General features: G+C 27.3%; 5 protein-coding genes and 2 long non-coding RNA genes across 9 annotated transcripts; 3 read left to right on the top strand and 4 right to left on the bottom strand.

The window, feature by feature from the left end:
* Positions 1-7,930: 7,930 nt before the first annotated feature.
* On the bottom strand, positions 7,931-9,460 carry LOC101240846 (C-C chemokine receptor type 5). Its single transcript, XM_065792571.1, has one exon. It carries the CDS (start codon positions 9,322-9,324, stop codon positions 8,020-8,022), a length of 1,305 nt encoding a protein of 434 aa, XP_065648643.1. The 5' UTR covers positions 9,325-9,460; the 3' UTR covers positions 7,931-8,019.
* Positions 9,461-17,898: 8,438 nt separating this feature from the next.
* Positions 17,899-18,396, top strand: LOC136078530 (arginine/serine-rich coiled-coil protein 2-like). The gene has a single exon (XM_065794307.1). The coding sequence runs from the start codon at positions 17,899-17,901 to the stop codon at positions 18,394-18,396; it is 498 nt and encodes a 165-aa protein (XP_065650379.1).
* Positions 18,397-20,677: 2,281 nt separating this feature from the next.
* Positions 20,678-26,115, top strand: LOC136077997 (uncharacterized). 2 transcript variants are annotated; one of them, XR_010637433.1, is made up of 4 exons: positions 20,678-20,832; positions 23,727-23,823; positions 24,960-25,049; positions 25,922-26,115. It is a non-coding gene; the product is annotated as an uncharacterized LOC136077997 (long non-coding RNA). The 2 variants fall into 2 exon arrangements; XR_010637432.1 differs by having other exon boundaries at positions 22,180-23,823.
* A 13,663-nt stretch (positions 26,116-39,778) lies between these two features.
* On the bottom strand, positions 39,779-41,282 carry LOC101240846 (C-C chemokine receptor type 5). Its single transcript, XM_065792570.1, has one exon. The coding sequence runs from the start codon at positions 41,174-41,176 to the stop codon at positions 39,854-39,856; it is 1,323 nt and encodes a 440-aa protein (XP_065648642.1). The 5' UTR covers positions 41,177-41,282; the 3' UTR covers positions 39,779-39,853.
* A 1,438-nt stretch (positions 41,283-42,720) lies between these two features.
* On the bottom strand, positions 42,721-48,445 carry LOC136077996 (uncharacterized). Of its 2 annotated transcripts, none has more exons than XM_065792568.1 (6): positions 48,292-48,445; positions 44,852-44,940; positions 44,571-44,664; positions 43,659-44,379; positions 43,170-43,335; positions 42,721-43,084 (listed from the first exon to the last, which is right to left on the bottom strand). In XM_065792568.1, the coding sequence occupies exon 4, from the start codon at positions 44,225-44,227 to the stop codon at positions 43,673-43,675; it is 555 nt and encodes a 184-aa protein (XP_065648640.1). In that variant the 5' UTR covers positions 44,228-44,379; positions 44,571-44,664; positions 44,852-44,940; positions 48,292-48,445; the 3' UTR covers positions 42,721-43,084; positions 43,170-43,335; positions 43,659-43,672. The 2 variants fall into 2 exon arrangements, with proteins under 2 accessions (XP_065648640.1, XP_065648641.1); XM_065792569.1 differs by lacking the exon at positions 48,292-48,445 and adding an exon at positions 45,122-46,925.
* On the bottom strand, positions 46,021-46,470 carry LOC136078529 (uncharacterized). Its single transcript, XM_065794306.1, has one exon. It carries the CDS (start codon positions 46,468-46,470, stop codon positions 46,021-46,023), a length of 450 nt encoding a protein of 149 aa, XP_065650378.1.
* Positions 48,446-50,996: 2,551 nt separating the features above from the next.
* LOC136077671 (uncharacterized) lies at positions 50,997-52,289 on the top strand. The gene is made up of 4 exons (XR_010637172.1): positions 50,997-51,061; positions 51,789-51,863; positions 51,996-52,019; positions 52,101-52,289. It is a non-coding gene; the product is annotated as an uncharacterized LOC136077671 (long non-coding RNA).
* Positions 52,290-72,089: the final 19,800 nt, after the last annotated feature.

The raw sequence follows: 72,089 nt of genomic DNA, 5'->3' as shown, positions 1-72,089 counted from the left end.
TATGGTATTAAAGATAAAACCCTATTATGGTTTGAAAGTTATCTTACTAACCGTAAACAGTTTGTTTACAATAAAGATTCTATATCTCATCTATTAATGAATATAACATGTGGTGTTCCACAAGGATCCATACTTGGTCCACTTATTTTTTTAATATACATAAATGATCTTCATAAATCATCAAACTTAACAACAATAAATTTTGCAGATGACACTAACTTGTTTTTGTCTCATAAAGATATTAATATGCTTTTTACTAATATGACAAATGAATTAAAAAAAGTATCTGTTTGGTTTAAACAAAATAGATTGTCTCTAAATATAGAAAAAACTAAATGGACACTTTTTTATCCACCTTCAAAAAAACAGAAACTGCCTCATATCATGCCAGACCTTTTAATTGATAATATAATAATAAAAAGAGAAAAAGTTACTAAGTTTCTTGGAGCATATATTGATGAGAATCTATCTTGGAGAAATCATATTGATAATACCTCCAATAAAATCGCTAAATGCATTGGAATTCTCTATAAAGCAAGAAATGTATTATGTAAACACCAGTTAACACAATTATATTATTCATTTATACATTGTCATATAAACTACGCGAATATTATATGGGGAAGCACTCATAGAACAAAACTAAAATCTCTTTACCTTCATCAGAAACACGCAGCTCGCGCAATAAATTTTAAAAATCAGTTTTTTCATACGAAACAACTTTTTAAAGAAATGAATATTTTAAATGTATATCAACAAAATGTCTTTAACATTTTATGTTTCATGTTTAAATGTAGAGAAAATTTGTTGCCAAACGTATTACAAAATCTTTATTGTATGAAACCTAAAAACAAATATAATCTTCGAATTAATAACAATCTTATTGCCCCTTTTTGCCATAAAAGCAAAGACCAGTTTTTTGTTTCTTATCGAGGTCCTTATCTCTGGAACAAAATAGTCTTACCAAATTTTGATTTTTCTACCCAACTGACTTTTGCCTCATTCAAACAAAAACTTAAAAGAATTATATTTTTAATTGAAAATATTTTGATTTACTTTTAATTGTTTTTTTGTTTTGTTTGTTTGTTTATTCGTTGCTGTTCTATTTTGTATATTTTATTTATTTTTTAATCTTGGCTTTTTAAAATTTTATCTTGGTTTTTACATGTTTTTGCATAAAGTTGTATTATTATTATTATTTCACTTAAGACATTGTATTTTTATCAAAAATTAACCATATATTGTAAAGGGCTTCATGACAAGATCCACATGATCTTCTAGAAGTCCTGTCGTTACTAATGTAAAAATTGTAAAATATAATTGGTTGTTGTAATATTTTAAACGGCAAAATATTAAAGAAAAGAAAAAAAAAAAAAAGAAATTACTAAAATTTAGCCAAGTCTATCATTTGCCGCGTTTATTCTAAAATTGAAGAAGTTTTTTAATATTTTTGTGAAATGTCATCAGATAAAACATTTTATTGGTGTTTTTATTCTTTTTAACAATTAGATTTTAACATTAGAGAACAAAATTATCTCTAATGTTTTAAAAGTTATAAAAGATTTAGTAACACCCTTAACGTTAATATTTTTGAAAAATAACAAGAAGCCGTAAAGCTTGCTTGAAACAGCCGTGGATATTGAGTGATTTTTTTATTTTTTTGAAATAAACTTTGAGAACTTCTGCCTGCACAAATTAAAAGTTTTTTTTTCATTATTATTATTTTCTTTATACTTAACTATTTTTTGGTTATTGCTTAAATTTAATTTTGCGTCTATAGATATATTCCAATTAAAAAATGTGCTTTTGTATATCAAACATACTCTCATGTTAATAAAGACACATATAAAAAATTTTTTTGTGGTTTTTATTAGCCCACAACACAACAATTATTTTGATAATAACTTGCATGCATATCAGTTGACAATACATAGAAAAAAATTAAGATAAAGAGAAAAAAATTGATGCGTCTAAACGAATATGCCTCAGTGTATACCTATAATTTCAGTGAAATACCCTATAAACTACTTATCAACCAATAATTTTTTAAGAATATCTAATCTAAAAACAAGACATTTAAAATAATATACCTTCAAGAATATCGTTCCAATTCTAATATCCTTTACTTTCTATCCAAAATTATCAAATTGGGTGCTCTTGTACATATTTTAAATTGTCTATTAGTCTGGAGTCATACGCATGTTACCCGACCTCTCTCAATCTGTAATTTCTTTACTTCTATAAAAAGTTCTCGTTGTTATCTTCCATCTTTAAGTAACCTTAAATTATATATCCTAAATCATTGTTCAGTTGGTGCGGCCATAAATCACAAACCAATGCATAAAACCATATTTTATTCATGGAATAATTTTTTTTTATATTCAATTTAAATCACTAAACTCTACTATTAAAACTCGTCTTTTTTTGGAGAGATACTGTTTGTAAAATGTTGGGCTCATTGTAGGTTATTATTATTATTGCTTTTGGTATGATTATATGTAATATAAATATTATTATAGCATTATTTCACTATTATTCATATCATTATTAGTAATAATATTACTTATTGTTATTGTTTATAATATTATTACTATTTTAATATTGTTATTGCTAATTTTTTTTTAGGTTAGTACTAGTACTTTTTCTAAATATCCATGAAATGCATGTGTATGTTTTATACATACACACACGATATATGTGTATTTTCTTTTTAGCAATTGCAAGTTTCCAAATATACGCAATCTAAAGTAAGTAAAAAAACATTACTTTTCAATTAGTAAATTAAATATTTTTAATTAATTTTGTTTGTTTTTCTTTTAAAATTATTTTTATAACATGATCAATTTAAATGCTCCAGAACAAAGTTATTAGAAATTGGGTGCTAAATTTGCTCAAAAAAAGACTTGGGTAAATGTTCAGTTGACAGAGTTGATAGAATTGCAACAGTTTTAGAAAAATATCCATGTTTCTCTACTGTGACTGTGGTAATATTTGTTTTTTCATTGTTAGTTTTATATTTTTATTGGAAAATATCAAACAGAGTTTCAAAATCACAAATCCTTTCTAAAGTGAGTAGTTATTTTTTCAAAACTGCAATGTCCTAATGGGTTATCCTATAATTATCCTCTGATTTTTAAAATTGTTTGTATGCTTTTTTTTTATTATTGTTTAATTCAGATTGTTGGTGAGATAACTCGTGTATTAAAATCTTCTGTCACAGTTGAATCAGTGAGAGTAAGCTTGACTGAAGAAATTGACACACATTCTGTTTTATTACATTATTTTTTCTAGAAATTTTCTAAATGAAAATAAGTTCTTTTTAAAAAATTATAAAAACAAATGACCAGACCAAATTTATCCTAATTCTAAAGAATTCTTTTCATGATTTTTTAATTATCTAATGTAGTTGATGCAACTTCCTGGTTGCAAAATACTACAGTTATAACATAATTAGTTATAACAACTCCCAACTTCCTGTGAAATAATTTTTCTATAATTTGAAATTTTTTTTATGTTTAGACATTCTTCCTGATGAACCTGCTGATGGTGAAGCATAGTGTTGAAGGAAACAAAAATTAGATAAGTGTTTTTACTAATTTATATATATATATATATATATATATATATATATATATATATATATATATATATATATATATATATATATATATATATATATATGTATAAACTTTTATTAAGTAATTTTCTACTAATTTATATATATATATATATATATACACACACACATATCAGCCCGAAATTAGGGTCGGCATTCCGCAATGTTGACCTTACTGCCAACCTAAAAATGTTTGATATCGACAAAAAATTGCTGACCTCATTTCTATATTTTATGGTAGGACCTTTGTATTAAATTTTTCTTGTCAACCTCTAAAAGATTGAGATTGGCAAATTATTGCTGATCTCATTTTTCCTAATACTGAGGGTTGATATATCTACAATAGCATATTTATGTAAGCATTTGCTCACTTTTTTTGCTTATCTAAATTGATATGGCTTTTTCAGAAAAAACAAAGAACAATGAATGAAAAGATTGGTTCCCCATGCCAAACCCTCAGTTGATGTAGCAGCACTCCACTGCTAGTCAGGCTATTTTTCAGTCGATGTATGTACTGAAGCCCCCAGCAGCAGGCTATTTCAGTATGATGTCACACTGCTCACCTAAGTCAGCATGTATATATTTATATATATATATATACATATATATATATATATATATATATATATATATATATATATATATATATATATATATATATATATATATATATATATATATATATATATATATATATTAATATATATCAAAGTAAGGATTTATAAGATTTTAGGATATGAAAGATGTTAATGTTAAATTTTAGGAAGCCTTATATTAAACATAGATTTGAGTTTGTTAAATTTATTTTCAGATAAAATCCTTATCATAACAGACGATAAAGACGAGGCAATCGTTATGCGTGGCAAAAAGATTATTTTACGAAGTTTTTCATTTTCTGACGCCGTGATTGGACTTATTGGAATACACTATGTAATGGACATGGATTATGGCGCCCATGTCATGACGGCATACACAATTTATATTATATTTTACACTTACATTATATTTTATTTAAAGATAAAGGGTCAACAGAAACTTGTTTGAGTCAAATAAGTAGCCTATGGGAGGAGTATTGCCGCTACAAGCATTAACAATAACTGGACATTCCAAAGAACAACAAGTTTTATTTCCACGATGAGAGTTGTTTAAATGTATAAATACCTTTTGAATATTCTTATTTTATATCATCCTAATTTCAAAATGTTTCATTTTAAAATTAGGATGATATAAAAGAAAAAATTATAGAAAAAATAATCTTGTAATATTGTTTTACAAAGAAAATAGAATCTTATTTTAAGCAAAAATGTCCTTGAAATAAGAAAAATGTTCTTATTAATAAAAATAAATCTTAAAACAAGAAAAATCTTTATTTGAGTAAAAATATTCTTGAAACAAGAAAAAAAAATTTTGTTTTAAGAATAAAAATTCTTGAAACTAGAAAAAAAAAAATATTCAAGAAAAAAAATATTTATTTTAAGGATAAAAATTCTTGAAAAAAGAAAAAATATTCTTACGTGGCAGACAAGTCTTTTTTTTCTTGTTTTAAGACTTTTTTTTGCTTAAAACAAGAATCGTGGATTTTGCTGTGCAGAGATAATTGAATAATACAAAATTTTTTCATTTTTTCTGAAAATAAAATAAACTATTGTATGTCTAAGTGTTTTTACAACAATATACTGGAATTTAGTTATGAATTTTTTCTTTAATTTTGAAGTATAAAAACTCCCGTACTTGCAACTGCACTGAAGATTCCAAATATCGTTAAACATAAGATACGTACAACCCAATGATTTAAAGATTTTCGTTTAAATTTCTTTTTTTTTAATGCACTAGTTTTGTAATTTTTTCAACTTTATTAGATAACATGCGCAACAAACTTGTAACTTTTTGAAACTTCAGTTTTAACTTTGGTTTTAATCATTTTGTAAAATAGTCAGAGAAACTAAATGCGACAGAAGGTTATAAAGACAAACTCTACTAGAAGAAGAAAACTATGGGATTCAGTGCAACTTTACTTAAAAGCGACAAAAAGAAATGAAATTTTCCAATCTTGTCTGAATCCAGGAGATTATGAAGAAAGCGCACTTTTAAGAAGACAGGAGAGATACATACCCTAGGACCATCGATCAACCAAAAGATACTAACCCTTGGATCATCGTAGTAAAAATTGTAAAATAAGTACTTGATAATTTTAGGTAGTAGTTAGGCATCTGATTTTAAGGAAGTAAAAGTTGAGTAAGATCATTGCATAATTTGAATCAACTAAAGAAGAATAAGAAAAAACTGAGCACAAAAGTCAGAGTCAAGACAAAAACCAAGGAGCGGAGGAAAGTTATCAGGATTTTCTATGAAACAAGTCATAAAATTAACGAGTTGAGAAAGATAAAAACTGTAGAGCTATAGAGTCAGCAGTCAGTTGAACTAGCAATCAATGTGATGACTATTAAACTCATCCATAAAAATAATATTAGCTGAGCACTAATGAAAAAAGGCTTACTACATTTAATCAGAATCAACTTCAAAATGAGTGCAGTCTTGGGAAGAAGGTGAACAATAAAAAACAAATAAAAAAGGTGATTAATTAAATGAAAGTAAATAGAAAAATAAGAGATAAAACATAAAAATAGTAAGAGGATTGAAGAATATACTTACGCATAAATTTCCATATATAAATTTATGCGTAAGTATATTCCCAGACCAGTATATTTTGGCTATTGAGATTTGTTTGAATCAAAGGGTAACAGTCATCAACGTTATGATCCAAAGATAAAACTGCCGAATTTAAATGTTTCACAAAAAGCAAGAAAATCTGATAAGATTTAAGTGGTGCTACTACACATACCCTCCCCTTGGAGGTAATGTGCTACTACACATTCCCTCCACGTGGAGGTAATGTGATAAATCTTTAAGTAGTATAATGAGTAGTTATCTGAAAGAAATTTGAAAATGGGCTGCTACTAAATGATTTAATACCAAAATAAAAACTTGTATCTATGGTGTTAATGAGGAAATTTGACTACGTTTTGGTGACTATTTGAAATAATCTGTGCAAAACACTTCAAAATCTTACCTTATATGCAGCGCAGGGAATTTTTTAAATTGTCTCTGCACTTAATTAATGTAATTTGAAAGAGTTTCACTTTGTGATACTTTTTCAAATTTTATTAATTAAGTATTTGCGAATATTAGAATAGTTAAAAAATCAGTGAATTACGCAAAAATGTTTGTATAGTGGTAAAAAAAGATAAAAGAAATTTTTTATACATCAGAGCTTTGTTTTAACAATCTAAGATAATTGTTAAGTCTTTATTCAGTCAAAGATAAAAATATAATAAGGCTTAACATTAATTGGTAAATATTTATATTATAGATATACTTGTCAACAACTTTAGAATTTTTTTAAAATTGTTTCTCATTAAAAAAATTACAAAACTTTCAAAAATGAAATCTTTTTTGGGAAATTATTTTACATTTTTTTAATAACTTATCTTCATAAACACGCAAAGATTTCAACAGATCAATGCTCAATCGTCCTTTAGATTTGTTTCCAAGTTGTCTCAAAGCTGACATTTCACGTTATTTTCACTTGCTAAAAATTTTTTTTTCAATAGCATTACGTAAATCAATGGGGCAGTTGCAAGTTAATTTAAACTTTATGAAGGTGTATAGTTGCTTTTTGTTTTCTAAGTTTAAATACAAGTTGTTACAATTTCTTTCTTATTTTTTAAAAAAAAAACAAAGTTAAAGTTTAACATTCTTTATAATTTGTTCACACACAAAAACTAAAAGTGTATTTTTCAGTTAAACCTACTAATTTAAAAATCATTTTCCTCTTTTTAAAAAAACGCATGATTGCAAACCGGAAAATATAGAAACGCGCGTACGCCTAACTTACAGTACACGTGGTAAGAACTAAGCGCAGTTTAAATAAAAATCCAAGAAAACCGCATTTTGTACCTGGCTTGCATGACCAGGGCAAATTTGATTATTAAAAAAAAAAATAATATCTTATATACATAGAATGATTAATTATTTGAAAATTTTTTATTGTACTGTACATTAGAAAGAGAATAAACATATTGGTATCTTTTTTTCATGTAATATATTTTATATAATTTATAATTTTTATGTAATATTTTTTATATAATAAAACAACACTATATTTCAAATAATTCCTAAATTTGTTTTTTTTTAAAAAAAAACATATTTAATAACTGCTCAAGACCTTGAACATTAAACGGGTATCTAATTTTATCAAAAAAAAAGGTTTTTTCTAAAGTTAACCTGGGTCTTAAAAGAATTTATATTAAAATCTTCAAAAATAGTAATTTTTTATTGAAAATATAACACGCTAAAAAAAGCCTTAAAATAAAAACTAGTTAATGATTATTTACAACCTTCATTTAAATTGTCGATGCGACTGTCACCTCGTCTATGTGATGTGTTGTTGATCGCAAGTCACTTGAAGGTTTAGGATCTTCATGCTTAGGATATTTAGATAAAAAGTTGAAAAAACTTTTCATTTGAAATTGAAACCTAGGATCTACAACCGAATAAATAATGGGATTCACTGCAGCATGGAGTCCGTACGAAATCTCCAATATTATCTTTAAAAAACGGAATAAATTGTTATCGTTAATATTGCTCAAACTGTAAAAATCTTTTATAATCCAAACAGCTCGATTCGGAAGAACTAATACTGTAAAACAGGCCAAGATTGAAATCAGCATAACTAAAGTTCTTTTGTTTTTTTTCAAACGCGATATTTTTTGAGCATTATTTAACGCTTTGCACTTTAAGTAAGCTTTTTTTAACCAAGCAATAATTATACAATATAAAACAATAAGTGCAATTACGGGTATGAGATAATAAACAAAAAACAGAACCATTGTGTAAACACTAGATTTTCTACTGCTCCAGTTTTCTTCGCATGTTTCAAAATTGGTAACTTGAAGAACCAACAATGGTGGAAGAACAGATAATATTCCTGCCACAACGTTTATGATTACAATGACTCTTAATAAAGTTTGATTTAAAGTTTTACTAAATATGTGTACAATGCCGATGTACCTATCAACAGCAACAATGACTATGAATCCCACTGCAATGTTTGCACTTGCAGCCAGTACAGCAGAAAGAACTTTACACATTAATAAACCGTACAACCAATGACATGTCCATATTCTAGGAATGCTTAATATAAATTCTATAATTGCAAATATTAAATCGGAAATAGCCAAACCTAAAATTAATTGCCGAAATATTGAGAGATCTTTCCAACTGCATATTCCGAAACCGACTACAAACCCATTACCAATCAAAGCGAACACAGATGATATTAAATTTGAAATACCTGTTACTTTATTTGAAACAGTATCACATGTGAATGTTATTTCACCTTGTTCAGATTGGTCATTACAAAAAAAATCAAAACTGGGATTCGAACACGAACAATTCTCACTGTTAACTTCAAAAAGTTGACAAACTTGATCTAAAGTCATACCGGAAAAATAATTTTCTTCAGTAATATTAAAATGTGCTGTGTGGTTTACATCGTTTTGAGTTAAAGAAGAGTTTGCTGAGGAATCAACAAATAATTTTACTAAAGTTGAGTTCATCTCACTCCAGTTATTACTTGAAGTCCAGTTCATCTCACTCAAATAAATATTTGTAATCTTGATCGTAAATAAAAACAAACGAAAAAACATTTTTTTTGTTTGTTTCAGATAAAATAATTAAACTGTTACTCACAACCATTAAGCAGCTTTTGCTTCTTTTCAAATAATTTAAAACGACAGCTAATGACTTCTTTATCAAGCAATACTCGTTTCAAGCTCAAACTAATCTAATGATTAATTGTTAAAAAAATAAATTCTTTTTATGTAATAAGTACTAGAATTTATATAAACTCTTAATTCAAACAAATCATCGAAAATCAGTTTGATTTTTAATGATTGATTTGAATAAAAATTATATTAATAGAAACAATCTATGCATCTTATAGATCAGTGTATTATTATAAACTTAAGCAAAAATTAGAATATTATAATAATTATGCTAGATTCAATATTTTTGCGAAAAAATATTTTTTAGGGATCACTACTCATAATCCATTTAGATATTTGGACATCCGAAAATTTTCCTTAAAAACGCCAAGCTTTTACAAAAAGCAGCACTTTAACTTTAAATTAGGTCGAAAAACTAACATTAGGTAAAAAAATACCAACCTGACAATTAGAACTAATTTGTAGAATATAATGAATATAAATCAAAATTTTCGATTAAAAGATCAAATTTTAAGCAACTTTTCATTGCAACAATACTTCACTGTTTTACGCAACAACAACAACAACAACAACAACAACAACAACAAAAATAATAATTCGTTATTTTTCAACTTTTTATTTCCTCAAACCTTTAAATTGACAGATCCAGGAGGAGGGAGGAGGGGGGTCGGAATCGGTGGTGCATTTTCTCTCCCCAAACAAGTAATTCTTTTTATCAACCTTTTACAAATTTCCTTTATATCATATTTATAAACAAACATTATCATGAAATGTAGTAAATAATTTTTATTTATTGTATTTTTTATTTAAATTGGAAGAATATAGAGATATATTTCTCGGATTATATTTTGCGTTATTATATTGTTGTATTTGGTATTAATTTTAATCAGGCCTCGGAGTTGAATGCAACTGTATTTTTATTTACTTCGTATATTTTGAACTTTACGTTTATGATATTTGTATTTGTATATCTTTACCGCCAATCTGTGATTGGTTACTTGTAAATCTGTGATTGGTTACTTGTAAATATTTTGTAGTTGTAAAATAAACATGTATAAAAAAAAAAAAATTCCTAAAATATCTAAAAAATTAAGTACTTTTTTTTTTTAGGAGACGCAAATGTGGTACAAAATACAAAAATATTTCAATATCCTTCCCTCCCCCACAAAAAGTCCCTGGTAGTAACGCGCTCAACTTGTTTCTTCGCGCAGCGGCCTTGTTCGTCGAGGTTCGTGTTTCGGAGTAATTGAGTTGAGAGAGAGTTGTAACCACAAAAAAACCTCCTCGACTGTAGTGGCCTTCTCGGCCTTGAGGAGGTGAATGATTAAAAAAAAAAAAAAAAACATATAGTGGTGATAACAGGATCGATAAATGCAAAGCAACTTTAACTTCACTGCTTACATCTTAGAAATCTTATGTTAAGCTCATGTTACCAAGGTGCTCATATTACTCAAATCTACCATATACTTATAAAAAACATTACATTTTTATATGTTTGAGCAAATGATATACTAGTTTTTAATAAAATTTAAAAATAATAACAGTAGTGTATTCGGCGCTGTAAACAATGTGGAGTGACAATATGCATGATTAAAACATTTTAAACTAGCATTATAAGCATTAAAAATTTATCAGCATTAAAACAAACGATAAAATCCAACTATTTTATTAAAAAAAAACACATTTTCCAAATCGAATCATTATTAATCAAAATCGAAATATTATTAATCGAAATATAATGCAATCGAACCATATTGAAGTTTTACATACTTCCGACAAATCTTTTTAAATCTCCTCATTGTATCGACCGCCGTATGGTAAACAAGTTAATTTTCTTAATAACTTTTTAAATAATGATTTTAAGAATTTTTTTGTCTCAAATGATTAAACATAATAAGCACCTTTTTTTTTTGCGGGAGATACAAATATGAAAAGATTTTTTGCAAAAAATGTTACTCAACTTTTTAATTACAACAATATTCTCTAAAAACCAAAAAAAAACACAAAAAACAATATCTCAAAAACATCTAAAAATTACTATCCACTTGCATCATTAACTGCGTTCTAATAATATTTTTTTACGTGCATCTTAATAATGTTTTTTATTTTGTGAATTTTGTTTTGCAGACTTACGTAAAATGTATTTTATTAATGAAAAACAAAAGAAATGTTATCAGTGTTATTGATGAAAAAGAAATGCTATCAGTGTTATTAATGATTCAACTGCCCATTCATATGATTCAAAATACGACTTTTAATGCGAGGTTTAAAAAATGATACAAAAGCATTTGGAAATGAAAAAAAATGTAATTTTAAAACTCATTTTAAATTGAAAAGAAGCGTGCTTTGAAATGCAGCAACTATGTTTAAAAAAACAGTACAGTCGCACTTCGAAATATTAATTTCAAATTTCAAGTTCGCTTCTTGCATTCCACCTTTAGGGTGGATGCAAGAAACGAACTTGAAATTTGAAGTCAAAAAATCTTGTAATATTTCTTACCGTATGTATTTATTTAATTTTTTGCAATTTGTCGTATTCTTGTTGAAATTATGTATTAACTTGTTTTACATAACGAGTATTTGTAAATTTATATAATGAGAAATTTGTAAAAAATATTTTATGCTTACTATAGGGGCTTGGTGACAAGACTTCTGCCTTCTACTTGCTCCTGTCGTTATTAATTTTTTATTTTATTTAAATTTTATTGATAAAAATAGTTCAACAAGATCTCTGTAAAATGTTTATAAATGACGAAATAATTGTTTCTAATCATAAAAAAGTTTGACTAAACTTTTAAAAATATTGACTTAATGGTGTCAAAGGCATTTTTAAACTCGAAAAAAAAAGCAAAATAATTACTTTATAACGAGTATTCTACTAGATTATCATTTATTGGCTAGTTCAGACCAAAATTAATAAAATTGGTAAAGAAATTTTTTTTCTTTGACTAAATATCATGCTTCAAAATACGCAAATAATGATTTTTTTTGTCATTTTTGATCTTCATTTCCATTAAAAGCCGCGATTATCCTACAGTTTTTTTTTGTTATTATAAATCTTTATCTAGTTAAATACCTAAAAGTATAAAAAAACACATGGGGAAGCAAAGGCTTAGTCGCAAAATTGAACTCAAAAACGAAATTTTATTCTTTTGATGCACTGATTGTGACATGATGATGGTTAAAGCCCTGGGTTCACTATAAAATTCAATTTAAAAAAACTTGTATTGACCTTTAATCTACTAGATTTATAAAAAATACTTATGGGGTATTGCAATAGTTCAAAAAAAATAACATATAAATAGTGTAAATATTTTCTTGGTGCATCTATATTTGTTTATAAGCGCTTGAATTCAGTATGTTTCCTTGCTACTCTTTCAAATTTTTTGAGTATGTATTTTACTCTGAATATGTTTCCCTAGTATGATTTTGAGTATGATTATTTTATATTATAATAAATCTCTTTTGCGTATTTATAGTTTGTTAAGATTTTTTATTTTTTAAAGACATTTTGATTATCTTCAAAAAATATTTCTTACGACACGTGTTGTTGCATTGAACGGAATAATTGTGGACCTTACATGCAAACTAATTCAAATGTAGATGAAATGTTTGAAACAATTCAACTCACTAAAAATATTATACTATTTCTTTGTAAAAACTCGTGATTAAATAGATTTGTAACTGTAACTTGTAAATCCTAATAATTTGTTTTTATTGATTAGTTTTTGAATCAAAATAAAGAAGGTTGTAAAATAATGAAATTATTTTAAGGTCTTAAAGAGCTATGAGCTAGCAAGTGATTGAAACGAAAAATCTCTAATTGAAAATCGTTTAAACAGAAATTTTAACAATACAGAAAAAATATATGCGTTTCATCGCAGCACAATAGGATGGAAATAAGGAAAAAAATGTATGCACCTTAATCACAAAGTACAAACAGGAAAGAAAGCATTATTAGGGCAACCCGCACTTATATCATGACACTTCAAATATCTTCCCATTATAGTTCATACATTCCAATCGGTTCAATTATATGCAATTGTCATCGAATTGTCATACTATTCCGAGACAATGAATAAAAAAACAAAAATAATAACTTAACACGAATCTACATCAACAGATACTGATATTGATTTTATACGAGATGAGTTTTTACAAAATCAAGAAAAACTTCAAATGAAAATAGAGAAAATATCACAGTGCATCTTGGGACCAGTCCAATTAAGTTTCAGTTTAAAAGAAAACTTGAGCTTATCAATGAATCCACAAAGCAACAAATGCGAAAGAAATATAAACGTATGGAAGAAACCTTCAGAAAAAAATTTGCAGAATTTATTGCGCCTGGTCAATCGGAAGAGTTTTTAAAAGTGCTTGAAAGTGATGAAAATGCCGAAACAGAGATTCCAGATGAAATTGAAAATCTTGTAGAAACGTCTAAAAACAGTGATGCAACAAGTCAATTTGTAACTTTGGCATTTATCGATCATAATAAATATACAAAGCAATTTTTATGCAACACATTTAAGTGCACAAAATATAAAATAGGACTTGCCAGAAAATGGAAAGCCTCACAAAAAAATTTTGTACTACTTTCTAAAAAGTTTTGTACTACCCCTAAAAGAATTTATTTAAAATTTTGTACTACCCCCTAGAAGAGTTTATTTAAAATAAGTAGACTTTCGATTCCAAAAAGTAAACATTTTTTAGATTTCACCTTTTTAAGTGGACTGTTTCCAATGGACTTAGAACAGCACAAAAGATCTGAACAATCTTCTTTTTTAGATAAAGTAAAAAAGGTTTATACTAAAAAGTTTAAAGCAACTTTGCAAGTTCCTTCTAATTCTATAACCGCATTGGTTAAAATCACGCCTGTCCCAAGAAACAATATAGTAAATTGGGGTAAGAGTAAACAAAAAAAAAGTGAACTGTTTAGCGATTTTGTTTCTTTTGCATTTATTGAAAGCTAAAACAAAAAATCTTAAAAAATGCAAGGAACCGTTTTGTAGAGAACTTTGTGCTTTAATTTTTTAAAAATTATTTTAAATAATTTAATTTTGCCTTAGCAAATCTCAAAATTCTCACCCTCATTAAAAAAAATGTTTTTTTTCTTAAAAATTAACTTCAAAGCTCCCAAAACTAAAATTTAAATTTTGCTAAACAAAAAGGACTGTTTTGTAGAAAATTTTATGACGATCAAGATTCTCTTTTCAAAATTGAATTTGCTTGTTCCGAAAAAAAGTTATGAGCAAAAACCAATCTAAATGTTTTTCGGGGGAAGAGTGAACATGTTAATTGCTCACACTTATGCATTGAGATAAGCGCGGTTAAACAATTAATAGTTATCAATTATTTAAAACGTAAATAAATATGGCAGCCTTTGCTATTTCTCAAAAATTTTAAAACAAAATAACTCGTACTTATATTCATAAAACGCAAACAACTTACAATGAAGAGCAATTGCAATTTGCAGTAGAAGAATCAAAAAAGGCGAAATATCACGTAGTAAAGCTTCAGAGGTATACAATATACCAAAGGCAACTCTTCACAAGCTTGTGCACAACAAAGTTCAATCACATGATAGAGGTACAACTACTGTCCTAAGTTCAACATTTGAACTTGTTCTTGTTTCAGTACTTATCAGTTTAGCCGATTTGAGTTTCGGCAGAACCTTCGCAGATGTCATCGCAATAGTTGGGGGATATTTGGTATCTACAAATCAAAGCCATCTGTTTCCTCCAAATGGTATACCAGAAAGAGAATGGTATCAAGGTTTCACGAAACGATGGAGTCATAAATTAGGCGTCAGAGTAGCAGGCAGTATTTTGTCTCTCAGAACTTCCTCTTATACCGAAGACAGAATAACAAGTTATTTCAATACACTTCAAAAGCAATTTCTTGAAGCAAATATCAACAATAACTCTGCGTGCAATTTGTGGAATTTTGACGCAATTGGATTTTCAGGCGATCAAGGTAAACAGCATATAATTTGCAGGCTTGGTGCTGAAAGCCCTTTGAAGTTGGTTGGTAACAACGAAAAAGTTAATTACACAGTCGGTAATTGTGTCAACGCTACCGGTACCATACCAACGCTACCATTCTGCCACCATTCGTAGTTTACAAATCAGTATCACGTCTGTACAAAGACTGGTGTGTAGGCGGACCACCAAACACCGTATTTACAACATCCAAGTCGGGTTGGATTGAAGAGAAACAATTTATTCAATGGCTCACTAAAGTATTCACACCGGCAATCAAATTAATTCCAGATAATTGGGTCTACTTAAATTGAGTAGTTTAATCAATTAATCAACTAATCAAATATTTTTTTAAATTACAGGTATTCACATTTTAGCCTTAGATGGACAAGTCACACATGTTACTTACAGTGTTGCACGTATTTGCATTAACAATAACATCAGGCTGATATGTTTACCTGCTCATTCGTCCCACATACTTTAACCGTTAGACAGGTGTGTATTTTCACGTTAAACGAGTTTGGCGCAAGTTACTTACAGAATTTCATGCAGCTAAAAATTACAATAACTTAACAAAAGAAAATTTCATTAAACTAGTGACTCCTGCTCAAACGTATCAAATGTTGCAACACTTCACAGAAAGACTCGAAGGCAATTTGAACAATATTTTACAGCGCTACCATATTGAAACTCAAAAAAACCCAAAAGAGTCAGCTTACCGAGAGTTGAAGGCCAGTGTCTAAGTACACCTGAGGTGCTCAAGAAACTAAAGCAAGACAATGAAGCCAAAAAGTCAAAGCAATTAAAGAAACGCAAAATTCATTTCAGTGAAGCTTCAGATGAAACTCAGCAGGTGCAACGTTCAAAAAAACCGAGACAAGACAAAGACATCAAGCGGTGCAAAAAGTGTCGCAGAGTTTGGGAAGAAGCATTGCCAACTTAAAACAAAATGTGGTACCATTGTGAAGCTTTTAGTTGCAAGTCTTTGGTTTTTTGATCGTGTTAACCAAAAAATACAAAATCGGTGAAGAGTTTTTTTGCGTGAAAAAATGCCGCAAACCTGTTTCTGCCGATAAAACAACTCTTTTTTTTTAAATTAATAAATAGTTAATTTTTGGTATATATGAGAAAAATAGTTTTTTGTTAACTCGACTTCTTACAAGATTAGTTTTCATTTTATTTTTTATTAATTTTGCTTGATTTACTTTAATTGACTGCATGAAAAGTGTTTCTTTTGGAAAAAATTGTTTTCAATGGCCTAATCAGAAAGATAGCATGGTATATTCAGATGATGACATCTTATGTAAAATAAGTCCTTCAACTCCAATTAATCACCACGGTGATTACTTCTTAACAACAAATGATTTTGAAGAAGCTAACAAAGTGATGAACAAAGAACTTAAAAATAAAGTTGAGTTGTATGAGAAGAAATTTATTGTAAAACAACATCTACTTTTTTTTAAATAATTCTCTAATATGCCCCACAATTACTATTCTTCTATCTGATAATTAAAAGAAATATGTTTGTCTTATGTAATTTTTGTAAACCCATGGCTTTAATCATTATCATGTTTCTTACCTGACTGGGAAGTAAAGTCTGATCACGAAGGGGCTTCTCTAGTCACTAAGTATTTTCAATATTTGGTAAATGTTTTAATTTGAAATTGGATTAATCTTTTAAATGGCGAGCTTTATAAAGCAACGAGAAACAGTTTTTTTCAAAACTAATGATGATACTCAATTAACCTTTATGGAAAATCAACAAACCGAAGAAATATCATTAATTCTACTCGAAAAAATGGCGAAAGCTTCTGCTGGTGAATGGAACGAACAAGTAGAAATCAATTATAGTAGCGATGAACCTTCGGATGATGAATGCAAAAATCAACAAAAAATTAAAAAACAACCAAGAAACTATGCTGAAGCAGCAAAAACAGAAATTCAGAAACGAAACTTACCAAAAACGCTTATTTGCGAATAAGAGAACACTTCACATTAAACGATTTCTTAAAAGCGATAGAAAAAGAAAACTTAGACGAAGAACTTGAACACGTGCAATTTTTACGATGAAACACAGGTATCGAAATCGTTATGAAAACCAACGAAGCCAGATTAAAATTATTAGAAAATGGTTTAAAAATTAACAACTACCAGCATGCCTTCAAAATATTTAATATAAATCGAAGGCCAAAAATAGAAGGAAAACGCTTAAACCAAATACACGTATCAGTATTTAACCAAATACACGTATCAGTATTTGGCCTTCCAATTGAGGTAAAATAATTTAATATTGGAAGTTTTTTCGAAGAAATGAGATACGGTAGGCATGTCTACACAAAACCAGTTATGAGGATAACGCCAGGAAAAGGCACACCGTACTACTCCGGTATCCTGGTTGCTGTCATGGAAGACATGCCAAAACCAATTCCAACCTCCCTAAACATTGTAGGCTATAAAATGCGAACAAAGCACAACGGTCAGGAAATACAAAACCACACAGAAAGAAGACAACCTCGCGATGCAAAAAACGAAACTTACACTAACCCATCAACAACCAACATGTGAACTTGAAACAAATAACTCAAAACCCGAAGAAAATCCATCTAAAATAACAAATGAAGAAAACATAAATAAACTAACCGTTATCAAAAAGAAGATAATTATCGTATTTGAAAACGAAGAAGAACAAACTAATGAAGAAGAAGAGAAGAAACAAGCAACAAAACAGAAGAACGATACTCAACACGAAAAGAACAAAGAAGACACTCGAAACAAGAAAAGAATACTACTTCGAAAAACCGACGAACAAAGAAGCAGAAGAAGAAGAGGAGAATCACTTGAAAGACACCGAAGAAAGCAAGCGAGCGGAAGAAGCGAACGAAAAAGGTCGAAAAAAATGGGCGAAGACAACACCTGGCAAAAAAAACGCAGTGCACCACCACCGACTCCACACAAAAATGATCGAAAAAAAAGAATGGAAACGATCAAGCAAAGCAACACGCTAGAAAGTGGCTAAGTTTTTCGTATTTATTTATTTTTCTTTAATTTTTATTAACGGTTTTTATAAAACAAATTTACTTTTAAACGCACATTTCAACACGAAACTAATTAACTCTAAACCACCTGACGCCGGCGTTCCAAATAAGAATGTGCTTATTTGCATTTTCTTTATTACCGAACTCCCGCTAAAAAAACTAAAATCCAGCAATACGCTGACGACACAAACTTCTATTTAATAGGAGATGAGTCGATAAAAGAACTCGGTAGGGCCTTAGAACTCAACGAGCGAGCCACAGGAGCCAAATTAAATGTAGCCAAATGCCAAGGCTTGTGGATTGGAAAAATTAAAACAAAAAATAAAGAAAATTTTTTAAACTTTAACTGGTAAGAAAATACCCTTAAAAGCTTGTGTATTTACTTTTCCAATAAAGATTGTTTAATTAACATTAAGCAATGGAACGAAAGCATTGCCATTTTTCAAAAGAAAATTAAACGCTGGCAAATCTTTAACTTGTCCTTTAAAGGAAAAAGAATAGTAATTGATCAAATGCTCTTAAGTAACCTTTGGCACTAGCTTTTACTTTGCCAATACCTACCCAGACGGCATACCTAGTATTGTAAATACTCGGAGTATTGATCACGTATAACATACCGCCGTTGATACCAGAAAAATACGCATTTAGTTTTAAGTTTCGAATTCGAGTTCAATACCACTTATTTATCAAAAATACGTATTATTTAATATTTGATCAAAATCGGATAACGATATCGTACCCGATTTTGATCAAATATCAACATATAACGGAAAAACGAAAATCTTTGCTTTAAAGCGCATGCTTAAACTGAAATTGTGAAAGCAAAATTTAAATTAAAAAGTTTTCTCATAAGAAATTTAGTAAAAAGTTTGTCTGGAATGATGAAAAGTAATCAGGAATACATGAAAAGTTGTATGAAGAGATATCGTTCTGCTAAAGCAGTATCGCATATCTCCAATACAGTTACAGTACTTTTTTGTACTAAAAAAGTTACTAAAACTTTATCATAAAAGTATTTATTACTACATTTAAATTTATTTAGTTTTATGAAGTCCTAAATTAATATAATTCAAATATATTATAAATCCTATTATTTCATTCCTTACTTATTTTATTATGTTGATTATTATTTTATTAACATTTCTGTTATGCTATTACCTTTTTTTTGTACTGTTTTAAAAAATTTAGAAAAATAAATTAAAATTTCGAGCCAACACTGACATTTTATTGTTGCTAAACGTTAAATTTTGTTATAAGGATTGCAGTTCTTTTATCTGTTCTTTGCTCTTTATTCAATAAGTATTTGATTTGAATTAAATATAATTATAATTTGATATATTATTACAAGATATATGTTTTTATATATGAATATATATATGAATCTTTTTAGATTTTTTCATGTTATTTTTAAATTTTTTGTTCGCGCAATTCAAGTTATATATGTTTATAGTTTGCATATATGTTTATATTATGTTCAAAGTTTAAAAGTTTTTGATAAATATATGTATGTGGTTATATGTGTTATGTAATTGTTTTATAAATGTGTCATTAAAATTAGGTACGTAGAATTCCGTGTTTTACGGAACCGATTTTTGTGCCAAAATTCTGTTCCACGTTTTTTAAAGTCCGTTCAAAGTAAGTGTGGTAACAACGTGTTTTCTAGTCTTTTTTTTTAGAATTTAATATCACTTTAGATATGTTTTAAAAATTGAAATAATTATACTTTCTGTTAGTGTTTGCTGTTTTTGAATCTACTTACATTTATATAAAGTTAATGGGTATCAAAATTTTTGATGTCGATCGTTCGTTAAATTCCTATCAAAGGAAGGTAGTGCGTACTATTAAAACTATTTGCGTTTGTTTTTATATCTATTTTCTATATTCTTGCCAAATTTTATTGCATTATTTGGATGCCCACATTCATTACTACAATGCACAAAAAAGGTACATAATTTCGGCAATTTTACGCCTCGTATGGTAGAGGGGGTCTATCGGAAACTTCATATTAATAATATTATTAACTTAATATTATTGTCCATACTTTAATCAGTTTACTTTCAAATTTAATTTAAATTTTAAGTTAAATTTAAAAATTTTCGATTAAAAGGCTTAATTTATACTTCAAGTTCTAAAGTGTAATTTTAATCTAATTACAATATATTTGTAGTGTACTTTAATATTGTTTACAAAAATTTAGTAAAGTCATATTTTGTCAAAATTTAGTAAAGTCATATTTTGTCATATTTAATTACTCATTAGATAAAGTTTTAAGGTACATTAGATTACATAGATAAAATTTGTTTAATGCAACAATGAAATAATATTTAGAATTAATATTATAATGCCTAAAGAAGTGACAAAAAGAAAAAACAAAATTGGCAAAAAAAGTAAGATTTCTGAAAGAGATAAGAGAATAGGTGAATTTTATTGTGTTTCTTGGTTCTTTGTTTATTTAATTTTAGCATTTAGCTATTGTGTTTTATTTGTGTGTGTGTGTGTGTGTGTGTGTATATATATATATATATATATATATATATATATATATATATATATATATATATATATATATATATATATATATATATATATATATATATATATATATATATATATATATATATATATATATGTATATATATATGTATATATATATATATATATATGTATATATATATATGTATATATATATGTATATATATATATGTATATATATATGTATGTGAGCATATTAATTGTATGTTAGCAAAGTATGAATGCAAGACATAAATTGGTTAAATATTGCTAATCTGGGTCATATCAATTTCATATTTTGAGCATTCCGAATTTTCAACAAGCGGAGCATCCAAAATAAATGTACCTCGAGTAGTGGAACCTGCAAAATAAATATATATCAATTAGTAGAACTTGCAAAATAAATGTACAGCGAGTAGTGGAACCTGCAAAATAAATATATATCAATTAGTAGAACTTGCAAAATAAATGTACAGCGAGTAGTGGAACTTGCAAAATAAATGTACAGCGAGTAGTGGAATTTGCAAAATAAATGTACAGCGAGTAGTGGAACTTGCAAAATAAATGTACAGCGAGTAGTGGAACTTGCAAAATAAATGTACAGCGAGTAGTGGAACTTGCAAAATAAATGTACAGCGAGTAGAGGAACTTGCAAAATAAATGTACAGCGAGTAGTGGAACTTGCAAAATAAATGTACAGCGAGTAGTGGAACTTGCAAAATAAATGTACAGCGAGTAGTGGAACTTGCAAAATAAATGTACAGCGAATAGTAAAACTTGCAAAATAAATGTACAGCAAGTAGTGGAACTTGCAAAATAAATGTACAGCGAGTAGTGGAACTTGCAAAATAAATGTACAGCGAGTAGTGGAACTTGCAAAATAAATGTACAGCGAGTAGTGGAACTTGCAAAATAAATGTACAGCGAGTAGTGGAACTTGCAAAATAAATGTACAGCGAGTAGTGGAACTCACAATTTTTTTGATAGACGGCTCTGGCTTACGTTCATGTCGTGTCTATTGTTAACAATAATTTATATTTAGTTTCATTATTGGAATTTAATATATTAATCATTAACTAAAAGCCAAGACTCAAATTAATTCAAATATTATTTTAAAACAAAAAAATATGAAAACTTGTAAGGTGGTAATGTGTATTGTGTTTTGTATTTCAATATATTATTTAAAGTCATTGCTTTTTTTCTTTTTTTTTTTTTTTAACAAAATTTTAAATAAAGTATTTTATGTTTTTTAGGTTGGAGGGGGTGTGGACACACCCCCTTCCCCCGAATCAATGAGTGTGCAGCTTTGTTTGTTGTAATGTTGTAAATTATAAATTTTATTGTGATGATTTTAAAAAAGCCTTTTTAATAAGAATCAAAATATTTATAATGAATCGTTTTTAATAATAGGGTGTGTTAAATCATTACCCCACATATACCCTAACTCAAAAAATGAACCTCTCCTATTTGGTGGCAGTCTACATGGAAATTATAGCAATTTATTGCATATGAAAATTAATAAATTCATTGAAAAATTGATCTTTTATGAATAAAAATTTCATTTTTTGCTGGTAAAAGTGGCGTTTGGTTACCCCTCTAGCCCCTTGGATACGCCCGGTGATATGGACCTATATAAATTTGTCGGTTACTATTACATCTATCTTTTGATACCAAGTTATAAACATTTGGATAAGAATTGACAAAGTTATTAAACTTTTAGTGCTTAAAAACATTTTTTTGACCACACTTTCTTCAACAAATCCATATATCGAAAAATCGGTACTAAAAACGACATAACTTTTTATGGAATTGTTCGATTTTGATAATTTTTTCACTTTTACAATATTGAATCGAAGCTCTTTCTAATGATATATAACAACCAAGAATTTATCTAATTTAAAATTTTCATTGCACGTACCTATTAAAATAGTATAAAATGTATCTATTGTGTATATAAATATTATATGAGGTGTTTATATATGTTATATAAAGTTAAATAAATGTATTGTGTTTTATAGTTATTATATATGTTTATATTATGTTGTTTCCATGTTTTCAAAGTGTGTGACTTGGCAAACGTGTTGAGCAAGATTTTGCGTTAAGTTGTTATTTATGTTACTAATGTTGTTACATTTGACTTACCTTTATGTTGGTGTCTATTGTTAAAAATTATAAGTGGTTTTATTATTGAAACTCACTGCTTTTAATCATTCACTAAAAGCCATTCAAGAAAAATCATTTTGCCGTATATACATTTTGTTTATATCTGAATTTGAATTTTTAGAACCATGAAGTACCAACATGATTTGTTTTCTAAAAGCTAATATGAAATAACAATATTTAACAACTACTACTCTCTTATCATGACATCTTATCTCTATCAGATATATTGATTTTTGATTCATATTTGATGTGTTTTTTTTATTTACTTATCAATTACATTTTTTCATTTCAGATTATTCATACAATGGATTTATGCGATATATGTGAACAATGAACAAAAAATTTATAAAAATTTACATACAAATGTATGTAAATTTTTATAAATTTTTTCTAGGCTTTTCTAAATGTGTTTCTTATTCACATTTTATTTTACAAGCAAGTTCTGCAAGCAAATTTGAGCTGAAATTTTTTTTTAGCTTTTAAGGAAAATTGGCGTTATTCTTTGTTTAATTTAATTTGTTTAAATATAGTAGTTCTAACAAATAAATGTTTGTTTGTTTTTGGTTTTTTACTTATCTGTTTTCAGATTCTTATAAACTAGGCAACTCAGCTAAGCAAGTTTTGTTTTATTTTTTAGTGCTTTTGGAAAGAGCTGAAAGTTACTTTTTAGAGTGATTGAAAAGAACTGAAGTGTTTTTTAGTTACTTCACACGGTGTAACTGATACTGGTTTGAGTAAGTTTACTATTTTGTTTTATTTTATATTGGATTTATTTTATATTTGATATATATTATATTAGATATATATTTTGTGTATTTAACATGGAAAACTGACTGTAATTTGTTGACACGAAAGTTTATAAATTTAGTATATATATATATATATATATATATATATATATATATATATATATATATATATATATATATATATATATATATATATATATATATATATATATATATATATATATATATATATATATATATATATATATATATTAGTAGTAGAATTTGCTCTGTTCTTTTAAGAACATTGAGCACTCTATTGTGTAGAATACTTTTTAAAGTTGTTTAAATATATATATATATATATATATATATATATATATATATATATAATTACTTTAGAGTAAAATATACTGACTGACATTGCTTTAATTTTTTATACAAGATTGTGCATTTATTATTTTTGATCACTAAGGTAAAAATAATTTTGTGCATTGTAGATTCTTTGTTAAATTAAAAATAATTGATGTAAATAAATGTTGTTTAATATTTTTGATAAATGACTTATGTATATAAACATGTAAAAAGATAAGGATTTCAATAATTCTTAAGTTTAAATAAAGTCTTTGATTAGAAAAGATCACAGTTTGTAAGATTCTTTTACGTTCATTTATTCAATTGTAACAATAGTAAGATTACTGGTAATATGTTTAATGATAACAGTGAAATTGAAATAGATAGTATTAGGCTCAACAAAGTTATGTAAAATGCTAATAGGCAACTTGAAAATAGTTGTCAAATGAAAAACATAGATCTAGGCAGGATGAAATTAATCGTTATTGAAATGTAAATAATGTAACTCGGCGTGCAGAAAACTTACTTGCCAGAATTCAGTGTCAAGCATTGTTAATGTCTGTTAATTTGATTTTACTTTAGACACTTCAGAACAAAGCAAAGTATGAGTTTAACTATTTATAGTAACAATTAACACTTTTAAATCTAAATAATTTTTTTTTTTTTTTTATAATTTTTATCATAATTATGTTCTTTTTTTCATTTTTTTTTTTTAGTTTGTCTTCCCTTTGTCATCTTTTGATTAGTTAGCTAACTGTTAAAACATAGTTTTAATTTTATAAATTTAGTATGATGTGAAATTTACTCTATTAATCATTAGTCAACAGTTAGAGAGAAGCTGGAGCTTAAGAAATTCTGGAAATTAGCTTTTAATCAAGGTAAAAATAATTTTGTTTACTGGTAACATAATAAATCCAGTTACTACTATTTATTCTGTGCTTTTTTACATTTGTTAACATGCTGCTTTGGAAACACTTTCTTTCTCTCTCTCTCTCTCTCTCTCTCTCTCTCTCTCTCTCTCTCTCTCTCTCTCTCTCTCTCTCTCTCTCTCTCTCTCTCTCTCTCTCTTAGATGAGTGGGAGATTTAATAAAACTTATGTAATTACTGAGCTCTTACGTATTTCTTAATACCACAAATGATAATGACCATTTATAAGAAATATTTTACGAGTTGCTTGCTATTTTATGATATAGTTGCTCAAATTGTTTAACTATAATTGTCCCTTGATTGTTCAAATATTGTAATAAATAAAATCTTTTTAGTCCAAGTATTTAAGTTAATAAAATATCTTATTAAGTTGTGGTGTTATTTGCCAGCGTTACTATAGTAACAATGTACACATTGTGTTGTCTAGCCTTTTTATAATCTTTTTTAATTATTATGTAGACAGAATATATGAACCTGTCATTTCGAAAAAGACATAAGTCCAAAACTTTTAGCAGTTAGTTTATAAGTTTGAATTAAAAATTTCTGTATGATTTATGTTTTTTTTATAAAAAATATATAAGTTATATACGTTCTTTATTTATCTACTTCTATGTTTAATTTCTTTAGCAACCTAGACATTATTTTAATAAAAATCATATTTTTGTTGATTTTGAAAAGTTTTAGTAAATGGACTTGTGCACTTTTCGAAATGACAGGTTCATATATTTTCTGTTATTATTATCCTAATTCTACTAACAATAAAATGCAAATAGTACTTTTGTAATTAAAAATTGTAATTTTTTTTTTCATGTCTTTTTTTAGGTATTTGCAGGCTTTCCTTGACTTTCCTTTTCTGGTACTTGTGTTGTGACAGATTTTAAAAAGAACTCAACTGATGTTAATGCGGTCTTTATGTCGTTACCTATAAGCAATGACGTTGCTGATACGGAGTCAAAGTTAAAATATTTATAGATAAATTTGTATTTAATATTTTAGATAATATATCAAGTTATTAATGTGTTTTTATTGTTATTAATGATTTAATAACTCATAACCCGTATTACGGATTGCTTACTGCTAGTCATTATCATTATGTTTGAATTCATATTGGTTAATAAAATTGTATTGAATATTCTCTGGTTATCGTGTTTTATACGAGTTTAAATGCGAGTTTGATACTCAGTAGGCGTCGTATTGTATACCTGTCTTTATACGCATCTGATGTCTATTTTTAATGCGCGTTTGACACGATAAAATGGCTAACATATATTCATAAATAATGCGTATTCTGGAAAGTTTTAAATGCGCATGTAATACCAGGAAAATATCGTATTGAATATTCTCTGGTCATCGTGTTTTATACGTGTTTACAAGAGTTTCAAATGCGAGTCTGATACCCAGTAGGCGTCGTATTGTATACCTGTCTTTTTACGCATCTAATGCGTATTTCCAATGCGTGTTCGACACGATAAAATGCCTAACATACATACCACATCGATACGTATTTAAACGAGTTTCTAATGCGCATTTACAACTAAATTTGCCGACTGGGTAACGATAGAATTATCAAATATATGGAAAAAATTGTTGAAATTTTCTCTGGAGCAACATTTAAAACTCAATTAAAACAAACCAAAAAGTTTCTAAACTTCCTATTAGCTGCTGAGATTTAAACGTTATAGATATAGGCGAAAAACTAAAACCCATCCAGCTGATTTGGGTGGCAAAATTTTTTAATCACACCCTAACAGGCGCATGGAAAGACGCTGCGATGCATATTTTCAATAGTTATAGAAATACTAATCAAGGAGAAATTATATTTATCACAACCCACTCAAGCAGCGCAATTGATACTCTCCCTGTGTTCTACCAGCAACTAATTAAAAACTGGAGTCACATTTATAACGGCAAGAGCGACATAAAAAATATGTCCATATAGGAAATACTCAACCGGCTGGTTGAGATTTCCATTTTTTATAACAATTTTATTAGAGACAAAAACCACCAGACTCTAAAACCTTAAAAGAAACTACTTTGAACCAAATTTCCAAAATATCTGATCTTGCAAAGGTTTTTGTACCTGGTTTCTTGGATTACTAATTAACCGGTCTTTAACAAACAACATTTAAAAAAATTAAAAACTCCATTCCACGTATTTGGAAAACAAAAATTATAAAGGAAGGTAAATCTTATGACCACAACAAATCAAATTTCACCCTAAAAAACTTTATACACCCCTTAAACCGGTTTTGATTACCGACCTAACATCAAAATCAATTTACAATTTTCTTATGAAAAAGAAATACAGTTTGGGTGGAACAACCCTGTTTACTAGGTGGAACTCTGTTTTTGAAAAGAGCATGACGGGCACCTCCTCAAAGGAATGGTCCCTCCTCTTTCAAAACATTTTCAAAAGAAATAATAACAACAAAGCAAACGTAATAAAATATAAAGCCATTCATTTTGCGCTACCCACAAACTTTATCTTTAAACGTAGAGGTCATGCACCTGATGACCTTTGTCCCCAGTGTATGAAAGATAGAGAAACTCACATGATATATAGCTTTTGTATTATGTCTATTCTATACGAATGAGAGCTTATCATGAGAGAAGTATGAGCGCAAGAATAAGCCTTCTAAGAGCATATAAATTAAACTCTTTTTTAAATGAAACTAAAGAAATAAGAGATATAAAAGGAAACATAAAACTAATTAATAAATTAAACCAATTTTTGAATTAAATCAAAAAACCTTATATTTTTTGAAAGACCCACCCTTTTTATTTTTTTTTTATTTTTAATTTTCGTCTTTTCTTTTTACTTTTTTCTTACTTTTCTAAACTCGCTTATTCTTGATGCGCTTCTCGACTTGCTTATTCTTGATGCGCGCCTCGCTTATTCTTGATGCGTTTCTCGACTTGAAAAGCATAGAAAAAACTTTGTAAATATTTCTATGTAGTTCTTGTCAAGTAGTTCACAAGGCAATTAGCTGGCGGACTACTGAAATATAAACACAATACCATCATGTCACAATCAATGCATAAAAAGATTAGAACTTCGTTTTTGAGATCGATTTTGCGGATTCAAAAGCCTTTGCTTCCCCATAGGTGTTTTTATAATTTTAGGTATTTAACTACATAAAGATTTATAATAACAAAAAAAAACTGTGGGATAATTGCGGCTTTGAATAAAAACGAAGATCAAAAATGACAAAAAAATCATTTTTTGCGTATTTTGAAGCATGATATTTCGACAAAGAAAAAAAATTTCCTTTACAAATTGTATCAATTTTTGGTCTGAACTAGCCAATAAACTATAATCAAGTGGAGTACTCGTTGTAAAGTATTTACATTGCTTTTTTTTCGAGTTCAAAAATGCCTTAAACACCATTTGGTCAATATTTCTAAAAGTTTAGTCGTACTTTGATAATATCTAATATCTAGAGAGCCAATGATTTTTTTTTTAATTTGGAACTGAGCTTTTTGTATGAATAGCAACAACATATTAAAAAATTAACAACTTTGAAAGAGGTCACTCTAAAAATTTAATGTTTTCGGCTGATTCTTACAGAAAGTTGCAGTTAAATGTACATACATTGACTGACAAATAGGGTTTGGGCAATCAAATGTACATGGTTTGGGTAAGGGTTAGGGTAGGGTCAGAGATAGTCAATAGAAACCAGGCTTTTTAAGCTGTTATTGAAAAAGAATTTATTCATTATTTATTTATATTTGTAAAACCCAAGATGCAACATGAGCTATGAAAAAAAAAACCATCGTTCACCCATGGAAATTTTATAGGATTTCAATTTTCATGGAAATTCACCCATGGAAATTCCATGAAATTTCCGTTTTCCAAAGAAAAACCATGGTTTACTTATAGAATTCCATGGGTTTTCCATGGAATACCCATGGAATTCCATGGAATATTTCCGTAAGGGTTCTCTCTACAAAGACCCGGCCAGATATCAAATATTTGAGTTTTTGCATCTTTACTGAACTCAATATGTGTAATTTACTGCACACAATATGTGTGGTTTAAAGGACTGTGGATTAGTGGGAGCTTCAAACAATTCCTCTGAAGCTGAGGAGCTAGAAATGAACTGAGAAAACTCATAGATTGTATGAAGCAGCATCAATCCCACCCATTGCACCAAAATTTCTACATGGGTCGGAAAGAAACATTCCTCTTAACAGCTCACTGGTATTTATTCAGAGCTCCAGAAGGGAATAAATTCTGAGACAGCTAAATGGAGGACAATTCTTTGTGGAATTTTGGATGCGGCTTTTTTCTTGGCTTTTAGGAATTTAGCTTTTCTAGTTAACTCATTACAAAGTTCTCTCAATATCAAGTTTTAAATATTTATCTAACTATTGTAATAATATAATTAAAATTACTATATACAACTACGTTTGCATTTAAAACAACACAAGTGAATGGAAAAGAAAATTGTAAACTTCCTTGCTGGTATGGAGCTTACTGATCGCCACATTGTTGTTATCAAATCCCACTTGAAAAATATAACGCCATCAACAAGAGGGTTCCAGAAGGAGTGATCTTACTTCTCTCCGTCGTCTCAAAATGAGTTCATCAGAGAATATTGTGGTGTTATCCAAAGTGCAGCTATCGAAGAAATCTAAGGTGGTATCTACATCACAATCATAGTCAATTGTCCCCTTAATATTTCTTACACTGAGCAGATAACCCTTGTTATTCGTTTTCTCTCCCATGAAAGAGAAACTAATATCCGGCGAATCAATTAAAGATTTTTGTGTGTTTTTGAGATAAAGCTTTTGAGATAAAGAATGCAGTCGATATAGCTAAGATTATCACTGATGAAATTTCAAGGCTAGGTAATAATATTTGAAATTGTCGCGGTCAGAGACACTATAATGGATCCAATATGTCAGGTTCTTATAAGAAAATCTCAAGCTTTAGTAAGGCAAAATTATTTGAAAGTAGTGATCGACCGAAATAGAAAAAAAGCCGTAACCGAAATAAACCAAAATTTTTGGTATTGTAGTTCGGGGCCGAAAACGATGGCTGCATTTCGGCAAATATTTTACTGAAACCGATATCGACATTTCGGCTAGTCAAGATTAATTTCATTAGAAAACTTCATTTAAAAATCCAATTTTACATTTGTTATTACTTTATACGTTTTTTAAGTATTTCTCTACATTTTTTTCCTTCATATGTTCCTTTGTGGTACTCTTTCCAAAGGCATCCAATGCTCATTATCCAATGCATCCAATGCTCATTATCCAATGGGTAAATCCAGGCCAAAAGTTGCATTATAAATTTTTCTACATGGTTAAAATGATAAAATTTGAATTTATTACAATGTGCTTTGTACTTGTTTATCAAAAAATATATACCTTATATTTATTTATACTTTTCAACGGATATCCTGCAGATAAATACTTTTCAAAGTGAAAATTTGAAGGCTGAAATGTTCTAAGTTCTTCAGAAATTAGTTTAGAAGAGGCTTCGAGCACAGGGGTGTATTCCTCCATAAGTTTATAATTTTTATATAAAAAGTAAAATATATTATTAACTGAGCTTTTCACAATAGACTAAAACAAGCGATGAGTTGATCCCTGAGTATGTTCTTTTGAAACTTCTATCTTCTGCCCTGTCTTTGTTGGGTCAAACAGATTTATTATAACCTTCAATATGATTCACCACCAAGAAATATATACCTACATCTATATAAATATATATATATATATATATATATATATATATATATATATATATATATATATATATATATATACACATATATATATATATATATATATATATATATATATATATATATATATATATATATTATTAACCCAGAGCAACAAGTTGATGAAGTATTTTTTGTACTATTCTTAGCTAGACTTATATTCATCGATAAATTTTAGATTTCATTTTAAAATATTTTAGCGTTCAAAAATTATGACCATATAAAGTTTAAACCCCCCTCAATTTGAGGGGGTTGCAAATTTTATACGGTAATAATTTTTAAACGCTAATAGATAATACTATGGAACTTAAAATTTATCGATGAATATAAGTCTAGTTAAGAATAGTACAAAAAATACTTCATCAACTTGTTGCTCTCACATTTGGGGCAGGGGGGGTTGCAAAAATTTTGGGGCGTTTTTGTTCCCAGACTCCAATCATCGCAATTTTTTGCAAACCCTCATTATTTGACATAAGTATAAATTTTTATTTTTATTTTTATTTGTTTTCGTCATTAAAAAAAAATAAGCTTTTACAATGTTTTTACAACATAAAAATATAACATTAAAGTTTCGACCGGAGCCGGCAGAAGACATAAGTATAAACATATAAATGTTTGAAGTTTGCTCCATGTTTGGAAGTTACCTATCTCGAACACTAAAAAATTCTTTCTACGCCTCTGAAAAAACTTGCTATTTAAATTCTATTTAAATAGATTTAAGTAAATGGTAAAATAGAATAATATTAAAGCTTTGATATAAACTTAAGTTAAACCATTAAAATTATTGTGCATAAAATATAGAAATATCAATTAAAATGAACAAACTATATATCTTTATTATAAGATATATATTTTTGCGTATTTCGTTATATTATTAAATAATATAACGAAATACGCAAAAATATATATCTTTTTAACGAATAACAAAAATTTACTAATTAAAAAAAACATAACAATTGTCAATTTTGTTTTTCTATTTTTGATAAATACGTCATAGTAAATCTAAAAAAAAAGTAAATTCTATTGATTGAAAAGCTAACTATAGAATCTGTTCCAAAGATCAAAAGTATTAACAATTCTAAATATTAAATCAAATTAGGACAAAAATTACATTTATAGCAAAATGTTGTCTTGAATTTCTGTCTGAATGATTAAAAGTAGTTGTAATAAAATTACCAGTTATTAATTTTTATTGATAGGCACCAATAGGAATGTAAGTCAAGCTGTCTATCAACATCATAAAAATAACATCACAATAGTAACACACAAAAATAGGACATATAAAAGACATTTGTCAGTACACAGCTAGGCTGGCAAGCTTAACAATCGTTCTCTACAGGTTGCTAAGTTGCAACACTTTGAAAACATGGAAACAATATAGTAGAAATATATATATAAGCTATAAACACATATAACCTTACAATAAATACAATCTTGCATTACACATATAATCACATATAATATTTATAAACATATATGACAAACAAGGCCGTCCCGAAGGAGGAGGGGGTGTAAAGGGTGTTCCACACCTTAAAACTAACTCCCTAGACCCTAACTCCAAAAGCTGATTTATGTGCATTTGAGTTGGCACATTTGTACATTAGCATGCAATACATGCTTACAATCTACAAAAAATCAACTTTCAAATTTAAAAATCTTAAGACTATAAATAAAGAATATTAGAAAATACTACATTATTCGGGTAACATTTTCCACCTACCATACCTTGAATGATTATCAATTTTGAAAAACCAACTATTAAATGCTTCTTGAATGTTCTTGAACATGCAACAAAAAGTATATTTAAAAAAACTGTGTTGAGAAATACAGTTTTTTTAGATTTACAATAACTTTATCAAATGTTTGACCTTGACTTTTATTTTCATTGAATATGTCAATAAAACTGACAATGTTTTAAAACAAAAATTAAATTAGAATCTTATGGAGCTACCTGAATTCATGCAACAAATACCCGTTTACCTCCAGAAGCACTCTTTTTTTATGCAAAAGAGAAAATATTTTAAACAAGATATGGAGATTACAAATAATCAAAATGCGGCGCTTTCAAAATTCATTTAAAATTGTAGCCGAGCCAAGTTGACTATGGTCGGAAATCTTTCATTTGGACAATAAAATGCTTGAATGAAAAAACCTATGTTTTTAACGGGTTTTTTCTCACTCGCCCATAAGTTTTTTAAACAAGATATGTAACTGACGCTGCCGTTGTGAAGCAAATTTTTTTGCCATTCAGATTTGTTTGTGCATGCAAATAGCGCAATCTAAATTTTTTGAGTAAAAAAGTTACACAACTAATTTTCAATTTTATACAGGAAACATAGCTGAAGGAGTTTTCTCCTCAAACTCTTTAAAATCTGAACAGGAAAGTTATTTTTTTCATTAAGGTCATCAGTCACAACTTGATCAGCACTAAATACGTTTTAACGTTTCATTTCTTCATTGAATAACAATGAAGTCATATTAGTGGATATTAAAATTTTAACTTAAAAAAACAATGGGGCTTCACAGAATAAATTTTTTTCGAATTTGTTTTTTTTTTTTTCCACAGCTAATACCAACTTTGTTTTGGGATTTTTACAAATAAACTATTTTCTTTTAATTCAATTTATTATTGCTTTTATTGTACTGCAATTTGGTTTTGCTTTTATTTTTAAATATTGTCCATCATTATTGTTTGTTATTTTATTTCAAACATTAACGGTCTTTTTAATTATCTTTTAATAGGGTACAAACATTTGTAATATCAAATAATTTCTGCATTTTAAACAATCAACCAAAAAATTTTTTTTCATTTTCTAACTAATATTTAAAAAATTTATTTTTGGAAAAAAGTTTAATCTAAGCTAATGCTAAATTATATATATATATATATATATATATATATATATATATATATATATATATATATATATATATATATATATATATATATATATATATATATATATATTATTATTATTATTATTATTATTATTATTATTATTATTATTGTTATTATTATTATTATTATTATTATTATTATTATTATTATTATTATTATTATTATTATTATTATTATTATTATTATCATTATTTGCCGTATATTAAAATTTACAATGAAGCTCTCTTATTTATTAACACGATTTATATCGTGTTAATAAATAAGAGAGCTGGAGCAAGCAGAAGACATAAACTGTCTTATCATCGAGCCCCATTCACATTGAAAAAGTCGTCAGTTTATATACAAAAAAGAAAAGTAGCAAAGTACATAATAAGAATTTTACACATGTTAGTTTCAATATAAATATTAATATAATATAAATATTAGTGTTGAAATATAACGCAATATATCAAAGATAAACAACAACATAAAAGTATTAAAGTTTTTTAACAAAAAAAAAAAAAAAAAAAACTAAATAAAAAGAAAACTGCAACAAAAGAAAACTAGTATCAATAACTATTTTTTTAGATAATTTATATTATTTATGTATTTATTTTAAAAGAGATATTTTAAATCAAAGTCATTTGATTTAAAATATTTTATCAGATTTGGTAAGAGCTTAGTTTTAAATTAGTTTTGGGTACAATAAAGTTGTTAATTGAAAATTTAGTAGGATACTTGTGCGAGATTTCACTAAAGTAAGACTGAAATACAATAGGAGAAAGCATATATATATATATATATATATATATATATATATATATATATATATATATATATATATATATATATATATATATATATATATATATATATATATATATATATACATATATATATATATACAGTAGCGTAGGAAGTTGATGACATATTTTTTGTACTATTTTCAACGAGATTTATATTTATCGAAAATTTTAAAATTCATAGTAGAATTTCTCAGCGTTCAAAAATTATGACCATATAAAATTTGCAGCCCCCTCAAATTGAGGGGGGTTGAAACTTTGTATGGTCATAATTTTTGAACACTTAAATATTTTACTATGTTTAAAATTTATCGAAAAATATACGTCTAGTTAAAAATAGTACAAAAAATATTTCATCAACTTGTTGCTCCCACGTTTGGGGCAGGGGGGACTAAAATTTTAGGGTTTCTTGTTCCCATTCTCCTATCGCAGATATATATATATATATATATATATATATATATATATATATATATATATATATATATATATATATCATATATATATATATATATATATATATATATATATATATATATATATATATATATATATATATATATTTATATATATATATATATATATATATATAATAAATATATTTGATGGTTTCTGGTCTTCCAAATTTTCTAGAAGCTAAAGGCATAGTTAATTTCATTAGAACTTTAGACAAATTTTCAGAGAAATATCACTTAACATTTTATTAAGATTAGAGAATCTTTTTAAATCTATTATAAAATTTAGCAACTGTCTTACTATTGACGAAGAAAAGGAGATGTACTCTTATTGAAAATGAAATATCTAGTTAGGACTCGAACTATATTAAAGACCTTGCTGGTTGCCTCTTAACAGCTTCTTCTGTTTATAAGGAAGCTATACTTGGGTATATAGCAAGATTTTTTGTTAGAGAATTTCATAGTAAAAATGTCTGATATGTGCAACTAGTTTTATTTCTCAACACGCTTTGTCCATAGATCATCAATACTCTATATTTTGCAGTTCACCGTGGAAAAGTTTTATAACGTTTAAAAATCTGGATGGATTAATATTTCCATCCAATAATGTTTTTAACATAGTTTAAAAATGTTTATAAAGTTTTTGGTCTGTGGAAAAATTATGGAAAAGTATTTAACAGTAAGTAAAGACACTATTACTCATATCGTCAGCTGTACCGTAGGCATGAGTTACATAAAAGAATGATTGAATTATTACAACAGTCCAATAAGCTTTTTTAATTTAAAAGTTTATAAAAAATGTGCAATTTTTTATGTGTAAAAAAAAAAGAAAAAAGCTTCTTTATAAAATATTTTCTTTCATTAATGAAAATTCCATATAATATCCTATAATTATTTTTATTTTAAAATAATTTAAATATTTAAATTGAAAACCTACCTTAATAACAAAAAAAATATAACTTATCATTCATACCAACATCATCATTTACCTTTTTCCATAATTATTTATATATTTTTTTATAACAATGACTTAAAGTTTTCCTACAGAATACTTTTAAGTTATAGTTGCAAAAGTAAAAGTACATCCAAAGTATATCCAAACTAAAACTCTTTATATTACTAATGCTTTTAAAAACAGATTATAAATATGTTAATAAATTTGTTTATTTATGTACAAAAAGAACGTTATCACCGATTACTGGTTTACAAGCTTAAAAAAACTGCTTCACTTTTTTTAACAGAATTCTTGCGAATTTTTTTAACAGAATTTTTGCAAAGTTAGACATCTACTAAAATATCATTGGTAGCAACTGTAGCAAAATGTCATGTTTTAAAACAACTTTATACATACCCCCGATAATTTAATATATATTCAAGCTATTTACCTGCAATCTTTTTATTAAAAAGGAGGTCTTACGTAGTGACCTCCTTTAAGTCATTAAGCGAGAACCTGTAGCAAAAACTGAATTTGTGTAGGAAAGACAAAAATTCTGTTAAATATCCACTCTCCGTTTATTAAAACTTTTTTTAATGAAGTAGATAGCAATCATTAATTGAAAACGATAGTTTTCTAATTATAAAGACATTAAATTAAATAGCACCGTCTGTTGGTTCGTTTATACTTCTTCTTTATTTAGTTTACTATAAAATTGGTGAATTTTGTTTATGTTTATGAAAATGGTGAAATGTATTTACTGCTGTTCTACATATTATTTATCATTGAAGAAGTTTAAAACGTTTTTAAACGATTTAAAAACGTTTTAAAAAATTTATAGGTTTCCCAGAGACAAAGAGAAAAAACATGTCGAATGAAATGTTTACCTAATGCGAGTTTTAAAATGTCTAGCAACATATGATCTGGTTTGCATCAAAACTTAATAAAGCTTAAACTAAAATAACATTTTGCACAATTTTCCTCTCAGATAGACTTTTAGTTCTAAAATTTCAAGGAAAGTTGTTGCTTTTTTATCTGCTACTCTTTTTTTTCTACTTTGAAAATTTCTATTAGAAACTATTATTCTCTGTGACAAGGTGTATGTTACAAAAATGTTATTGTTTTAGGAAGTTGCTGTTTTTAGAAAACCAATGATATGAATTCTCTTTCAAAAAGTGTTTTAGATGTTATGATAACTTGTAATACAAGTTGTATGTTTGATGGTCCTAATTTTCTTTTGAAAATGTTGTAAAAACAAATAAATTCCTAATTTTTATGTGGTCAAATTCATTTAATTTTTCACTTGCTGTCACATAATGGAAATTTAAAGAGTGTGGGCATATATTTCAGCTTCAATAATGATCAACAAGCTTCCTCAGAGATCTAAATAATAAACAGAGAAAGTTTGTTTTGGATTTTGGCGATACATCATTACGCTTGAAAAAAATCAGAAAATAGGCATAAAATATCAACACATTTCTAATAATATAACAAAAAAATATATAAAAAATACATCGACTGAAGATAAGGGTTCGGTCGGGGTGAAGATCGTTCGGTCGGGGTGAAGATCGTTCGGTCGGGGTGAAGATCGTTCGGTCGGGGTGAAGATCGTTCGGTCGGGGCTTTAGTCATAAAAAAAAGTCATAAAAGACAAGTAAACTATCCTTTCGTTAAAAAATATTCAGTTTAACTGGATGGATTTTACATCGCGTAAATCAAGTAACGTTCTTCCGTTCTAAACGGACCGGGGAAGAAAGCACTGGTAGGGGACCTCGTGTATCACTATAAGCCAGTGTACATTCGAGGCTGGCGCGAATGGTGTGTAATACCCTTCACCCCCCTTCCCCTATCAATGAATTTTAGTTAATTAAGTCTGCAAATTCAGCTCCTATAGACCATTCGGCATATGTAGACCATATAGTACAGGCAAACTTGGACTTTTAACACTGTCGGCAAATGTGAAAAGCAAGGACCTTTTTATAGCTTTCTATTCACTCACTGACGAGTCCGCATTTTTTTTTTTTGGAGGCCAAAACTTCACAGCGCTTTTTGAAGCAATTCTTTTGATCGTACAGCCCTGAAATTTTACAAATAATCTTTTGCCGACTAACAATAGCTATATTTGTTACATTTGATTCAATAAGTATTTTAGATTTACAATGCCCCACCTCCCCGTTGGTTAGATCTGGAACTCCGAAAAAAATATCGGAAACCGAGAGGGCATCAAAAAGTGTTAAGTATCAATATACATTTAATTAAAATTTTTACAAATATTCCACTTGTTAATTTCAGACAAATAAAAATGCGTCCAAAAAAGAACAAATACATCAACCGAGAAGAAGACCCAACCAACATTTAAATTAATAATAAAAAAAAATATGCTCCAAATATTTTTGTTAATTATTATATACAGAATTCAAAATAAATTTTTATTGAATATTAATCATAATCAATAATTGTAATAATTCAATTTTATCAAGACTAAAAAGTAGAAAATAAAATAAATAAAAAAAACTTTTAAAAAATAGCTTTCTATTCAATCGACTAAAAAGTAGAAAATAACTTTTTTCTGTTTCTGGTACTCGTGGAAATCATGTACTTAGTAATAATCACTTTTGTAAAGCCAATACTGGAAGACATTGAAGGCAATTCATGTACGTATGTAAACAAACAAACTCATCGAAGTAAAGGAATAGAAAGTTTAGCGCCTTTTTTTTTACTAGCGCAATATAATTTAAGAGGAGCTAATTTAATCGGATTTGTTGAAAAATTTAAAGTATTTTATTTGGAACCTGGCAAAATAAAAGTTTAACTTTTCGTTTTTTTAGGCTTTTAAAAATCGCGTATTTTACAAAGCTGTCCTTAACTACATCGAGAATTCAAGAAAAATTATTACTCAATTTCAAAATAACCTACTTTTGTCAGACGCTTGATAGAATTTAACGTTTTTTAAGATTTGGCATTAAATTGTAATTATTAGACTGGAATGATTTATATTATACGTAAAATTATCAGAAGTTTTTTATAATAGTTTCTCGATAGTTTTTTTATCGAGAAACTTTTTTCAGAAAAAAATCTTGAGAAAGCTTTTACATTTTTTACATAATTTTCATAAACACGCAAAGATTTTAACAGTTTAATGCTCTAAAAAAAAAATTGAATTTAAAAAATTTCCTTTATTGTACATAAATGTGAAATGACAGCATCTTCAAAATTTTGCATTTTTTTACTATATTTATCAACAATGAAATATAGTAAAAAAATGCAAAATGAAACATTTAACAGGGAAGTTCACGCCTCCTTCTTGTTGCCCAATAAGCAACAAGAAGGAGGCGTGAATTTCCCTGTTAAATGTTCTTCTGCGGTGCTCTGTGATGAGACCGTAAAGACTGGAAGCACCAAAATAACTAAAACCAAAAAAACAAAAAAAAAACAAAGCCTCATAAACGATAGCTTTTAAAGACCATTTAGATATAAAAATATAAATAATGTTAAATTAATTTTAAAGACCATTTAGATATAAAAATATAAATAATGTAAATATATGTAGTATTAAAATTCTTTTTTAAAAACAAATTATTTTTCTCACACAAAAAAAATCTTATTTACACGTAATGATAAAGTATTTTAAAATTATATGATATTGTATTGTGCATTAGAAAAAGAATGAACATATTTTTGTCTTTTTCTCCCTTAATATATTTTATATAATAAAATAACATTGTTTTTCGAAAGTTAAGTTAAAATATATATATTTCGGAGTTGCTCACGGCCCTTGAACATTAGACGGGTACCAAATATTATCCAAAAAAATTGCTTCAAAATTCTGTCAACCCGGCTCTTCAAAAAGTTTATATTAAAATTTTAAAATTAGTAATTTTTTTTATTAAAAGTATTACGCACTAAAAAAAAATCTTTTAAAAAACTAGTTAATGATCCCAAAAATGTATTAATGATTATTTACAACCATCATCTCAACAGATGATGAGACTACCATCTCAATTGTTGCTTGCGAGTCACTCATAGGCTTCGACTCTGCTAGCTTGGGGTATCTACATAAAACGTTGAAAAACTTTTTCATTTGAGATTGGAACTTAAGATCTACAACCGAATAAATAATAGGATTCACAGCTGCATGGAATACATACGGAATCTCCGATATTATCTTTAAAAACCGTATTAAATATTTATCTTTAATATTGCTCAAACCATAAAAATCGTTTATAATCCAAACAGCTCGATTCGGAAGAACTAATACTGCAAAACAGACCAAGATTGAAATCAGCATAACTAAAGTTCTTTTGTTTTTTTTCAAACGAGATATTTGTTGTGCGTTATTTAATGCTTTACACTTTAAGTACGCTTCTTTTAACCAAACAATAATTATGTAATATAAAACAATAAGTACAACTACAGGTATAAGATAATAAACAAAAAACAAGATTATTGTATAAACACTGGATTTTTTATTGCTCCAGTTTTCTTCGCAAGTTTGAAATTTGCTGACTTGAAGAACCACCAATGGTGGAAGAACGGATAATATTCCTGCCACAACGTTTATGATTACAATGACTCTTAATCTATTTTGATTAAACAATGTACTGAACATGTGTACAATGCCAACGTATCTATCAACAGCAACAATGACTATGAAACCCACTGCAATGTTTGCACTTGCAGCCAGTACAGCATAAAGAGCTTTACACAAAAACAAACCGTATAACCAATGACATGTCCATGTTTTAGGAATACTTAACATAACTTCTACAACTGCAAACATAAAGTCGGAAATAGCCAAACCTAAAATTAATTGCCGAAATCTTGAGAGATCTTTCCAATTGCATATTCCGAAACCGATTACAAATCCATTACCAATCAAAGCGAACACTGATGATATAAAATTTGAAATACCTGTTACTTTATTTGAAACGGAGTCACATGTGAATGTTACAATAACTTTTTCAGATTGGTTTTTAATGTTACAAATGAATTCTACAATAGGGTTTAAACACGAACAATTCTCACCGTTAATTTCGAAAAGTTGACAAATTTGATCTAAAGTCATAGCAGAAATATCAATTTCTACAGTAGTATTATTATTTGTTGCCTGATTTATATTGTTTTGAGAAAAAGAAGAATTTGCTAAGGAATCAACAAATAATTTTGTTAAAGTTGAGTTCATCTCACTTAAGTTGTTACTTGAAGTCATGTTCATCTCACTTAAATAAATATTTGTAAACTTGATCGTAATTAAAAGTAAACGAAAAAACATTTTATTTTGTTTCAGCTGAAATAAACAGTTACTAACAACTATCAAGCAGGTTTTCGCTTCTTTTAAAATAATTCAAAATGACAACAAATGACTTTTTTTATCAAGCAATATTTGTTTCAAGCTTGCACTAATCTTATGTTTAATGAATCAGTAATAATTATTAGTAACTATGTTTTGTGTTTTCAATTACAGTTAATAAAAGAATAATTCTTTTTTACGTAATAAGAGTTTTAGAAACTATTAATTCAAACAAATTAACAAAAATCAGTTTGATTTGAATGAAAATCAAATCAATGGGATCAATTTTGCATGTTCTATATTCTTATATAAATATTAAATTTTACACATTTAATTTACATATTTTGGCGGATGTTAGACTAGTTTTGATTAATTTTTATTTAATTAAAATTAGTAATGCACATCAATGCGTCACACTTTTATAATTTTTTTACTTATAAAAAGTCAAGTATAAAAGTAATATAAGAAAACTTTTCTAATAATTACAACTCATTTTTGCTCAAATTGATTTGCTTTGAATTTTTGTATTAATGTTATTGTATTTAAAAAAATTGACAAGATTGAAAAAACACGTAACATATTGACTCATCAAAGTGGAAAATTTGAAACTTCGATTTAAGATTTGCCATGACAGTCTTTCCTAATAATAATTTCTGTTTGCTAAAATTAGGTCATTTTCTTAGTTGCGCAAATTGTATAGCGTTACGACTGTAAATTAATGACATATTATATAACTAGATGTCTAACTCAAAGATATATAGATATTACCTAGATATCGAAATTCGCCATTTTTAGTGAAGCCAATTTAATATTACGTAATCCGCTAGAAGCCATAATTATATCGGGCAAAAAACTTTTTTCTTGTCAAGTAAAAGAAGATTAGTAATTTTAAAGTCTAAATCAAGGTTGAAATTGAAGATGATTAGTTATGAGATACGGTCCGGTTCTGGCTGCGGAACACGACCAGGCCTGGCGCAGTGCCGCCATGCACATCGGCTTAAATACAGTCCAGGGCTGGCTAGCCATTGCAAGCGCTGGCGTTTCAACGGGCCACCACTGGCAAATCATTTAAGGCCCAATGCAGGCCCACAGTAGATTCACCAGAGCAGAATCAGTAACGGGCAACAATATGTTTCTGATTATTAGAATGGAGAAAATACCATTAAGTTAACACGCTCCTTTTTTTCGATTTGTAAACTTAAAACAAAATGAATATATTCATTTTGTCTTAGTTTACAAATTGAAAAAAATGATTATTAGAATGGAGAAAATACCATCAAGTTAACACGCTCCTTTTTTTCGATTTGTAAACTTAAAACAAAATGAATATAAAAATATATTCATTTTGTTTTAAGTTTACAAATCGAAAAAAAGAATATATTCATTTTGTTTTAAGTTTACAAATTGAAAAAATGAGCGTGTTAACTTAATGTTGATTTCTCCATTAATATAATTTTTATAAAGTAGAATTCGTTAATAAAAACAGTAAATTATTTTTGACAGATTATATAAGAAAATCAAAAGGATTTGATTTATATTAAATTTTCTTTAGAAACGTTTTATAAAGGGCTACTTATTTTACAACTTTTTTTTTAATTATCAATAAATTTTTTGTGTCATCATCAAAATCTCCTTAAGAAAAATTTAGAACTAAAATTTAAAATCAATCTGTGAACATAATTTATGTCAGGTTACAATTATAGCAACCATACTCACAACGGTTGGTATTTAACAATGTTCAAAACTATTAATATATCTCAACAGACTTTCTTATGGCTCTTTGTTTTCTGCAACCACTACGATCAGCAGCTCCTGCCAAATAGTGAACAACGGCTTTTTGGACATCATTTTCGGATGCATCTTTGGTTGGAGGATTTTTTCTTAATGCTCCTGTAAATATACATCGTCCTTTACAGTTGAACAAAAAAAATTTCTTATTACTAACCATAATACTAAAAAAATAAAGACTTTTTACTCTGAATAACAAGTCGGCACTTCAAGTCACGAAATGGTTTTTTTTTAAGCTCTCCCAGTCCTGACCAATTAAACATTTTGAGAATCTCATTTTCAAATAGAGCGGAAACCATACGTCTGACTGCTTCTTTTAAACTTTGACCACCTTTTGATGCAACTCCATATACCTATATATGTATACATGCGTGTATATATATATATATATATATATATATATATATATATATATATATATATATATATAAATATATATATATTTGTATATATATATATTTGTATATATATATATATATTTGTATATATATATATATATTTGTATATATATATATAGATAAACTTTTTTGTAAGATCAGGCAGTAAATATTTAGCTAATAAAATTAATATAAGTATATTAATAAAATTTAATAATTAGTTTAAATTTGAAATAGAAATTTTAATGTAAAAATTGTTTTAAAACAGTTCAGATCAATATATCAATATCAGAACTTACAAGTTTGTTGAAAATTAATTTTGAGTTAGAATATTTTCAAGCTCTTCAAGCTGATCTTGGTCACACACAGGAAGTTTAAGTGTTTCAAAAATGTTGCAAACATCTTGTTGCCCAACCTGTGAAAGAGTCTGCAACATAGTAGTGTTGTATGTTGTTTGCTTCTCTAGATTAGCAACTGTGCCTTTTAGCTCAACCAAGAGGGTAAATATTTTATTTAAGACACTGCTTGATGTTTGAGCAGAGGAGGAAGTACTTAACAACGTTGTTTCATTGTAACTAAATTTATCATCAATGCTACTACTAGCCACTCCAATACTAGGTGTTGCAAATAATGCAGCACATTTCCCACTAATTGTTTTATTAGATGAGTTAGATACAATATTAGGAACAAAGGATGCTAAGCATTCTACCTCATCAACTGTAATCTCTGTTAATGGGATCACTTCAAAATCACATTGATTGCTTGTATCTATCTCTACTGGTTCTGTTACAACTTTTTGATTTACAAAAGGAAGTGGTAAAGAGTTCTGACTGATCACAGGAAATTTTGGTACTTGAGGGGCTGGCATGTGAGATTTTGTTTTTGAAAAAAAGGATATTTTTGTTCAAAATTTTCTTCTGCTTCGAACAATCTCCATAATATTTTGTACTTGATGTTTGAGAATCTGTGTCCGAATCCTCTGCACTATTATTAATGCCATCATTAGGATATTTCTGAATACTAATATAACACATATATAATATTTTATATTAATAAAGATTTCAGTATTATATATAAATTATTAATTTTAATAATAATATATAATATATAATACAATATTAATTTATTTATTTATAAAACCATATATGATTTATTAAATCATAAATGGTTTAATAAATAAATTAATATTAATTTATAGTAATTTAATTTACCGTTTTTTTCTTAGTCTTGAATCATCAACGTCACTTTGAAGATCTGATGTAACTGTTGCTTTATTAAGTTAAGATCTTGCTTTTGCATACGATTCTGCAAAGTTAAAAAATCAGCAAAAAAATAAACATGTCATAAGTAAAGTTGCATTTTTTTTATCAAAACAAATTTATGAACAATTAAGTTTTTTTGCCATTCAGCTTTTAACTACACAATCACTTATCCTAAAAAAACATTGAAAGAGATACTTTTTTAAATTAAAACATTGTAAATATATACTTGCCTTGTGTGCCTAAAACCCACATGGGATGCTTTGCCCAGTTTTCGTTAGGCAACTCGCATTCTTTTACAACACTAATATGTTTTGCAACACTATTAAGCAATAATGAAATAAATACTTTAAAACAATGTTGAAGAATATTGTTTGAAGTTTAGAGTATCATTAGCTAACTTTATAGAAAAAACCATTTAATATACAAATAAATAATGCCAAAAAATTAACATTAATAAAGTAAATGTTAACAATGCATCATAGGAATAACAGCATAATTACCATCAAAAGGTATACAAACATATTTTTTTTGTATTTCTGAAGTTAAACAATAAAAAAGTTCATCATTCAAGTGAGAAGCTTTACCAATGTTAACCTTAAGAGATTCGCACGGATACAAAAACAAATTTTGAAGTTCTTCAAACTGTTTATAAATAACTAATATCTGATCAACTATTTTGACAACATTCTGCACAATAATAACTTTGCTATTTTTTAAACCAAAACAGTTATCTCCAGCAGTAACTTTGATACTCCAAGGCTTACAATACAGTTCTTTATACTGACCACATATGTTCAACAATTTAACAACTGGTCCATTGAAATGTTCCTTTGTAACATATGCACTCTTTGGATTATCCTGAGTTTTTTGTTGTTTTAACTCAACAGCTGTTTTCTCAAAAAGCTGTCTAACTATTTGCTGTAAAGGTAAGTGAGGTGTTCGCACAAGTCTCTTAATTTGTGATAAGTAGTTTTCAAATGGAAATGCTGAAATATTATCCAAAGGACCAAATGCTTGGGCATTTTGTGTATTATTGTACGTAATCACTTCTTTGCCATTTAATTTAAAGACGTGCTAACTCTGAAGGAATGTAAGGTCTCATGTCCATTAGCTTATTTGATAAGTCCTGAATACCTTGTGGGCCAATTCTGGTTGCTAAAGGTCCCTTGAGCCGTAAAAAAACCATTTTTCTCATTACACCTAGGCAAACCATATGCATATAATCTGCTGGTATTTGTAATATCATGCCAAAAAAAGGAATATTAGTTAGTGGACTTGGTCCAAAATGATGTTCCTTATTTTTCATTTTAAGGAATGACAAATCTGTTCGAAGAATTGCAGATGTTTCTGGAAATATTACACGTCCAGCATAAATGCCATGTTGTTCACATTTATCACATCAATAAAATGCTCCATGCCCTTTAATGCATTTGATAAAAGTTCGTGCCGGTGTGACACAAATCAGAGCAGAAATTTTTATCTTATAACAAATCTTATTATATATAATGCCCGTATTCTGAAGCTCTACAATTTCATTAACAAAATCTCTCAAATATGCATTGATAGAAGTAGGCTTACTATTTCCACAGTATATTGCAATTGTAAATGGGTCTCTATTTATTTGAACTAATCCTTCAAACTGTTCAATTAAACCTAAAATTGGCCAAAACTGCACGTTTGAACTTTTAAATAAAGGCAATCCATCAATGTTAAATTGAAATGAAATAACCTGATTTTCTGTACTATTGCTATTAACCAAATGTTTTAGCATATCAACAATACCTTCTTTTATGCCAAAATAATAATATGAATTTTCACGCACTTCTTTTTTGTTAAACTCAGATCGCATTATTGTTTTTGGACTTTTTTTCAAATCTGGGAAAAAAATTTGTAATATAGCTAGCAAAGCACCAAAGGCTTTTTGAGTGATGTTAAAAGAATGTGACCAAAATGCCACATTGAAGACTGTGTGTATTCATCAGAATCACTGCTTAACATGTTTTCAAATTCTTGGCATTCATCACCAGAAATACGATCATTAAAAATTGATGTACAAGTAGCTGACAATGGTTCATTGAAACTTTGAGAAAATGAACTAAATGCAGCTGTTTGCCTTTTGCTGTCGTTGAGAGAAACTGCACGTGTTTCAGACAATTGAGACTGATCACTATAGATATACTGTGGATTCTCACAATTGATATTTATACTTTCACCAATAGTTTCAAAATCTATATCAGTGAAAATTTCCTTTACTTTGTCTTGAATTTTTCTTTTTTTAGTCCAATAACTCATTATTAAAATCTTTAAAATCAATATATATATATATATATATATATATATATATATATATATATATATATATATATATATTTATATATATGGTATTATTTATAGCTCTTCCCCAAATGACCACTTCTATGCACATATTGTTATTGTTAAGCATTATTATTATCTCTATAATTGACATTATTATTTTTATTATTGCTACTGTTGCAAATTACTAATGTTATTATTATAATTATAATTATTATTGTTATTACTACTGTTATTATTACAACTATTACTACTTTATTATCATTATTAATTTTATTATTATTATTAATTTACTATTAAGTTTATATACTTTTACAAATTTACGGTAATATTTGTAGGTCGTCACGTTTTTGTCAGTTACATAACTGTTTGTGACTGATTCTAGCTTTGTATTAATTTTATTTTATAAAGTGAAATAAATGATTGATTGATTGATTATATATATATTAGTAGAAAATCACTTAACAAAAATTTTTTTCCATTTTACACTGTGTTTCATCAACAAAGATTCATCAGAAATATATATATATATATATATATATATATATATATATATATATATATATATATATATATATATAAATATATACATGCATACATAAATACATACATGCATACATACATACATATAATGCATACATACATAACATACATACATTACATACACGCATGCATACATAAATACATAACATGCATATATATATACATGCATACATAAATACATACATACATATAATGCATACTTACATAACATACATACATTACATACACGCATACATACATAAATACATAACACGCATATATATATATATATATATATATTATATATATATATGCATGTTATAATATATATATATATATATATATATATATATACATATATATATATATATATATATATATATATATATATATATATATATATATATATATATATATATATATATATATATATGTATATATATATATATATATATATCTGTGTGTATGTGTGTATATAGTTTATGTATGTATATGCGTTGATGTATATCTTTGTTTGTTTTTATTCCTTTATTTAAAATTTAAAATGAATGTATAATTTGAATAATTATTAAGATGTACAATTAAAAGACATTACAAACATAACTTAACAAAATTTAAGTAAACAATGTGGAGAAAATTGATTTATTATTACGCAAAATATTTATGGAACCACTTTTTATGTAACAAGTATTTATCCCTGTTAATTTCCCTTAACTAAACTGACATTACATATTGTCGACATGATCATAGCAACTTAAGTTGCTAAGTTAAGCAAGTTAAGTTCCTAATTAGGACATGGCGATCGTTCAGTTGTTGCTTTTTGACTCTAACGTACCATCTGTGTCCCGTTATTGGCTCTCCAGTACTGGGATGTCGCAAAAGGACCACATAACAGTTTCTAACTGGCAAACCAGCTCTGGTGAATCATTTTCGGTACAACAATGGTTCGTATCGGCTCCGGCGTGCCTTTCATGGAGTTTTAATGTCCCGTGATAGGATCGCCAGAACTGGCGAACCGGCACAGGCCCGTACGAGTATATATATACCCAAAGTAGCGCTGCTACTTGGGTATATATATATATATATATATATATATATATATATATATATATATATATATATATATATATATATATATATATATATATATATATATATATATATATATATATATATATATATATATATATATATATATATATATATATATATATATATATATATATATGTATATATATATATATATATATATGTATATATATATATATATATATATATATATATATATATATATATATATATATATATATATATATATATATATATATATATATATATATATATATATATATATATATATATATATATATAAGGAAGTTTTTATTGCAGAAAAACAACAACAAAACTTTATATATATATATATATATATATATATATATATATATATATATATATATATATATATATATATATATATATATATATATATATATATATATATATATATATATATATATATGTAAGGAAGTTTTTATTGCAGAAAAACAACAACAAAACTTTAAAGGTAAAATATGCACTTAAAACTTGCACACAGAATGTGAGAAAGCTGCTAAGATAATCTGATCAGCCATATAAAAATAGAAGGGAGAAGATGTTTCATGCAAGTCTGTAACAAAAAAAAAGATACACACAAAATATCAGTGATGAAAAATGAACACGTATATTTGTTGATTTTTGGTCTATGGACAACATGCAAAAACTGAACTGAACAACTTCAAAAAGAAACTTCATCAAACCATCAATGAAATAGTCATTTTCTCATCGCTTTTTATTAGTTTTTGATATGTTTACCAGAGTAGTTTAACAAAGTTTGTAAGTCAGAGTAGTTTAACAAAATTTTTTAACCAGGGAATTCTAGTATACAAAAATTGACAATATCCATAGTCAAATTGGTAGAGCACTCGCTGTTGAAATACTTAGTCCCCTTGGTTTAATATAAGCAGTTCCTGCTCTACAAAAAAAAAATTTCTGTCTAAAATTGGATTTCAAACATTTTTCAGCTATTGCAGACTATTTCAATTTTACGATTGTTGCCTATATACAGATAAAGCATCTAGCATTCAGATTATGTATACTATAGAAAGTCATTTTCTGATGTTTGTTTAGAAGTATGAATTAAGCCTCTAGCAATCTGCGATCTTTGTGATGGCATTTGTACTAATGGCTTTTGCCTTAAATCAGTGTACTCAAATTTTAAATGATCAAGCCAATATCCTTTAAAGTATGTTTAAGTATATGCCTTGCATTTTATAAGAGTGTTTTAAAGTAATTTATTTTACTGTCAAAATAATAGTGTTTTATATGTTGTTAAATAGACTTCTTACTGAAATGTTATGTTTTTAATGGATTAACCAGAGGTGCTGGTTAACTAATTATTCTTTAAGATTTCTTTTTAATGTGCAATGTAATTTAGATGTTATGCTATTAGAATTTATAACTAAAGTTTTATTTTGTTGTGAAGATCTTGGTACATACTTTAGATAGTATATTACTTATCTTCTCTGTTGAATTGAATTTTAGACAAAATAGCGTGTTTATGTAATTTTTTCACTAGTGTAAAATAAGATTTTTTTTTCTAATAAAACAGATATGCACCCTACAGTACTTTGATTGCAAAAATATACATTCATTTTGCCACAATATATATAAAAAATACGTTTGTGTTATGATTTTTTAACAGAAAATGGAGATAAAACAAAATAATATTGTATTTTTTAAAAAAAGTGTTTATTACATTGTTCTATCTCCAAATCAGGGTGTAGTAGTTCAGACACTTGCACTTTAAATATTTTAAAACATTTTCTATATAACTGTGGTAGCCTGTATAGGGGTCGTCCATTAAGGATGTCATTCAGAATTTAATTAATAACCGGTAGTAGAAGTTTATGGGCTCCCTTCCGCGGAGATTTTCATCGAACATAAGGCGCTATATTACTCTTAAAGTCTCTGCGCACGAGAGCCAACATTCTCCTACTTCTTGCCATTAGTTAAACTTAAAGTGACGTCCTTTATGGATGACCCCATAGGAAATTAGTACAAATTGGTTTTGTTTGCGTTTTTTATGTTATTTGGTCTGCAGGTCCATATAAACTTTGAACTTGATTTTCTCAGTTCGGAAAAACTTGGAGATAGAACAAAATATTTCTAACCTCGCGATATATATATATATATATATATATATATATATATATATATATATATATATATATATATATATATATATATATATAGAATTTATATTTATATATATATATCTATATATATACATATATATATATATATATATATATATATATATATATATATATATATATCCTATTGTATTTCAGTCTTACTTTAGTGAAATCTCGCACAAGTATCCTACTAAATTAAATCCTTGGAATTTGAGTTTGACGTAAACACTATTCTGTGGCTTATTAATACGGATATAATAATTTCTGTGTCATTAGCGGTTTTTCATTTTGAATTTAAATTAAGGTTGTTCACTAAAGCAAAAGTTGAATTTTCGATAAAAAAAAAGTTTTCAAAACTCTATTTTTGTTTCGGTAAGTTCGAAATAATTTTAAACTAATTAATTTTGTATCGAAACGATTTTTTCATTTTGAAATTGTAAAATTTGCTTCGAAATATTTTTGCGATTTCGAAATTCTGAAAATATTACCGAAACAATTTTTCACTTTCGAAATTCTAAAATTTGAGACAGTAAATAGTAAAATAATTAGTCTTCATTGGGTTATTCTTGATGGTTAAATTTATGTTATTTTTTTCGTGTTTTATTTAATTTGTCTTGAGGCACATGAAATATAGTTTTGACAAAAATAAAAAGTTAAAAAAAGTGAAAAGTCATTTCTGGACTACAGACGTTTTTCTTTGAACATTGTGGGGACACCAGACCCTTTATATTGACCAAACTTTGTTTCACATTGTTGTAGGAAAACTGTCTTTATACCTATGTAGATACTGAAAAAACTAAAAAGGTCTCATACATAACTCATTTTCAAAAAAAACTGGATAGCCGACCTTTGTCTTCTGAGGTACAGATATTAAAATTTAAAGTTTATTTAGTTTATAGTTGTAGTTATGGTTTAGTTTATAGTTAATTTTAGTTTAGTTTTTGTAAGTTATCTTTTTTCTTCAGTTATCTTTTTTCTTACTTTAGACAACTTCATGGTAGAAATGAGAGGAAAAAGTAAAAAAAAATTATAGTTATATATTTATTTATATGTAAATATTGTTCTATCAATTATTCTGAGGTATATTTTTTGTCTTTAGTGTCTGGTAGAAGCATAACTGGTAGGGCTGTGTTTTGAATTTTATATATTTTTTATGGAGAAATATGTGCAATAGGTGAAAGAATTATTTAATATAAATATTACATTTTTAAACTGTTTGCATTTTACTCATATTTTTATTAAAATTAAATTTTTCACAAGTTTAAGCCTTTTTAATTTACTTTTTTTTTTCTACTATTATTTTTAGCATCGTCTTCATCCTGTGAAAATGGTGAGGTTATGCTTTATATTTTGATTTAAAAAATTGTAAATATTTTTAAATTTTATTATATCCTTCTATTTGTAATTTTAGAGTCGTTAACATTTGAGGAATACGAAAGATATTGCTCCCAACACCCAGGGCCTCTCTCGAAGAGGTCCTTCAATAAGTGGCGAAGTAATGGTGATATGGATGAGCCATCCTTTAAATGGAGGGCTCATTCATACCGGGGTGTTGGGAGACACTGAAGAAAAAACAGCAACCAAAAGGTTGTAAATGTCTTCTATCAGCGAAGATATTTATAACTTTTTTGTTGCCGCTTTTTCTTCAGTGATTTTTTTTTTTTAATTTTGTAATTTTTTTTTTTTAATTTGAATTTTTTTTTAATAATATATTGTTGTATATTTGATTTGTTTTTGTCTTTTTTAATTAAAATTTTATTTGTTTTTCACCAATTAAACTGAAATATAGTTAAATTGATTCATTACCCAATCATCATAATATGATGCTACATTCTATTTGTTCAAAATAATTATTTGGTAGTTTAATTTATTGAAAACACTGCTTTTAAAATTTACTATAAGCCAAGACTATTTAGCTATATAAATGCAATTTATTTATATCTCTATTTGATTTTTTATCTTTAGTGTTTTTAGTTTGGCTCCTTGAAGCATTTTTTTTTTTGCTTTTTAATTAAATTATTTTAAATCTATTGTAATGTCTTTTAAATTTAACTAAAGTTTACGAAAAGCCAACGTGAAATAACGTCATAAAACAACACCGACAAGCTGCATCATGACAGCAGTTAAAGTATGACAACAGGCTACCAAAAATCATGTAAATTGTTTTTTGTTTTTTTTTTTTCTTAAATGTCTACTTATCTGTTACAATTTTTATTTTTGGTTTGTCATATGACGCATTAATGCAATATAAAAGATCAATGTTTACTATAAATTAAGTAACAGACCGACCGTAACCCGTATTACGGGTTGCTTTCTGCTAGTTTTAATTAATTGTCAATGTTATGCCATTCAAATTTTATTCAAAAAAATGTGCGGTCGCTACTAAAAGATTTTAGTTTGGCTGGTAGCGAACGAGTTAATGCGATTCTTCGTTTTTATATTTATATTATAACTATTTTTTGTATATTTTAGTACAAATATTTTTTTAACTTAAAAAATTATTAAAATAATTTATTATTTTAATAATTTTTTAATAGTTATTAAAATAATAAATTATTATTATTAGTAAAATAATTCGTTTAATATTTATTTTCTACTTAGTTCAGTTTATGTTTTATTCAAATCACTCGTTTTTTATTCAGTTCGTACTTTAAATTAATTTATACGCTTTAGTAAAATTATTCTTTTAGTATCTAGTTTATATGAGGTTTAAACCGTTTTACTGCAAATATTCGTTTATATATCAAATTTTTTTTTTTTTTTTTTTTTTTTTTTTTTTTTTTTTTTTTTTTTCTTTCTCTGTTTTAATATAATATAAGATTTTACAACTTCGTAATATAAAATTTCAATAAATAAAATAAGTAAAACAGATAGGGGCTCAAAGAAGATGAGGATGACAGTACGTTATCACAATCTTTTCATAGAGCCCTAAAATTTTTATTTTTATAAATTTTTTAAAAATAAAAATTTATTTAATTTTTAATTGTATCACAAACTTTTTTGGGGATTTAGTAAAAAGTTATACAATTAACATGATTTGGCAATTGTGGCAAAAAAATAATACGATATATAATGAAGCAAAAACTTTATACGATGACGTCATATACCAAACCTGTTATGAAATAAACACGCATGGTATAAGTTATCGAGTCTGCAGATTGCGGCTAACATTATACAGACTTCAAGAGCCAAAAAAAATTGAAGACGGCGAGCTTCGACTAAAACGTGAAATTTTAAGTTAATGGTGTGCATTCATTATTTAGCTTTAATCAAAAAAATTCAGCCCAAATTTTTTTTTTTAATTTTTTTAAATATGAACACAACTTGTCTCGGCACTTGGGGATCCTTTTAACTTTATAACACCAAATCGCATACTTTAAAATCACAATAAAACTAGAGTTGTTAATGTATTTTTTTCCGTAATACACTTAAAATACACTTAGTGTATGAAATATACTTTTTTGAAAGCAATCGAAAACAATAAAAATATAATATCTCTAATCTGTATTCTATATGCATAAAGGTTTATTCATTTTTTAAATTGGATTTACTCGAGAGTAAGTTAGCCCTAGTAGCAAGCAACATTGGTGCAATAGTGATACAATATTTATCTCAATATTGGCTGAATATTGTTAATAATAATGCACTAATATGATATGTCAGCATTTTTTTTTAATATATATATATATATATATATATATATATATATATATATATATATATATATATATATATATATATATATATATATATATATATATATATAAGAAAAAACAAAAAAACCAACAAAAAAAGAAAAAACAAACTGTTCTATACATTATAAACTTATGTAATTGAACAGATAAATAAGTTGTTTAATGATTTTATATAATTTAATTTTATATAAAAAATATATTTTTTTAGTTTTTATCAATTTATATATTAAGCTCTCTGAGTTATTTAATGCAAAATATACTAGAAAAAATATATAGATAAAAAAAGATTAAAAGTGAATGGTTCTGTAACCACCCACGCTAATATATATGTATATGTGTTTGTGTGTGTGTGTGTGTGAGAGAGAGAGAGAGAGAGAGAGAGAGAGAGAGAGAGAGAGAGAGAGAGAGTGTGTGTGTGTGTGTGTGTGTGTGTGTGTGTGTGTGTGTGTGTGTGTGTGTGTGTGTGTGTGTGTGTGTGTGTGTGTGTGTGTGTGTGTGTGTGTGTGTGTATGAAAAAATAAAATACAAAACTATAATTCTAACACATACATATACGGGAATGTGAATAATACTGTATTATTACTTTATTATTACTAATAATACTGAATTATAATTGATTGATTACATATTATTTTAATAATTATATATTATTTTAACTATTTTATTAAGATTACTAAGTGTATTTTATATTTTTATCGTTTTTTTTTTGTTTTTTTTAATTATGTTAATTCGTGTTTCGTATTATTTAATAATATTGTTGTTGATTTTTTTTTTTTTTTAATTTTATTTAGGTGTCATTCCTTTGACTAGTTTTTAACTATTTGAGTGATACCTAACCTGGTTTGTAAAATTATTATTAAATTTGTAATTTTTAAACTTTGGTTAAACATAAAGTTATTTTTAAACATAAGTTAATTATATATAAAAGCGGGATTAGGATTGTTATAACTTATTGAATTCATAATAATGTAACATTTTGATATATATATATATATATATATATATATATATATATATATATATATATATATATATATATATATATATATATATATATATATATATATATATATATATATATATATATATATATATATATATATATATACAGTGGCGACAACATAAATAGCACACTTTCATGACCAGTTGGTTTAACTTTTTGATATCAATTTTTATGTTTTTATAGCAATTGCTGTTATTTCTGCATCAACAATGTTTACTTTTTTGAACAGAACTACTCATTAGACATTTATAACTATCAAAATTGTTTGTTTTGAGCATTTTATCAGTCGCATTTACATTTTTGAGATCATTTTAAATAGCACACATTTACTTTTCCTTAAAAAAAAACAACAAAGTTCTTGTATTATATCCAAAAAAAAATCATTATGCTCAGTATTTTATGCTCAGTATTTTATGCTCAGTATTTTATGCTCAGTATTTTATGCTCACTATTTTATGCTCAGTATTTTAGGCTCAGTATTTTATGCTCAGTATTTTAAGGATAAACTTTTTTGATATAATACTTTTTTGATATAATACAAAGTTCTTGTATTATATTAAAAAAAAAATCATTATGCTCAGTATTTTATGCTCAGTATTTTATGCTCAGTATTTTAGGCTCAGTATTTTATGCTCAGTATTTTAAGGATAAACTTTTTTGATATAAAACTTTTTTGATATAATACAAAGTTCTTGTATTATATCAAAAAAAAAATCATTATGCTCAGTATTTTATGCTCAGTATTTTATGCTCAGTATTTTATGCTCAGTATTTTATGCTCAGTATTTTATGCTCAGTATTTTATGCTCAGTATTTTATGCTCAGTATTTTATGCTCAGTATTTTATGCTCAGTATTTTATGCTCAGTATTTTATGCTCAGTATTTTATGCTCAGTATTTTATGCTCAGTATTTTATGCTCAGTATTTTAGGCTCAGTATTTTATGCTCAGTATTTTAAGGATAAACTTCTAATTCATTTTGGAAAAATTTTTAATTATCTTTACAATTCAAAAATTCTTTAAACTATGGGACGAGGTAAACATCAGATGTCTTTCGAGGACAAGTACATTTCGAGATCAAGAATTAAACAACTCTGAAATAGCTCGAAGATCTCTCGTAAAAACGTTATCAGTGCTATTAAATGATAACGTTTACAAAATACTGATTTATTAAGCAACAAAAAACGCAATTCTTGCAAACGAAAGACAACCCTCAGAGAAGACGCAGCCATAGTCTGTATTGCTGAGCTAGATCCTTTTACTGGCGCACCTAAAATTAGAAATAAAATCGCTTAAAATTTACAAGTCAATCTGTCTGTCAGCACTGTTAAAAGTCGCTAACGCGAAAATAAGCTATTTTGAAGAGTTATCCGAACAAAACCATTGGTCTCAAAACGCAATCTCGTCAGTCATTTAAATTTTGAAAACAGTACATACACAAGGAGTTACATTTTTGAAAAAATTTGCTTTGGACTGGAACAAATTTAGACCGATTTTGGATTAAATAAAGGCTGTTTGGGATACCATAACGCCTCAACAATGCTAAAAATTGATCTCGTCAATGGGCCGTCGTTGTCAAGCAGTTTTATTTATTGACTCAAAAGGATACCCCACATCATTATAGAGCAAAAGTAAGAAGAAGTCGATTTAGAAAGATGGCATAGAGAAAGCAGGCAAATATTTCACTAAATGTTAGAATGTGCAATTTTAATTTCAATATGTTAATTCTAACATTATTGAAATTTTTAGATTTTCAGAAGTAGTTAATTATTATTGGTATTGTGGTTTATCTTCCTCCGGCTAATTGCCAGATAGAGGTCACATACCAAGGCCTGCAAAGACAAGCTCTGCTCATTAAAGAGCATCATAACCCGTTCACAGATCAAGAGTAAGTGAGTTAAGAAGAATGAAGGATAATGAAAGTCAGAAGAAGTCGAGTTAGAGAGGTAACACAGAGAAAGCGGACAGATATCGCACTAGATGTTAGAATATGAAAATCATATCAATAATGCTAATTATAAAATTGTTGAAATTTATAGAAGTAGTATATAAGAAGTAGTTAATTATTAATTTGTATTGTGGTTTATTCCGTCATCCGGCTACTTGCCTTTCTGACGTCCTCATAATAAATTACAAGGTAAAACCGTAGAAAAATAAAAGTAAAAAAAAACGTTTTACAAAGATGTCCATTAGACCCGCATATAAATAACAAAACACCATAAAATAAAATCCAACAATAATATAAACAATAAAATTTAAGATAAAAAAAAAATAAAAAAAAATAAAACCACACGAAATAGTCATGAATATCGACTATCAAATTTAATTTTCTGTTAAAATATATTTCAACAATTAAATTTTCTAATAACAAAAAGCCAAAAAATCTCTGGCCTGCCATTTTATAAAATCTAAAAAAAAAATTTTTAAATTGTTAGCATGAGGATATTCTGTAGGGTAGAGCTTGTCAAAAGTATCTAAACTTTATCACATTCGCACAAAATATGGGCAGTTTGTTTATTTAATAAATTACATAAAGTTAAAACAGTAGGATTTTGGCTATATAAAAAGAAGCAATTTTTATAATCATAATTTTGGAATTCGGTTGAAATTTTATGCAGCCATTTCATCGGTAAAGCTTTTATAATATTTTCTAACTCGTTCTCAGTCAAGCCGATGCTTTTATGGTATAAAAAACCTAGCTGAAACGTTTTAGTAACATCAGCTACTTTTACTATGTCGTTTTTAATGTGTGTTTTTTTGGAGTTAAAAACTTCTCTGGCAATCTTTTAATCGTGTTAAAAAAAAAGAGGTTGATTCAAAATCTCTTCAATTTTAATTAAAAGGTAAAACATATTTTTCTTTTAATTTATGCCAATTGAAAAATAGCTGAGAGTAAAATGGGTGTAACTTATTGATCTGAGTAGAGATAGAACGATTGCATTCTTCCAAGTTCCATCTATTATTGCATGCTTCCGAGGTCCATCTATCATTGCATCCTTTTAAGGTCCATCTATACTTTTATTGTAAAATTGGCCTACCCATTGTAATTGAACAACTTTAAGTTTATTAATTAAGCTTGTAATTTCTGCTCCATTATTTTTATTTTTTGCTGCGTTTATGTTTTGTTAAGTCTACGTATTTTACATCCCCAAAAAAATTATTAATTTTTGCTTCTATTTTAATTCAAAATTTCTTTGCTCGGTATTTCTATAAAAGCTAATTCTATTACTTGCAGGATTATTAAAGTGTTTATAATTGATTTTCTACCTTTTAAAGATGATTTGTACTTTTCCCATTTCCGCAAAGAGCTTTCCATTTTGTTAAAACGCTCCTTCCATTAGTTATCGTATTTGAAGTTTCCATTATCGAGGGAAACTTAATCCATAAAGGAGTTTTCGTTCCAATTGAAATTTAGAAACTCATTTTTGTCTTTGTAAATAATTTTACCTAAATATATGTAAATATATCTAAAATTATGCCTTGACATTTAGCATTTTATTCAGTTTATTTTATTGGAGAGATGACAAAATGCGAAAATAAAAATCAACAAATCGTTTATTTTTATTTTAGCATTTTGTCATCTCTCCAGTAAACAAAACATTTTAACTTTCAATTAAGTCTTTTTTAATTATATTGAAAAAATATTTGTAATATTCAATTGTTAAACCGTCTGAACAGGGTGGTTTATTATTTTTCATTTGCCCTAGAGCTTGTTTAACCTCGCTTTCAAAAATTTCTTTTTTCAACATTTTATTTTCGTCTTTAGTTATTTTATTAACTTTGGCGTTTGAAGACAAAAATTTCTGAAAAAGTTTATCATTTTCTTTAAACTTGTATAAATATAAAATCTATAAAAATGTTCAAGTTCTAGTAAAGTTTCTTTTGGTTCGGTTTTGACCTCCCCGTCGCTGCCGTCGCTGCCGTTTATTTCAGAGACATATTGCTTAGCTAGTTTTTGTTTTTATTTCTAGACCGAAATAAAATTTGGAGCATCTTTCTTCTTCTAACTTCCTCTGAATTTTTGCTCTTATTGCCTTCGGATTTTTCTTTTATCGATAGCCTCAAGTTTTAATTTTAATTTGTCAAGTAATTTTTTCATATTATTGTTTATACGCGTTTTTTTTAATGCATTCCTTATTAAGTTTATAATTTTAAATTCTCTTTTGCTCTTTCAAATTTTCATTCACGTTTAAAAAAGTTTTTGTATTTTGTCTACATTTTTTACTTACATAGAAGTGATCTTTTCTTGAATGAGAAACGCCGTTAGTGGCTGCAAAAGTATACTCGAGTATACTTTGCAGCCACTAACCCCAAATAAAGACATAAAAGTAAAGAAACAAAACAAAAAATATGATCATACCAGACCCCAATCCTCCCTTTTAATAATTTAATATTTATTCTTGCCGTTTTGGCTTTTCGTTCCTTCGCTCTTTAGTCGCCGTTTCTTTTTCATTCGTTTAATTTAGTGGTTGATTATTATTTATTTTTTTTTGTATTGTAGTTTATTTCGTCATCCAGCTAATTGCCTTATTGAGGCCCATCTCATAATGTTACAAGTATTAAGGCCCATCTCATTTACAAGTAGGTAAATGTAAAAATAAAAGTAGTATATAATATACTCCGATTTAAATCGGAGGTTCTGGCATTAAGAATGTTTGCAAGGGGTAAGGTTTGTAAGGGTAAAGAACTTATTTAAATTCATTATAGTGTTTAAATACGATAAAGAATTTAAATATCAAAATCGTAAAAAACGAATAGTATAAAAAAAAAAAGATTACAAAAACAAAAAAGTTAAAAAATAAAAAGCGAAATCAAAAAAGGAATATATCCATTAAGTCGCTCTGACGTCAAACGAAAACAATCCCATCGCCAGTCGTGTTGAATGAGGTGACATTGCGAAAAATAGGAGAAAATCCTAAAGATTTTTTATAATTAAGAATGTTATAAGAAAATCATTATAAAAATGTGCCAAAAAAATGATATAATTTTTATTCCAGTGAAGAAATATGTACCAATATTTACGTCATGCATTATTACGGAATAAGTTTCTTTTTTTTTTGGAATTAAAAATTGATTTGCAATAGGCTGTTGTTCAGTTAGGTTGTGCGAGAAAGTGGTAAAGTTAGCTGTACGAGATCTAGGAAGATTCTATCGCGTAAAAAAGTGGTTGTAAAAGAGTTAAGAAAAATTGTACCACGTGAAGAAGCGGTTATTAAAGCATTAAAAAAGATTGTATCACGTGAAGAAGCGGTTATTAAAACATTAAAAAAGATTGTATCACGTGAAGAAATGGTTATAAAAAGTTAAGAGATCACGCGAAGTGGATATAAAAGAACCAAGAAGTCGTTAAGAATTGATAATAAAAATGCTAAATACCTGTTGTGTTTAAAACTGTTCAAACAACAACATAGTGTAAAGTTAGATTTTCTTTACTTTTTTCGACTATTAAATTTAAATAATATACAACTTATTTGCGTAAATTAACCGTCAAGCTGTTTATAATAAAGTATATATATTTTATTCGGAAATTATGTCGTTTATTTTTTATTATTGCTAAATTTCGACATGCTTATAAACGTACATATAATATAAACATACAATGATATCACAGATTATCAATTCAACAATACCTAAAACATGTTTAAGTAAAAAAGTTACTTACTATTAAACAATAATTTATTATTTACTGAAGCTCAATTAGGTTCTTAGAAATAAAAAGCAGCGTAAAAAATATTTTCATTGTTATTAAAACTTGAATGAAAAAAAATAATTTGAACATTTTTTTAAGGTGGTTTACCAGGAAATAATTTTTTTTTGTCAAATTGAATTTTTTTTTTCAGAATATTAAATAAAATAGTTCCAATAGCGAAATTTAGTTACTAGTTATGAAAAAAAATTTGAATTTCTGAATTTTTTTATAAAAAACATCAAATTTTAGCCGAAAAAGGCATTAAACTGTACACATGGATGAAACAAGAAAACTCAAAGATAAATTATCTTTTTCTTTCGAAATTTTGCACAAATAATCTTGCTTATATTATCTAGTTCCTGAACTAAAATGAAGTTCATTGCACAAGTAGAAAGGCCAATTATTAAAAGCTATAACTTATACTACTTTTCAGTTTGCAAAAAATGACATATTGAGAAAACAGCATTCTAAAAATATAAAGATAAAAAACAGTCTAAAAACTTCCAGAAGCATACGATTTTTTAGCTTCAAGTTCTTGTTCTTTATCAAACCAGCCTTTAGATAATCCTCTTAATTGAATTCTTCTTTTTTTAATAAAAGTTTTTTCTTTTCTCTCCATATTACTAACACGACGCTTGTCCTTTTTCAATCAACCAGTTACAGTCTTACCACTGTGTGGTATATTTAGATACTCAAAAACGCGTTTAAGACCAAAAAAATATAAAGATAAAAAACAGTCTAAAAACTTCCAGAAGCATACGATTTTTTAGCTTCAAGTTCTTGTTCTTTATCAAACCAGCCTTTAGATAATCCTCTTAATTGAATTCTTCTTTTTTTAATAAAAGTTTTTTCTTTTCTCTCCATATTACTAACACGACGCTTGTCCTTTTTCAATCAACCAGTTACAGTCTTACCACTGTGTGGTATATTTAGATACTCAAAAACGCGTTTAAGACCAAAAAAATATAAAGATAAAAAACAGTCTAAAAACTTCCAGAAGCATACGATTTTTTAGCTTCAAGTTCTTGTTCTTTATCAAACCAGCCTTTAGATAATCCTCTTAATTGAATTCTTCTTTTTTTAATAAAAGTTTTTTCTTTTCTCTCCATATTACTAACACGACGCTTGTCCTTTTTCAATCAACCAGTTACAGTCTTACCACTGTGTGGTATATTTAGATACTCAAAAACGCGTTTAAGACCAGATGTTCCTTCATTAAAACTCAATATAGCTGAATTCACTCCAATTTCAGGGGTAGCTTTCTTCACAAACACATTTTTGGGACACCTAGACCAAATTACATTATTGATCCCTTTATTGCAATTTTGTGTTTCTCCATGAACACACTTTTTCAATAATTGGTCATCACTTAAATCCTTGAAATCACTTAATATAATATCCTGAACCCAAATAGGTAGATTAACTTTTGACTTATAATTGTCATTTCCCTGGTCATCTTCTGATTTTTTCCACTTACACCAACTTTCAGGTCCTACAGGACATAAAACATAGCGTTGTGATTGACTGTTGAAATTGGTACAGTGAAAAAGTACTGCTCTAATGTTCTTTTTCATTTGGTATATCTTTTGTGTATCATTTAATTTGCAATTTTTATCAGTTTGGCGAATAGCCATTCCAAAATAGTTCTGGATGATATTCACTGCCCTTTCTGTCAGATTATTTTTTCCAGTTAACTTTAGCCCTCCATGTTTCTCTTTACGACGATTACGGAGACGGGTTCCAATTTTTCTCTGAATGTGTCCAATGCACTCTAACTTTTCTGGTTTGATATCATACTCAGCGTAAGGATCACTTGCTACTACATAATTAAAAGAAGAGGAGTCCCCATCTCCAAGATAGTACTTATATATGAGTCCATACAATTCCAATGAGCGTTGAAAGATATTAAGTGCACCAATCCTTTCCATTGCCCCTGACAAGTTTGTGTGGTTTAAAGAACAATTGTGATTTGTTTTCCAGTTTTCATATTTAGAATGTTGTTTTCTGTTGAACCAAATTTGACACCCTCTGCAATACTTGCTTAATACATCTGCATCAACACATCAACCGCTACTTATAGCAGTAACTACACCATTAAGAGAAGAATGTCCTCGTTTCTGCCAAGTACCATCAAGAAAAACCTATAGAATAACCTAATTAATGGAACACCGGTAGTGGATTTTTCAACAGCATTTGCTTTAATTTCATTTGCAGCAAACTTCATACACTCTTTAGCAGCAGAATCATAAGCAGCTTGAATCAATTCATGGTTATGTTGAAAAGCATTTACATTCATGCAACTCATATTTGTAGTATAAGCGAAACGACTCATAGGTTCATGCCCTTGACCAATCTCACGAAAAGCAATAATCATTCTTAAGTAAATATCAAATGCACTCCTGCCTTTACTTTGTGTGCTTTTGTCCGCAGTATTACTTGTAAAAGTGCACCATTCATATGAACATGATGTGCATTTGATTTTCAAACTGTGTGAAAATCCCATTCTCTTTAAATCATCATTTTGTATGGTTACTCCATTTTGACAATCTGAGCAGCTACCAACTTGCATTAATATTTCTTTGAGAATAGGAAAATACATAATTAAATTAAAATTATCTGAACACTGTTTTTCATTCAATATAAATTTGCTAAGCTTTTTAGCACTACATGATTTTTTTTGGTAAAGTTGTTGTTACTATTTCGATTTTACTTGCTTTTTGAAACTTGTTCCCAGCAAATGTCCTCTTCACTTTTCTTAAATGATTTTTTTTATTTCCCATTACTTTTTATATTAGCTATATTTAAATAATAAAAGAACTAAAATCCATAAACAACTTCATTAGTAAAGGTAAACATAAATATAAACTTTTGTCATTTATTAATCTCTTATAACACTGAAAGTAAATGTAGTTTATTTATTTTTAATCTACGGTATAGAACAGACTTAACCATCATACTAAAATTCAATTTTTTGAAAAGTTCGCCAAGTATACAAAAATTAGTCCAAAACAAGAAAGAAAAGTGTGTTGATAGGGGCCGTTGCTATGGAAAATTATTTTAACCACCTCGTTTAAATCTTAAAATAAATCTTTTGTGTTTATTTTTCTGAAAAACAGATTTCAGAAATGAATTCAGGGATATTTAATTCTCTTAAAACAATCTAAACTGAAAATTTGAAAAATATAAACTTTATTTCCTGGTAAACCACCTTAAAGGTTTTTTTTAATGTTTAGGTTTTCAGAACAATTCACGGCTTTTACCATTTCGAATGGAGTGATAACATTACAACCACGTGACAACCTCGACCTAATCCATATCAGAAGTTTTTTTTTTTAAGTCAAAATAACTTCGTATATCAGCAACAAATTTAAAGTAACTTTAAAAAAAATGTTTCTTATTTCATTTTAATAATTGTTTTCTTTGTTTAGATATAAAGTTATCATTAGTTCTTTTCTTGAGCAAATACCTAATTCTAGATTCAAATTTTCTTAATAATTATTTCACAGTAAAGTAGGTAATTATAGTTAAAGAATTAGTTGTAAATCGTATATGAGCAAGCAAATTTAATTTATTATTTATTTACATTTTTACTTGTGGTTTTGTAAAATCTTTAAAAGGTTAAACCTTTAAAAGGTAAAAACAACAAAACGTAACGGAACAAAAATAATCTTAATAATTTTTTTTATTATTGATTCATTATTTAAAAGGCTTTAAATCATACATAATGTATCAATAAAAAAAAATTCATTATGGTGATTTAATCATTGTGTTAGACAAACAAATTTTAATAAAATAAGAATTTTCAACGTGTTAAAAATAAATGAAGAACAAACTTTTAAAACTTAAATAACTTTGAAAAAATAGTACTGAACTCATCAAAACGACGCAACTAAATGATATCAATCTATGATTCAATATAATCTGAAGTTGTTTTTAAATTTCAAAGATATTTACGAAGAGAACAACAATTACAATAGTAGAATATGACATATGTAATAAGAAGTAAACACCGAAAGCCGAAAGTCACCAAAAAAATACTGATCATTTTTTTGTTATTAAATTTAACAATAAAAAAAAAAATTAGTAAAAACAAAAGAATATAAAACTAAAAAAAACAAAAAAAAAAACAAGATCAGGACACTAACCGCACTATTTTAACGATGCCCAGGGTGAAAAAATAAAGACGCAATGAGATGTGAATGCGTTTAGTTATTCTTATCTTTAAAACTTTAGGGAGAATAAATAATGCATCGACTAATAATTAGGCGCATTTTAAAGACTTTTGCAAAACTATCTGTATTCTTGAACATAGATATTTTTTAGAATTGCTATAATACACCATGCAGTAATGCACTAGTAGTAATATTCAAAAAATAATCCTGTATTATTGACGCTATTTGCGTAGGGGGTCGTTCATAAAGTACGTACGCCAAAAATTTTGAAATTTGACCCCCTTCCCCCCTGTTGCCATGCGTACTTTTATGTCCTCACCCCCTTTAAAAGTACGTACGTTTCTCAAATACCCCCCCCCCTCCTCAAATATCTCCCCCCCCCATCATTCATTCTTTTCTTTTTTTTTCTCAATAAAAAAGTTTATTTAAAAAAAAAAAAGATGGAGGGCACTCTACATACTTTATACGACCCCAAAGCTCTTTGTTTGCGCATTTTAAAAACGTCTTTAACTATATATGCAAATAATAATTTAAATAAATTTAAAATTCATCTATGTAAGTGTGTATTTGGGCGAGAGGTTTATGCGGCGGAAATAGTCGATTAAGATCCAGGTTCGATTCCCGGTGAAACCATGTAAACCTTTTTTTTTGTTTTAATAACGAATCAAATGTAAATAAACTATACTTAAGGTGGACGTTTTTTTCAGGCACTCCTCTTTAGTAAGTAAAAAACGAGTCATACGTGAGATCAGTAATATTGAAAACAAAGGGTAAAACCCCGTGGGAGGGGGCAACAGCAAATTTTGTGCCTTTTTGCTAATTTATGAAGCTTTTTATTTTAGCAAAACCTAGCGGTCAAATTTGGAAGACTTTGAGACGCCATTGACACGTTTTTTTTGGGGGTGACTCCGTCTCATGAACCACGGCCCTCAGGTCTTACTCAGGGCCAGTATATAAAGGGTGGCATGTGTGCATGGGCCCCCTCAGGATTTTTTGATGTTCCAGATAAACACTTTTACACATCGTGCAAACTTAAGTTTGTTAATATGCCAATAAGGTGGCCTTGCAAAAAATTTGGATGGTGGAGGCCTGGGAACAAAAAGCCGTAAAGCGTTTGCCTCCCCCCTTCTCTGCTCAAACGTGAGGGAAATATGTAGCAAAATTTTTAACTTTAACATCTAAAACTAAATTTAAATTTATCGACAGATTTTTATTTTTGTAGAAAAATATTGTAAATTACAAAAAAGTTATGACCATGCAAAATTTACACCCCTCTCATTTTGGGGGTCGGAAGGTTAAGCGTTTTAAGGCTTTTTGTTCACAGGCCTCCGCCATCCCGATATTTTGCAAGGCCTCCTCATTTGGCATAGGTATAAACAAACTTAAGTTATGAGTTTGCACGATGTGTGAAAGTGTCCTATCTGGAACATCAAAAAATTCTGAGGGCGCCCGTACATGTGTGTGCATAGAGGAAAACTATACCCCCTACTCCATATACCATACATCTTTTTATGTTGGCAAATTAGAATCTTTAGTCAGAATGTAACTTTTCTATTGATTAGCTGGTTAATTGTGATAAATTAGAAAATCGAAGTACGTACTTTAAAATTGAATCCCCCTCCCCCCCTCCCATACGCTTTCCCACGCTTTTTGGCGATTAATATATTATTCTAATTCTTTTATTTGGAATTAGCTTTGTCAGCATATTATTTAGCATGGCTTTGTCAGCATATTATTTCCAAACAAGAGCTTTAGAATCTATAGTTTTTTTGCTTCAAGTTTTTATAATGTTTAAAAAAATGTTTCTCTTTTTTATATAATTTTTGAAACTTTTTATTACCCCGAATTGTTGATCGAAAGAACACCGATTTTGAGTCTCTAAATTTTTTTTTTTTTTTTTTGCCGTTAAATAATATATACAATTTCGAAGCACATAAATACAAATAATTATTGGTGGGGCAAGAAGAAGACTAATTTAGCCTTATCACCAAGCCCTATTCTCACGTATTTACAAAAACCGTAATATTTAAATATCTATTGTTAACAAACTATTTATTAAAAAAAATAAAAAAAAATAAAAGTAAAATAGTTAAAAAATTCGTTGTCTTTTAAAGAAAAGCTTAAAGAATAAAGATTTAAGGAAAGAGTAGGATCAAGTGAATAAGAAAAAATAAATAAGATATTATCATTTGCTTAAAACTTAAAAATTTAAACTAAGATTTAAAAATAAAAAGTAAATAAAATAACATGCACCATAGAAATAACATAAATAAGTCTACTTCATAAAAATAACATGAATAAATTAGCAAACGTCATAGAGGTAATACCATAATTAAGGTAATAAAAAAATAAAAAAATGTTGATACACTCAGTGACATAATTTTTATACTAATTATTTTTTGTATTTGAGTTTTAATTAAAAAAACACATTTAAAATCGGATATATTAAAATCCGATTTTAAATGAACTAAAAAAAGTAAGAATGCCTGTTTTGATTCATTTTCAAACTGCTCTATACTAGTTTTATGTGTATTTACAATTTTAGAAAACAATTGCCACAAGTAAGGTCAACGATAGAGAACAGAATATAAAGTTAGTTTTACATTACATAATGGGACGTCAAAGTTGTTACTTAAAAATATTGTTGGATACTTATGAACTATTTTGTCAAATTAGGATGAAATATTTTAGGAGAGAACCCTATATTTACTTTATACATGAACATTAAAACTTCTTGTAACTTGATTTTATATATATTTAATGCTCCAAGTATACGCAGAAGAGGCTTACAAGGTAGAGTTCTATTAGCTCCAAAAATTATTCTGCACGCGTGTTTTTGTTTACAGTACAATTTTTTTAATTTTGTATGGTTTGTACTTGCCCATGCAATATTGCAATAAATTAAGTAACAATGAATAAAAGTGAAATACAAACTTTTTAAAGAATTACAGTTTAAAAATAGCTTAGCCCTATATATGATTGCTATTTTTTGCTATTTTTTGATATTTTATTTTCAATACTTTTTATATGTCAACGTAAATGTTCATCTAAGATTACGCCAATAAAATTTACTGAATTTACTCTTTTAATGTTAATGTTATTGATTATTAGATTAGGCAATTTGATGGGAATATTTTTTGATTTATTAACTTTGTGGAACAAAATAAATTTGGTTTTATCCACATTTAGAGAAAGTTTATTACTTTTGAACCACTCATTAACTTTCGATAACTGTTCGTTTGTTGTTTCAAATAGTGTATTAATATCACTGTGGGAATAAAAAAGATTGGAGTCATCTGCAAAAGAAATACAATTCAATAGGTCTGTTACTAAATTTAAATCATTAATATACACTAGGTCAACAGTGGTCCTAATATAGAGCCCTGGGGAACCCCACAGGTTACGGCAGTCAAAAATGTTTTTTTTTGTTCATAAACTATAAATTGTTTTCTATCGGTCAAATAACTTTTGAACCAAAGTAAATTGTTATTTTTTACACCATAGTGTTCAAGTTTTTTTATTAGTATATTATGATTCACGGTATCGAAAGCTTTTGACGGATCAATGAAAACTCCTAAGGTAAAGTAGTTACTACTGGATGCACTTGATATTTGGTTTACTAGTTCAATCACTGCATGCTCCGTTGAATTTTTTTTTTTAAAACCAAATTGTTCTGAAAACAGCATGTCGTTTTCTAATAAGTGATTAAAAAGCCTATTGTACATTATTCTCTGGAGTAATTTTGAAAAACAAGGTAAAATAGATATAGGCTTATAATTAGAGATATTTGAGTCATCTGCCGACTTAAATATCGGCGTGATTCGTGCAATTTTTAGCTTTTCAGGGATGATACCTGTTTTAAATGAAAGATTAAATATGTGAAATAACGAGGGTTCTATTATATCATCTACTGGTTTTACAACATTAACGTTAATTTTATAAAATCCAGCACTTTTGTTAGTTTTAAGTTAAAAAAAGGCGGTTTGCAATTCAATTGGTTTTAAATTAGGTTCATCCATAACTTTATCGTAATTTTTTAAATAAGATTCAAATGGTGTTGAATTCATAGGAATTTTAAATGCCAAATTCGGACCAGCATTAGTAAAGAAGCTGTTTAGTTTTTCAGCAATAATTGATTTATGTGTTTTTATCAATTGTTATTTTTTTTTGGCAGAATGTTTCTCGCATTTGGCAGAATGTTTCTCGCATTTGGCAGAATGTTTCTCAATTATTTTTTCCTATTTTTTCTTTAATTACACTCCATGTTTTTTCAGTGTTTCCGGTGGCTTTACTTAATAGCTTTGCATAATAAATCTTTTTTGAGTTCCTTTTTGTTTTTTCAAATATATTTTTATAATTTTTACAAGTGATTTCGTTTTTATAAATTTTTTTTTTAAGTACTTATCATATAACTTTTGTATTCTTTTTGAAGATTTTAGTAACCCGTTAGACATCCATGGAGTTAAAACAGTTTTAGTTTTTACAATAATTTTTTTTTCCGCCTAAATATAATGGATTGAGAAGGAATGCTGTTAAATAATATGTTGTTAGTAACTAAAAATGTTGGGAAATGATCCGATAAGTCAGTTTTGATTATGCCTGTGTAAAGACGGTTTATAAGATGGTTATTAGTTATTATATTATCAAGAAGTGTAGAAGAGTTGTTAGTCACTCTCGTTGGCTTGTTTATTGACGGAATTAAATTATTTTGAAGAAGAGTATTTATAAAATTGTTAACATTGTTATTGGAAGCATGGTTTATTAGGTCTATGTTAAAATCCCCAACTAAGTAGGCATGACTTCGGGTTTAATTTATATTTATTAAGTATGATTTAAGATGAGTTTTAGATTTTTTTAAGCTAGTAGATGGAGGTCTATATGTGGCATTTATAATCTTTTTTTTGTGGTTTTATTTATTAATTCAATGCATAATGACTCACAATCTTTTTCATTTACACAAAGATCGTGACGTAATTATAACTAATTGAGTTGTGAACAAAAATACATACACCCCACCAACACCAAAACCACGTGGTTGGGGAACTGATGAGTAATTAATTAGTTCAAATTGGGCTTTTGTTTCACTAGGCTTACACCAAGTTTCCGTTAGACAAATAACTTTAAAATTGTGTTTTAATTCAACCAACAAAAACCGATGATTTTCAAAATTTTTATTTAAACTTCGAATATTAATGTTTAAAATTGAAAAACAATTTTTTTTTTTTTGAAGATATTGAGAAGATTCAATAACTGTATAGAATTGGCTTTTAAATATTTTTTGATTAAAGTTATTAGAGTTATCGACGTCACTGAGTGCGACATTTTCATCTAGAAATTTAATTATAAAGTTTTCCTCCATTTTAAAGTAACAAATATATAAATAAACGCAAAAATAGTTAATAAAATAGTTAGCAATAGTTAAAAGAAAACTAATAAACCCTAACTCTTACTGACACAGATTTGGGATTTTTTTCGTTTTCTTTAGACACCCACTCGCGTACAATCAGCTTATCATATGATATGTATGCGAATTTTCCCAGCTGCCGCTCAATTTTCATTTTTTCTCTAAGATCTTTTCTTATTAAGTTCATTTCAAAGCAAAAATATTCGTTTATGTAGATGTTTTCACACTATAATTTAGAAGAATTTTTTAAAATTTCTACCTTATCTTTGTAGTCTAACAGCTTAATAATAATTGTGCGTGGTGTTTTTGCATCTCGGCGTCCACTACGATGCGTTCATTCAATTCTCACATTTTCCACCCCTAGAGTCATCTCAAAAAGTTTAATCACTTTTATTTCACTTTCAGACCATGTTTCATTTTCATTTGATGCCATCAATCCTAAGGTTATTTCTTTGTCACCGATTCTCAATTTCAGTTTTTTTTTAAAGTCAATAAACTCATCGTTTTTATGTGCTTCGGTTGTACAAAATTTTTTTTTTCAATAGACTCATTATTATTTTTGACCTTTTTTTCGATGAGTTCCTCGTGAAAATCTAAACTTTCCTTTTATATCAAATACATCCTTTTCCAATCGTTTGATTTTTTCCATGCTGTCATTAATGTTTGTTTCAGCTTTTTGTTGTCGGTCGCTCGTTATTTTTGCGTTCGCAGTGATGAGTTTAAGAATATTTTCTTCTTGTTGTTTTATTAGTAATACGATATCTTTTTTGTACTCCGCAAACATTTCTTTGAACATTGTTCGAATTTCGCTAATGGTTACTGCCATATTTAATAATTAATTAAGTTCAATATATCAATTCTGCTTAACAGTGTTAGCTTAATTTTAAATAAAATTTTTTGAAAAAGTGCCTTAGTCTACTATAGATCAAAGCTCTAATCTGTTCTAGTTCATATTATTTAAATATAACTAATCAAAACTCAAAACTTTTATCAATTATCTCAAAAATTTTTTGAATTCCGACCAGGAAAGAGCTTATAATTAAAAAAAGTTGCTAATAAACAATCAGAACAGATCATATTATTAAACTTTGATGTTCATTTCACATAAACAATATATTTATTTAAAATCTTATCCAAATTTGGACAAGCAATCACTTATTTTTTATTCTGACATAATTCCGACAGCCTAATAGAAATATTTAACAGAACCACAAGTAAAACAATACATTGTTTATCACTATTTTGAAATTCGCTTGTAGTTGTTTGTAGCGCACTCCTTTGTGGCATTTACCAATCCGGTAAATTATTTCAGTAAATTTTTGAAGGATTTCACTTGCGAAATTTCGCATCTGAAATCACTTATAATAATGAAAATATTGTTGTCAAAGTCAGCTAGAGTATAAACGAAAGGTCAAAACTGTTTTTATCTACTTCAAC

This window comes from Hydra vulgaris, chromosome 03, assembly GCF_038396675.1.
Source record: "Hydra vulgaris chromosome 03, alternate assembly HydraT2T_AEP".
In the NCBI taxonomy this organism is placed as follows: domain Eukaryota; kingdom Metazoa; phylum Cnidaria; class Hydrozoa; order Anthoathecata; family Hydridae; genus Hydra; species Hydra vulgaris.
This window is presented reverse-complemented; position numbering and strand designations above follow the sequence as displayed.

Coding starts and splice junctions, on each gene's coding strand:
- LOC101240846 (XM_065792570.1), bottom strand. CDS start 41,176: ATGTTTTTTCGTTTACTTTTAATTACGATCAAGTTTACAAATATTTAT.
- LOC136078529 (XM_065794306.1), bottom strand. CDS start 46,470: ATGCGATCTGAGTTTAACAAAAAAGAAGTGCGTGAAAATTCATATTAT.
- LOC136078530 (XM_065794307.1), top strand. CDS start 17,899: ATGCAAAAAACGAAACTTACACTAACCCATCAACAACCAACATGTGAA.
- LOC136077996 (XM_065792568.1), bottom strand. CDS start 44,227: ATGCCAGCCCCTCAAGTACCAAAATTTCCTGTGATCAGTCAGAACTCT.
- LOC101240846 (XM_065792571.1), bottom strand. CDS start 9,324: ATGTTTTTTCGTTTGTTTTTATTTACGATCAAGATTACAAATATTTAT.